Source organism: Notothenia rossii (assembly GCF_949606895.1).
Source record: "Notothenia rossii genome assembly, chromosome: 10".
Taxonomy (NCBI): domain Eukaryota; kingdom Metazoa; phylum Chordata; class Actinopteri; order Perciformes; family Nototheniidae; genus Notothenia; species Notothenia rossii.
The window spans coordinates 7,373,480-7,445,568 of NC_136908.1; the positions used below are offsets into that span (position 1 = coordinate 7,373,480).

General features: G+C 40.3%; 4 protein-coding genes across 5 annotated transcripts; 1 reads left to right on the forward strand and 3 right to left on the reverse strand.

Moving 5' to 3' along the window:
• The first annotated feature begins 16,873 nt into the window (after nt 1-16,873).
• On the forward strand, nt 16,874-21,060 carry gja4 (gap junction protein alpha 4). The gene is made up of 2 exons (XM_079653735.1): nt 16,874-17,094; nt 18,886-21,060. Exon 2 carries the CDS (start codon nt 18,895-18,897, stop codon nt 20,044-20,046), a length of 1,152 nt encoding a protein of 383 aa, XP_079509861.1. The 5' UTR covers nt 16,874-17,094; nt 18,886-18,894; the 3' UTR covers nt 20,047-21,060.
• A 6,535-nt stretch (nt 21,061-27,595) lies between these two features.
• smim12 (small integral membrane protein 12) lies at nt 27,596-29,700 on the reverse strand. Its single transcript, XM_079655221.1, has 2 exons — nt 29,581-29,700; nt 27,596-28,644 (listed from the first exon to the last, which is right to left on the reverse strand). The coding sequence occupies exon 2, from the start codon at nt 28,614-28,616 to the stop codon at nt 28,344-28,346; it is 273 nt and encodes a 90-aa protein (XP_079511347.1). The 5' UTR covers nt 28,617-28,644; nt 29,581-29,700; the 3' UTR covers nt 27,596-28,343.
• Nucleotides 29,701-33,466: 3,766 nt separating this feature from the next.
• pef1 (penta-EF-hand domain containing 1) lies at nt 33,467-40,225 on the reverse strand. Its single transcript, XM_079653212.1, has 5 exons — nt 40,079-40,225; nt 38,970-39,276; nt 37,578-37,733; nt 36,161-36,304; nt 33,467-34,588 (listed from the first exon to the last, which is right to left on the reverse strand). Exons 1-5 carry the CDS (start codon nt 40,097-40,099, stop codon nt 34,359-34,361), a joined length of 858 nt encoding a protein of 285 aa, XP_079509338.1. The 5' UTR covers nt 40,100-40,225; the 3' UTR covers nt 33,467-34,358.
• Nucleotides 40,226-41,100: 875 nt separating this feature from the next.
• Nucleotides 41,101-47,777, reverse strand: gjb9b (gap junction protein beta 9b). Of its 2 annotated transcripts, none has more exons than XM_079654686.1 (3): nt 47,662-47,777; nt 42,929-43,403; nt 41,101-42,293 (listed from the first exon to the last, which is right to left on the reverse strand). In XM_079654686.1, exons 2-3 carry the CDS (start codon nt 43,316-43,318, stop codon nt 41,865-41,867), a joined length of 819 nt encoding a protein of 272 aa, XP_079510812.1. In that variant the 5' UTR covers nt 43,319-43,403; nt 47,662-47,777; the 3' UTR covers nt 41,101-41,864. The 2 variants fall into 2 exon arrangements, with proteins under 2 accessions (XP_079510812.1, XP_079510811.1); XM_079654685.1 differs by having other exon boundaries at nt 42,929-43,412; nt 47,662-47,768.
• Between the last annotated feature and the right edge of the window lie 24,312 nt (nt 47,778-72,089).

The following is a 72,089-nucleotide window of genomic DNA, read 5'->3' on the forward strand; positions in this document are numbered from 1 at the left end:
ATTTTTATGATATTTTAAAGACATGTTTAACATACTGCTATTCGAATATCACAGCTATTTGCATTTACAGTACTAAGAGTATACACTCGATTATTTTTTCGATTTTTCCTCCATGTACATTGCACATGTTATGTTCATGGAAACAGTGGGTCCAATCAATGCAGTCATGCAGGAAATATTCACAACTAAGAGCTAGCTGCTTATGTTATGTCTCCTGCACAAGATTGTCGTGGGGCACTCAGCTAAATGCGTGTATTCCCCCTGACAACTACTATACAATAAGAATCTGCAATGCAAACACACATCTCCTGGGCAGCAATCAACGCAGTGGGAAACATGTTGGATAGATTGTACACTTTTGTATCTTACTGTAAGTACAAGGACATACACACACACACACACACACACACACACACACACACACACACACACACACACACACACACACACACACACACACACACACACACACACACACACACACAGAAACACACATGAAGTCCTATTTTTATACTATATGTCTTGTGCAACGAATGGCTGACTCATCAATCATGAAACACATAAATTCATCAATCATCAAAGAGGGCAACATTTAAAACCCACCCTTCCACATACAAACACACATTCCTCTATCAATGTATGAATGAACATATGCTAATATGATTCATTTCCACAAGCACTTGAGCCACAGTCCTCAAATCAGCTTCTCTCATACTCTGCTTTTCTCCCAGTCCCTCTGATTTTACCCTGAAATGCTCAGTGATCATTCTGCCGCCGTTTTCAATGCAGCCCATAATCATTGCAGCGCTCGCTCATTTATACTGTCAGTCAGAAAGAAACAGAGAGGGCCAGCTGACACCCAACACCCATCCATCCACCGCTACCCCCACCCCTCAAAAACACACACACCAACAACCACTCAGACAAACACACAGAGCGGGCAAACAGACAACCCCAGAGTTTAAAGACCCCCATGCAGAAAGGCCAACTCGCCTGGCTAGAAATGGGCACGGGCTGTGGCTTGGTAGGGTGGAGAAGGGGAACAATTTCATGCCCAAGTGCGTAAGGGAAGAAGACTACACAGGGAACACAAGCAAACATTTTTCCACCCAGATAGGTTACAGCAATTACCCTCGCCTATTTAACCTTACCGCTCGCCTACAAGCTCTGTTCAGGTCCCATCCACAAGACCATTCAAATACAAGAGATGGTATTAGAGGGTTGGGGGTTGGGTGGGTATGTTTCTCTCCATTACATCATTTTCAGCACAATGAGTCCCCTGCACGAGTATTGTGAGCATGTAGTGTATGGATCGCGGTTATTAGCTTGGCTTGACCCGCAACAATGGCAGCGGGTGAGATGAAATGCTGATCATTCTGGGGGAGAAATGTGTCAAAACAAGGTCCTAACTACCCAGGAAGGGCAGCTCCATTATATCAACAGTGGAGGTGTCTGTATGGATATGAGGGGGAGTGCTAACAATTCAAAGAGAAGTGTAAAGGATATGAAAATGCATCCATGTGTGTGTGTGTGTGTGTGTGTGAGAGGCCCTCACTTCACCTAACGTGGATTAAAAATACAGGCCTTGCTTTTGTATTAGTGTTGGTCATGTCGCCAACACTCTGAGACTGCCAACATGGAGTGAGGAAGAGGAAGCCCTTTTGATTCAGAGAGAAAGATTGGCATTATTATTCCTACAAAGACACTTAGAAAATGTCAGGGTGGTATTAAGCACAATTGGAGCAGCTTTAAAATCTATTTAATGCCTAAGGGAATATTATATTGACCCTACTGACATTCATTATTTTGCTCAATTACTGTGCATGTGGATTGCATTCCTGCAAAAGTCCATTATACTGTTAATAAGAATAGTTCATATCAGTCTAACAGAGTACTTGAGATAGAACAAATTATAATAAAACCAAAGAAAAACCATTTTACTACAAGTAACTTCCAGTGAAATCATGTGTTGCACACACTGCACACAACACATTTGTTTGTGGGAGGATAATCCGAAAATGCTCATTAAAGCAACCGTTTAGCAAAAAATAATTTGGATTTCCATGAGGCGGCAAAAGACAATTGGATATTGCTACAGGGGAATTTTCAGATATTTCATCCTAACACACATCCTCTAGTTTTTAAACGAGGATTTATAAATGTTAGCCAATGCCAAGATCCTCACTGCTACTCTCAGATTTTGGAAAGCTCCCTCCAGAGCCAGAGGCCATTACACAAGTGTTTTAACAGGCAGTTAGTACTACTCTTAATGAGTTTCCTGTGTAACATTGGTGTCTCTTTAACTTTTCCAACACTGTGCATACTGCATCGAATTCTTTAAAAATGTCTTAGTATTTTTCTTGTCTCTTCAAATCCATGGAATTATCCGAAATGACTCATTCCACTTAATTGTAATTGGATATAAGTAACGCACCTGCTGCAGTTTGTGAATGCATTGTGTTCATGACTAATGCTGTCGACAACAAGCTTTGAGGATAGCTGATTCGTCATCTACTTCGACATTTAGCCAATGCATCATCCACATCCATGTACCTGCACTTCAAGCTTTAAATAACATCTGCAGAATGTAATCATCCCATTACAGCATTTTTATAATGTCAGTAATCTCTTTCTGTTTGGCTCTGTGAGGAAGAAGTGGATAGGACATTAAATGACTAATGCTACATCCCCTGATTAACTCAAAGAAAAATGTTATACCGTTAATTACGACAGGGATGTTAGCGAGCGAGCCAGATTAAACCATGATTCAGTCATGGTGGCCCCCTTCAGACCCTGAGCTGATTATTGCAAAAGAAAAGAAAACTGCTTCCTGATTATTCAGAAAGAAAACCACGCTCATGCCTCTGCACATCTGATCATCAGAGCTGAGTTGGCCTCACATCTGTCATTGTAATTGTACTTTGATTTGTTTTAACTCCCGTTGCCATGAGAGGTTTAATGATATGGCTGCCAAAAAAACTGCTTCCATATTCATAAAAGTTGACTGGTTGATGTCTTGATCATCAAACAACAACTTAAAACCTTACCTCCATAAAGCACATGACTGACAGAATATTGCGGGCATATATTGTGCATGAAGGCCCAGCAATCTGCTGCTTGTGTCTGTGAGAGGCCAATAAAACCTGCATTGCTGGAGTTGAATGCTCTTTATTGATATGCAATATGCAAAATGGCCTCTTTATGGCTAAACACTCAGCATGGTTTATAAGAGTCAGAGCTAAGGGGGGGAGAGAAATGAGCAGACAACATAAAAAGAAAATGAAGCAGGGAGGGAATATGTGCACAGCCATCTTTCTTTTTATCCTAAATTGTTCTTATGGGCAGCACTCGAGATATTAAACGGATACACGAAATCAACAAGCAGAGGTTTTCTTTAAAATAGCACCATCTCCTCGGCCTTGCCTTTTTATGCCGAAGTGTTCGTCTTTAGAGGCAACTGTAATAATGTGAAAACCCTCAAAGCCTTTCACCTTGTCATCCAGACCATCGCTTGCTCAATACTGCAGGAATTTAGCACGGAGCTTTGATATGCTGGGGAGATGATAACAAGGAGCGTTGTTGCAAAGGGATACTCTATCAGTGCCAGATTGTATTGGAAGAATAAAGTCATGGTGATTCTGAGAGCAGCTATTAACGACAGGGAGATCTGATAACATTGTTTTCCGAAAAAGGTCCACACACCATTACGTTTCTCAATGATGCTCAGTGAATTACATTAAGCAAACTATGTTTCTGGTGCAAATTAAGTTTCCTTATAGTATCAACTTGATAATCAAACTTTGGCACTCATTTTTGGCATCTTTTGGGTGGTCAAACTGAGCTTGTGGTTTCTATTTAACTACACCATGGCTCAAGGGATGACAGTGTCAGTCTGTCGGTCACTTTGGTCAGAAACTGTTTGGTGAATTGCCATGAACATTAGTACAGACATCCACGGCCCCCAGAGGATGAGTCTTACTGACTTTGGTGATCCACCTGACTATTCATCATTTCCCACAGGCAAAATACATTTTCTGGCTTTTACAGAATATCTTAACATCTGCTTGATGGATTGAAATAAAGTCGGTATCATTATTTCTAGTGGGTGAATCAAACTAGGTTTTTCTTCGAGTTTGTCATTTGTCGTTTCAATGAAATGTCTCGACAACTGTCGAATAGTTAGCCATGACATTTTCTACTCTCATTGCATCCACCCTTAGAAAAATTGTAATGATTTTTGTAGATCAGAAATCCTTGGTTTTTCATCTATCATGCCCACTAGGTCAACATGTATCAAATTATTTGCATAATACATGTACAACTAAATGCTTTCCAATCAGCCTCTGCCGCACTTAGTGTAAAGTGCTAGTAAGCAAATTAGTTGGGTTGCTAACATGTTAAACTATAGCGAACAGGGTTTCAACATTTTAGCAGCTTACCATTAGCCTGTTAGCATCATCACAGTGAGCATGTTAGCATATTTGTTCAAGCATTCAGCTAAAATGCACAGTGCCGCTATAGACTTTTTAATCTTGTGAGTCTGTACATTTAATGATTTAATCAATGCTGAGGACAATTAATGAGTGTACTAATGCCTTTAGTATTGACAAAATCATATAAGCTGTCATATATTGGACATTATACCACTTTGGCAAGACATTGTTTGTTTCTGAAGTAAATATGCAGGATAATGAAGTTCAAACATCTCAATATCTGTTATATTCTAAGTGCTATCATAAGGTGTCTCTTGCCACATTCCCTGCATCTATTTTCCTCCCCGAGAACGGCGTGTGCAGAAAAGGTTAAACAGACGCGAACATGCCATTTAATCTTCACGCACCTATCAAGATGAGGCTTCATTAACGAGCCTCTTAGGAGATGGTGAAAATAAATAGTGGGATTTTATGCAATGCGATGCAATACATTTCCAACTTATTGCCTTTTCTTCTTTTCTTGGTTCAAGAAAATCAATTTTAAGGATGAATGAGACTTGAGTCACAGTGAACCTGCATTTTGATTGCATCTTGCTTTGTTAATGTTCTGCATTTCCTAGTGAATATAAAAGAGACGGTTTGATTGGACAGAGGAGGATTAGGATTATTCCAAAAATGTGCTTTGAAGAAATGCAGAGGTTTCATTCCCTGTTGTGGGATTTGATTGAAGATGTACAAATATAAAAGTGATATGGTAACTGTAATATCTGTATATGTATATTGTGATGTTTATACGTTATCAAGTGGAAAAACACTTTATTTTCTCTGTATGAACAATCTTTTTGTGTTTTGGTCCTGTCCTTTCAAACGGACTCTTCTTTCCCATTTGATGGACAAAATGAGCAGTGTCTCCATCTTTATAACAAAACCTCCCTTTTCATTTTGCAGACCGAAAAAAGTTAAATTGCCCAAACTGCAGGGCAAGCATAACGGACTCAAGATGAAACCAAGAGATGCAGAAAAGACTAAATCGGATACAGCATTCACCCACCATTTTAGAACATTACAGTTTCATGATTTTAGGGGGAAGATGGGACTGAGTATTCATCGCCAATGTGTACTTAAGGAGCTGAGGAGTTGATGCACTGTTGTCGCTTTAATAATGAATTACACTGACACTAAAAACCACAGTATAGCTGGTCAGTAAACAACCCACTTTGTTATCCAGTCATATTTGGTTTCATGTTAAGTGGTTTTGGTGGCCCTTGGTGTTGGATGCAAGACAGTATATCACATAGAACATAGGAGCCCCTTTAATGCGTTAACTAAGGTAACACCCAACAGATACACACACACACACACACACACACACACACACACACACACACACACACACACACACACACAAACTACGCACACACTGAGCAATATATATAATTGAATCAGAGGCAATACTCTACTCCCTTTAATTAACTCAAAGTGCGTTACTGAAAGACAACACAAGCTTAAATGCCTAAAGTCCAAGGTTCACCATAGATTTCCCACAATCCTCAATAGAAAGCATTATTAAACCACATCTGCGCAGTGTGGATAAGCCATGTTCTATGGCTGATCCATCTGATATTTCACACATTATTCACATAATCCAACTAATGCTATAACATACAGAAAGGCGGTGCCAAAAGAGCGGCTGTATTGCAGCAGGCATTGAATGTATCAGACAGCAAAAGGTTTATTAACTGAGATCATTCATGTGAGAGCAGAAATGAGAATGCTGAGCCTCCTCCATCCAAAGCAGCGCCAAAACGGGCTTAATAGAGAGGCACGACTGCACTGCCTTTAATCACCCATAACACACAGGTGGAGCAAATAACTGTGCAGCATCCTAAACGCCATCAGAAGCCCCCCTGGAGCATTCCTGGTCCTGAGGAATTATCTCGCCCCCTGTCCCAAACAAGCGCCATGCAGGCTCGTTTTACGCGGCTCTCGCATATGGTTAATTAAGCTGTTGTGCACCTCTGCTTTTACAGTGAGAACGCGATACGTGAATTCCTCTCCGGGACATACAACACACACCACACACACCACACACACCACACACACACACACACCACACACACCACACACACCACACACACCACACACACCACACACACCACACACACACACACACACACACACACACACACACACACACACACACACACACACACACACACACACGCACACACGCGCACACGCGCACACACGCACACACACGCACACACACACACACACACACACACACACACACACACACACAGCAGGAGCGAACAGTTACGCACGAATGCAACTCTGGGTTCACCAACATGTCCGAGCCCTTTCCAAACTGTATGTGTTTTGAAGACCATTTGGAGTGTGTGTGTGTGTGTGTGTGTGTGTGTGTGTGTGTGTGTGTGTGTGTGTGTGTGTGTGTGTGTGTGTGTGTGTGTGTGTGTGTGTGTGTGTGTGTGTGTGTGTGTGTGTGTGTGTGTGTGTGTGTGTGTGTGTGTGTGTGTGTGTGTGTGTGTGTGTGTGTGTGTGTGTGGGGGGGTCGTCCTGCGTTGGCAAATGGCGTAACTTCACATGTTTCTCCTGTCAAGTTGACACAGCTGGGAGCCCCGCTGACAGCACACCGACCTGCGCCTGATGTTCAATGGAAAGCTGCGCCAATGAACATCTAATCGCTGTCTTCTCCACGTACAGTGAAAAGCATGCACTGAAAGGATAGTGAGCGTTGAAACAATGCAAAGGAGCACCTGCCCCCCCTCCCTCCCCCACACAACCGCTTTTTGAGTGTCCTTACCTTAAAGTCGCGGTTTTTTTGGCGATGTTCTCCCTCTACGTTATCTTCGCTGGAGTAACAGAAACAGAATCACACGCCTATTCCGCAGCTCCCCGATCACTGTGTGGAGGAGAACGGAGGCATCAGAGAAACAGCAGTGAGAACCAGCGGTGCCTCATCCCCTATCTCTCTCCCTCCCTTTCTCTCTCCCTCTCCCTCTCTCTGGGCAGGGCTCACCACTGAAATATTACCGGCAACCGATTGGTCCACAGGATCCTCAGCGGCCCCTCTGCGCTGCTCTAGGAGGGGCCAAATAAAACCGCGGGGACCGGGAAGGCCACCACACTGCAAATGAATCAATTTGCAGGCCATTCAGCGATAATGCATGGTGATTTGTTTTATTAAAAAGAGTAATGTATGTTTCTATTCTATAGCAAGACCATCTGGCACGTGTTTCCAATGCATTTCGTTACAGATTGGCTGGAGTGCACTGCAACAAACATGCTCTCAAGCCTTTCTTTATTGGTTGCCAAAAGCACTTTGTTCTTAAAACCATACCGGCCTTTACAAAAGTAATACTTATTACTGACTCATATAGGTTAATTATTGGAGGATCAAGGTCCTCTTTGATTTCCCAAGCTGTATACCTGTTATGCATTACGGTATGATTACAAAATCTGATAAATGTCCACCTAAATATTGACAATAGACACACAGGATCGCGGTCCTCTGAGGAAAACACCTCACCAGTGATGATTTTAGCAACGTAGCCGCCCATTCTGAATATGCAATCACGTCAGGCACTTAACTTAGACAGAGCTATTGTAAATGGGTCAGAGCAGAGAGAGTGTGTGTGTGTGTGTGTGTGTGTGTGTGTGTGTGTGTGTGTGTGTGTGTGTGTGTGTGTGTGTGTGTGTGTGTGTGTGTGTGTGTGTGAGAGAGAGAGAGAGAGAGAGAGAGAGAGTAAAAAGTCGTTTTCAATAAGCCTTAGGGCCATTTCATGATTGCAAGCCGGGCCGGACTGACAATAAGTCAGGCCGGGAATTATACACCCATGTGCCATTTTCCTGGATTTATTTGTGAATATGTACAGCGTTGCTGCCCATAGTGATAGCCCTATAGTTTAAATATACTACCCAATAATAAACATATGGATAGGGATTACTATTTAAAAAAAAAAAAAAATGCAAATCTATTTGGGAACCTATCCATATGAACATATTTTAAGTGGGGGTGGACCTCAAATCCTCTAGGGGGGTCCGGGGCAATTCATTTTTGGAATAAATGCATAAATCTGGTGCACTTTGAGGGGGAAATAAAGAGACTAGATCTATGGAAATACCCATATGAAATAGAACTGTATACATTTAAATAATCATAAAATCATAAGAACATGGCCATAACCAATAACATACCATATCCAATATTATTATGTTCTGGTTCATTTATAGTTGTGAGTGTCTGTGCTCCTGAATCAGCCTCTCTTGTCTCCCTCCTCTCCCCCCTGCACCTCTTTGAGGCAGCAGCAAAGACTAGTTTTAGCTCTCAACAACTTTTAAAAGTTTATCCTACATTTGTTCACCTATTTAAAATGTTTTTCTTTTTATTCATGCATATTTTACTAATCACTCCTCCCTCAAATGGAAATATGTGTTTACATAAATGGTGACCAAACCGTTTGAGACCCACTGAGATAACTTAGACTAAGTTAACTATCTAAACACTCAGAGAGTCCTTAACCTCACCAGAGCTATAGTTATCTCTCTCAGTCTGACAGCAGAGGACTCTCCCTCCACCTTATTGTTGAAACAGCTCCTTATATCTGTTAGAGCAGCTAGCTAACCAGATGCTAACAACAAAAATACAAGTAGGCCTAACCGGTGCACGCTCTCTCTCTCTGTCGCTCGCTCATGCCACACATACACACACCCTCCCGAGCTTGAATGACACACAGAGACCAATCGAGGGCTTTGATTTATGATCTGTATGACAGTGGCCATGTCGGCAGGCCACGTCATGTAGACAGACAGTCACGATGTCTGAGGCAGATCCACCTTTGCGCGGCGTTGCGTTCACAATACATACAAAAAACAAGTAGTATTAATAAATCAAATATTCCTGATCTTTTAAGCTTAATGTTAAACATGTGTTAATTTTTCAAGCAGGTGTCTCATTACAATGTGTGAGGTAAAGAGAATGCAGACAGTGACAGACTGAACAGGTTTGCATACGTTTGTGTGCAACCTGTTTTTTTTCAGTTCCTAAAGGGGAACGCCACCTTCACAGGCGCTGTGCACTGCGTTAATTTCTCTTCATGCTGCATAAATACATTCATCGCTGCTGCTATCACAGGGACAGAAACAGAGGCTCCTCGGAAGTCAGTGCAGAAGGACCTACACCCACGAACCTTTTAGGTTAAAGGACCCTTTAAACTGTGGCCATCATGTTGAGATAAGAACCTACACCAAACTAACATACTGTATTGTCCCTCTCTGATCAGCTGTTACGTGCTCCCCTCCTTGTTGTATTTTCTGTCTCCTTCCTGTACATCAAAATAAATGATCGCTATCAAGTACTGGTTTTTGGTGTGTTTTCTTTTATGTTGCGGGTTTCCCCACGAGCCACTACCACAGAGTAGGGGGCGGGTCGTAACAATACTGGCCAATGAGGCAACACATAGTTTACCCTCTTTGAGGTTTGATCAAGATTAATGGTAAACCAAAGCACTTTCAAAATGAACATGAGGTCTAGTAAAAAATGACATTATTCGATGGCCAACTGGCAACCGTTTCTCCTGCACTTTAATTTACAGCTGCAGCCCTTTAAGAAACAAAAGCCCTGTTTACTAATGAACAGTGGTAACAGATGTGGAACAGCTTGGTTGCATTGCCAGCATTTGGTTTCAGCACCATGGTCAGTGACACTGAGGGTGTTACTAACTTTTAACACCAGAATGCTGATACTAAAAATAAATTATTTGACTTTCAGCATGAATGTGTCAATTCAACCATTTCAACATCAATTCAGAGTGGTGACTGAGACTGAGAAATTGATATAAAGGCCATTAAATGCCAGCTTAGTTTTAGGCTTAGTTTATTTGGAGAGAAATGTATTTTTCTCCTGGATGACATTTGTTTTTGACCTACATAACGTTTCCAGTCATAGTACACCAAAGTTTTGTTTATGGTGGATGGATGGGTCAAAAAAGATGCTGGACTTTGACTCAGTAGGCAGGTGTTTGTTTTCTGAATAAACTAAAAAGTCCAGGTTGACTATTTGAATTGACAGCCGTAACTTAAACAACATAATTAATGACGAAACTATGAACTATAAAACCCAACCAAGTGTTGTTAAACATGCACTTTTCTTTTGTTTAGACAATTTACAATGTGTTAAAAACTGCAACCACCTGGATGAAATATGTTTCCCTTAAAAGTCATTGAGAATGAAGTGTAGTAGGTCTAGTTGTCACAGCGATTGCAGAAGGAGAGGGTTACAGTAATTGTATTAAACATGCCCACCTCCCACACTGCCATTTAGCACATCATTCAACCCTGGGGCCTAAGTTTTGCTTTAGGCAAGTGTTTTTTAATCACGCTTTAGAATATTAAGCTCATTGTCTTTGTGGTATCTCCGTCAATTACACTCCAGCCCTGCCATGGCACTCTATTTTCCACTGAGATGTAACTCTACTCTCTCCCTCTCCCTCTCCCTCTCTCCCTCTCTCCCTCTCTCCCTCTCTCCCTCCCTCTCTCTCTCTCTCTCTCTCTCTCTCTCTCTCTCTCTCTCTCTCTCTCTCTCTCTCTCTCTCTCTCTCTCTCTCTCTCTCTCTCTCTCTCTCGATGAAAGCCAATCTAATGAATATTTATCGGTTCACTGGGTCAAGGTGTAATATCCACATTTTCAACACGACACAACACACATCTAACCCCTCATGTATGTGGCAAGACATTCATCACTGGGCTCAAATCGTTTATAGCTCGGCCTTGCGCCACCTGCTTCGACGCCTGCCAGCAGATCGGTTTGTATCTTCATTATCACTCATCCCAACGACACTAAAGCCATATGTCAGGAAGCCCTGACCCCCAGCTCACAGTGGACAAAGTCAACCCGCTAGTTGCTATTTGCACACCTGACCTGACTTTCCTGCAGGTCCAGAATTGCCATGGTCACATTTAAAGTGGAAATGCTATTTCCTGCTCCAGGATATATCCCATAAGAATCAATCTTTAGAAAACAAATGAAAGTCAAAGGTCAAAAACAAATAATAATCTTTCTCTCTCACCTGCTGCCTGGGAAATGCAAAGTGTTAAATAAATACTTTGCGCTGCCTTTTCCCCACATCCCATCAGCACATACAAATACACATCATAGCAAATATTTGCAGTCCTCCACTATTTTACATCACTGTAGAATTCAAGAGGTGATTGGTGACAGAAATGAAAGTGTGTAAGTAGGTATTTGCAATGTATAGAGATATACACAAAGCATTAATTACATTTGAATCCAGTTACTTATCACATTAGTACCCATTGGAGGATTTTCCTTCTTCGCAGGCTCATGTTCACTCATGGCTGCAGTGCATTATCAATGCCAATTGATCACCGAGAAAAAGGAAGACAGCGCCTCAATTGATCCTCAAAGAAATGCGATGAGCTCTATTCATGGCTAATCCCCTTTGGGCCTTTATATGTGGGGAAACTTGCTGATCTGTCGTGTCCTCCTTTTCTAATAAAGCTGTCATCAGCTGCCAATGTGCACTTTCATGGCGTCGCTCCAAGCTGACTGAGATCAATAGTGCTTGTCAGGGAGGGGGTCCCTAGGCGTAAAAGGGCTCGGAGACACTTGGTAAGTAGACCAGAGAGGGCATCTAGGCAATGCTCCTATTGGATATGGACAGTTCAACAGTGAGACATGAGACTGTGTTTACCCCTGGGATGTATTGGTCATGCATAGATATAGTATAAGCTAATGGGAATTCTACCATTGGAGCCAGTGCCACTGAATTGTCCAATAAAAAATGTCTGAGATGCAGGATGCAGCTGTATTGAGTTGTTAGTGTAGTGTGGTATCACCCTTCTCCCATCGGCCTACCATATATACTGTATTTGTATATATATACTGTATAGACTGTATATATACTTCAAAAGATATACAGCTCTGACATTGTCATGCATATTTGATCAAACAACATGCAAGGCTGTGGAACCCATAGCTCATGTAGCTTTGACATCTTTACTAACCAGGCCGCGCTGATAGACACACACCGCTTTCTCTGCTGGAAATGTACTGTTAATGTGACAGACTGAACGATTCGTTTGCTGTCCCTTTCAACATCCAACCACACAGCCACACAATACAGACACACAGCATTATCCCTCATTATGTAACCCCAGAAGAAGAAGAAGTTATGTTTTTACTTAGTCTTGCAGATTACAATATAAAACATGTCACATGACCATACCTTTTCCTCAGAGGTTGCTGTGTTTACACTATCAGCCAAATCTATTTTTCATTTTAAGACATTCCTTTCATATGAGAACATACATTATTTCAAAGGCAGTGCTCCTGTGTATTGAGCCTAAGAGGACTATTCCTCATGGATAACACAAAGGCATCCTATCATCAAGGGAACCAGATAGCTGAGCCAACAGTATGATAAACTAATTAGAAACTAAGAGTCAACACCCATGTTAGCAGCTCTGTAACGCTATACTTAGCCACAGTGGCTCATTGAGCTAACATCAGCATGCTTACACTGACAATGCTAACGTGATGATGTTTAGCAAGTGAAATTATCACAATGTCAGGGACTTTAATATCCATTCAAGTTAATGCACTATAATTAGCATTTAACCTAGATTATCAATTAATATGTAACCCACATAATCGTACCAGGACTGAGGACATATACCGTATGTATAGGGAGGAAGTAGTGACGGATGGATAGAACTGAAATATGCAGGTCTTTAACCCAGGACACCATTCACTTTCATACTTTAGTAACACCACCCTCGCAGTCATTTGAACCAAAACAGAATCTTTCCCCAAACCTTTCTAAGTGGTTTTGTGCCACGACAGATTCTGAAATGCAGGGGTTTGCACATAATGACAGAAAGTGCACGAAAAATAATGATAACCTAATTATGGCACAAAAAGAAAGGATTAACAAATTCATCCTGAGCAGATCATGAATCCGCTCAGGTGTATCTCAGTGTCCAACACCTTGACAGATTGTTGAGACATTTCGCTCACACAAGATCAACAATATGCCAATCCATCAAGTAGCTACTAGGATATTTCTTTAAGTAGGGCCTTGCTGGAAGCTGTCACGTCTGTTCCTGGATCTCTGCGTCACCGACCAATTTGATATTCGTGTGACAAAAAAACTATTCAAAAATAAAAAAACGTTATTTTCTAGCCGCGGTCGAAAAATCAAGAAGCAACTTTACTGCCTTATAATCGATAATTGAGTTGCGAGCTACCGATTGACGTGTTAGAGACCCCTGCACTAGGATACATCAGGAGATCAACAATGCCATCAGGGTTGAAACCATGAATCTCATGGAAGCCAAGTTCGCCAATACTTTGTTTACAGAAAAACACAAATGTCGACCTCATTATGGCATTAAGAAGGACCCCAGGAAGTACATCAATCACTACAATCAGTGGAATTCATCTTCTGGGGGACCATGAATATCTGTACAAAATGTTATGGCAATTCCTATACATGTTATTTCAATCTGCACCAAAGGTCTGGGCAATTGCTATCCCTAAACCTTTCTTCTGATATGAACACACATCATGGGGTTTGACATCTACAGAACACTTGTATGTCAGTAAATAAAGACGGATTGGGTAGAAGATATTCTAGCCTCTTTATCCTACAAGGTTGGTTGCAGTTAATCATTTAGCAAAGCAATGTATGGTTGAATTACGATTCCGCCATTTTTTTATTCATATAAAAAGAAAGGGACCTCAGCTGTCGATTAGATGGATCTGGTTGTTTTGTTGTTTTGGCCTTGGTTTAATTTCAGCCCATGATGATGCACACCTGTTTTATAGGTTTTAACACATGACAGAAAAAGTTCTGAAGGATTTTTCACCCTCAAACTTATTATTTGTTAACCTCAATCTGAATTAATGTCCCAATCCCACATTCATATCCGCTTCATTGAGTTCACTGATGTATGCTCAGGACTGAATCAATCATAAAGTACAACATTGCATGTTAAAATGTGTCCAGCGGTGAGGAATTGATTGAAGATGAAGTTGGCAATTAGTTTCATTGATAACTGTTCCGGTGGGAAGGAACACAGCGAACACAGGAAGGCATAACACATCTCCTGAATGGAAACAGTCCCATTACTCTCTGTCGGCTGTCCTCACTTCCCTTCTTGCTATTCATCTACGGATGTAATGACCAAAGAAAGAGCAAGAAACTGATCTGTCAGAATGATTCACTGTCAATTTGCCGGACTTTTTATAAAGCTTCGCTCTGTCGGAGACGGACCCAGCTCTTATCTCTTCCTATAATCTACATATTGACACATATGATAGTGCACTACTGATTGGGAGGAGAATTCTTCTCTGCAAATACTTTAATTTGACTGAGTGCTGTGTCACAATGTGATAATTGAAGTGGCCATTAGCTACTTGATTTTATACCAGCGTGATGTGGTGCTGAACAGCATCATGACTAGCGAGGTTTTTAAAGTTGTGTCATCATGCAGGGAAGATATCTGAATAGCATACTTACAATCAATCACTGTTTCAATGTATTATAGACATAAGGAAGCCGGGGGGTCTGATGCTCATAGCAGTGCAGGCTTGAAATTGATTTAAGATAAGAAATGTAGTCTTCCAGCAATCCTTTTTGTTTACAGTTGTTGGCATCTTTCAGGCATGTTTTTTGAAAAGAAGCACATTTGTATTCAGTATACTGCCAAGTTGTGCCTCAAGGTTTTGCATGACTCCATACACACGCTCAATGGGTGCATACAGAGAATCTGAATTGTAGAAACATGTTAGACTTGTTTTGGACAGCCACATGTCCGCAAACAAAACCTGTGTGCAGATTGAGCCTTGAAGAAAGAAAGCAAACAGGCTCATTTGTATATAAGCACAAACATAAGGTTAGATAATGCTGCATAACAGAGCTCAATACCATCATTTATTCTATAATACCACGAAGTAGAGTTTTCTATTATTTACATGGGCAGAGTTTAAACCGTGATATGTCATCAGTGGTCAGTAATTAGATAGATCACATAAATAGCACACAGACTCAGACTAGTGCTTTAACTTACATTGTATTTGTATTCAGTAGATTCATTTTGTGCATACAAATTATTGCATACATTATTAAATTAAAACATTGTAAACCTTATGTTAAACTACTTAGTATTACTAAGCAGCTACCTAACTGTCAAATGTATTCCAGCAGGGGAATAAGTAATCAGATTACTTGCATAATTACATTTAGCTATACCAGACTATGAAAATAAAAACACTCCAGTAAAATTAAAATGTACTCAAATAAAATCATGTACATATTGTCAACAACGTGTACCTTAAGTGTCCATGCTCAATAGACCCTGTCAGTGTTATATTATAAGTGGATATTATTGATGATGAATTCAGAAGTATAGCCCACTTTAATGTTGCAGTTGGCAGGGATGGAGATTATTTGAAAAGCTTTATAGTTGTGTATCGTAGCACCTTTACAATTACCTCGTTTTTTGCAGATGTATTAACTTGTATCCAAATCTTAATCTATAAAGAAACCAGTATGCAGTAAAAGGGAAGTGTATAGAGGCAGACATGTGAATACTCAACAAAGAAAGTACCTTGGGTAAATGGATTTTTTACAACTCATCCTTCATCCTCTTTTTAATATTGATTGGAAAAGAAAATAACTTGACCTAAAAACACAATTTCCCCGTGTGGTCACAGTTTGAAGTATGTGAGCTTGATGTAAGACAGTGGCATTACCTATGATACTGATGAGCAAAAAACCTCGAGTTTTACCGGATAATGTAGCTGATGTACAGTTACGAGCTCGAGAAATCGACTCAAATAATTAAGATCACATCCAGACATGTATGCGTCACTTGTTTTTCGGAAATATGGTGAATGGCGCCATTGTGTGGCGTCATGGAAAATTACACGAGTGTTCACGGATGACAGAAAGTCCCGTTAGTCATCTGATCTTAACTATTCTTATGAAAAATGAAAAATATTATCTGATTGTGGCACTGTAAGAATGCTAAAATGACCAATATTTTAAAATAGAAAAGAAAAGAACTATAAAACCCATTTGATTTACAATGGATTGTAGAAGACAAGTAACAAAGTATTTTTTTTCTTACCAAGTTACTTAATTTGAATGTATGGAGCTGAATTATAATACTACTATACTGACTGTTTCCTTTTCCCCTTTAAACGCGACCATCTCAATCTTTCCAGTGCCACTTCCTTCCCTGACTTTTAAGCTTCTCCCCCCTCCTCTCACTTTAAAGTAATCCAAGTCAGGCGATGTCCCCCTTGTAATTAATGCAAATTGGTGGTCTTTAAAACAAAGTTAAAACCAAAACGCCCGAGCGCAGTAAAGTAAAGAGCTACTTTAGGTTCATACATCCCATTTCCTGGACCAATTTCCCGAGGGAAGGGCCAAATAAGCAGGCATGGGAAAGTTCTCCGCACTTTTTCCGATTACATCGATTCTTTTTAAAGAAGGCATAACACAAACCGACTGCTTATTGCCACCGTAGGCAGCGGAGGGAGACATTAAAGTACACTGAGTGCTGAGACCAGTACGCCAATAAGGAGACAAACCACGCTTCACGAGAGAGAAAGGTAAGAACGTTTCCCAATTAGGAACAAAACACAGATTAGCATTGTTTGTGTCGAACAAAAAAACACTTTCATTGTGTACAAAGGACATAATATGTCCTTGCAGCTTTAATTTGTTGTCAAAGAGTGAATGATTATGTTGTTTTAAATCCCCTTAAAGAACAAATATTGTATTTATTATAAGTGACTTTTAGTGCCTAGAATACTTTATATTGACTATTGGAAGTGAATTTTGCTTTTATGTCATTATTTTATGACTTTGTGTATTCCGATCTAATGGATTTCAGGATGAACTTCTGAATGTGAATTTCAGTGAATCTTGAGTTTTTTTAAACTATTATTTATTTATCCTGCTTAGTTAAAGAGATATTTTTAAATGTGTACTGGTAACACAAAAAGAACCAAATAATCTAATAATAGGAATAGAAAAAAAGAAGACTTATTAATAGTCCAGTGAAAAGCGTGTGTGGCATTTATGATAGTGTTTTACGGTATTTATGTATTATGGACTTATGAATTGTCTTATTTCATCTTGTGGTTCTCTCTGATGGTTCTCTTATACTATGTTGGTATTCTGTAGCATATTTATTACACGGTACCACTTTGGCCAATACTCTCAGTGGTGGATCACTTTTGAACTTTTTTTAAATGTAATTATGAGTAGAGATGGATAGGAGAAAGAGGGTTATAAAATGCAACAAGAGAATCAAACCTTTGCTTATCTGTGGCACGAAGTTCTCGGCTACCAAAGCACTCCCCAGATATCGTGTTTTTGCCAGAATCCCTGACACGCCATTGTCTTGTCTCATCCTGTCAGAAGGGTTTGTGTTTTCACTATTAGTCCTAAGTTTTCTTTTCTCAGAGGGGAAGAAATAACAAAAAAACATAAAAAGGTCTAAGCAAATAGACAAGTGTCACAGCAGTGCCTCAACTCTCCCACACAGGATGTTTATTCTGCGTGCGTGTGTGTGTGTGTGTGTGTGTGTGTGTGTGTGTGTGTGTGTGTGTGTGTGTGTGTGTGTGTGTGTGTGTGTGTGTGTGTGTGTGTGTGTGTGTGTGTGTGCGTTGAGCTTCCCGACAATAACTGACTGTGTCACTTATCGTTAACAATTTCTATTAATCTCCCCTCAATACTTTTTATCAGCCAATTTGTGATTTGTCGCAGCGTTCATTGATTTATAAATTCAATTAGAACTCTGAATGTAACAACAAAGAGGTACAACGTTAAAGTTTGAGGGGCTTCACTTCACTCCAGTTTAAAGAGTGAACGTGTACACTAGTTCTTTTCATATTTGATGTCAACTTACCATGTGTTTTTGTTTTACTGCCTTTTAGTGTATGGAGGCTTTGTTTTTCACCCTAAAAACGGTGTGAGCTCATGGAATAACGAATAAGGGGGGCTGCAGTCAGATACACATTTTCCACCATAAAAAATACACAATTATACTGTAAAGGTTCGAGAAATGCAGCTCATTGGTTGCTTATAGAAATCATCAAACACTTATGCATAAGCTGCGTGTTAATGAAAAGCACTTGAGGATTTTATAGTGGAAATAAAATGTAGCAATTAGGTGTTAATTGGCACATTCAAGCCAATCTGTTCAGCTATGGAGCAGTAAATGAGTATGTGGAGAAACTATATGGCCTGCATAACAAATGCAACACAAGCAGAAAGGTATAACGGGATCCAGGCTCTAGACGTTCCCATTGCAGTGAATACATGCGTAAACTCTGAAGTTTCTCAAACATTCTCTCATCTTTCCCTATCTTTTATCTACAAACTGTCCCTCTTAGGAGCAGAGGATGTCCAGAGCTGACTGGTCCTTCCTGGAGCACCTACTGGAGGAGGGTCAGGAGTATTCAACAGGCGTTGGCCGAGTCTGGCTTACTGTCCTCTTCCTGTTTCGCATGCTGGTGCTGGGAGCCGCTGCAGAGTCTGCTTGGGACGACGAGCAAGCCGACTTTGTCTGCAACACGAAACAACCCGGCTGCCCTGCCGTGTGCTACGACAAAGCCTTCCCCATCTCCCACTTTCGCTACTTTGTCCTCCAAGTCATCTTCGTGTCCACGCCGACCATCTTCTACTTTGGATATGTGGCTATAAGGGCTGGGAATGCCAAGAGAAAAGAGGAGGATGCAAAGGAGGCAGAAGAAGCTAGTGGAGGACGCAAGAAAGGAAAAATAGAAGTCCAATGGGGCAATACAAGTGCGACTAAAGACAATGCGGAAGAGAAGGAGAAACAAGAGGGCGGTGGGAAACGTGGAAGAGCGGAAAAAGCTCCACCTGAGGCTCCTAAACTGAAAGGCAGGTTGCTGTGTGCATACGCGTTCAGCATCCTGTTAAAAGTCCTCTTAGAAGTTGGCTTCATCCTCGGGCTGTGGTTTCTTTACGATGGTTTCATCATTGCAGCGAAGTTCCAGTGCACGGCGTCCCCCTGTCCTCACACGGTGGACTGCTTCGTTTCTCGACCCACGGAGAAGACCATCTTCACCATCTACACTCAGGTGATCGCTGGCATCTCTTTGCTACTCAACATCATAGAGCTCCTCCACCTCATTCAGCTTGCCATCTCCCATCGGCTGGAGAAAAGCTACCATACCGAGCAACAAGACTGCCTACCTCGGGCAGAGCAGGTACCGGCCCAGCAGGAGGCTCCAGAACTCCCAACGGAGCCATCAGAGCCGTACAATGCAGGGGGTCATGTCAACTCACCCGTCCAGGGAGAAGCCGCATGCTACCAAAACCCCTGTGAAAGCTACGGGGATCTGGCTATAGAGGTGAACTGGGGATCTAGGGAGAATATGAATGACCTTCTTCCCAGTTACGTGAACTGCATGGGGGCTATGAGGACATCCCATAACCCCAGAGTCCATTATAAAAAGCATGCACATCATAATGGGAAAAACAGTAAGCCTGCCCATAAAGCACACTCAAAGCAAAAGCATTATGTGTGAGGCAGTCAGACGTGGTAATGTATTGTTTATCACCATGAAAGCTTTGTTTAGTCTTCCAGTTGTTTTTTTTTGGATAAATGTAATCCTGCACATGACACTTGACTGTCAGGAGTACAAAGTGAGAGCTTAAATGAAGGAGAGACGAAGAACAGCTACTGCACTGTGATCCTGATGCCTCGGAGGCAGGCAAGCAAACAGCGATTTACCAGATAAATGGAACTATTAAAAACACAAGATGAGAACACTCCCCAAGGCAAACAAAGTGACACTACACTATGAGAGAAGACTGCAGTCATAAGATGCCATCATGTCTCATTTGAGGGCTTTTAAGGCTGAACGCTACAGTGGAAAAAAACTGTGCAATGGGGGGTCTGCCGATGGGCTGGGGATATTCCATGATCGTGTTTGAGGGAGTATTAAAATGAAGCGTATTCCTCTGAGATTTGCACTGCAACCCCTAGAGTACTTTAAGACCCCCTCCTCCTATGTCTCCCATGGTTCTGTCCCCACTATGGAATGTATGCTCTCTGGATCACGCTCTACTCCCAGGAGGATAATGGCTATGTGGATGCAGGCATGCATGCATGCACACACACAATGCACTTTTCCCCTTTCACCCAGTGAGTGTCTGACCCTCAAGTTGGGGATATGAACTGGGGAAGTTGTTGGTAAAGCGAATGAAACCAAAGGAATTCTGGGATTGTTAATGACTTATAACCGAAGTATTTTAGCTATAAAGAAAGAGGCACAGAGAGGACCACTGCATTGTAGTTTATGGGAGCTGAATAATGGAGGAAAGACAAGCCACAAGTCGGATAATCCAAACTTTTTCCAGAGTTTGAGAGAGTTAAGATGCATTCTCGATTGCACACGGAACGGACCGAAAGCGGTACACAAATGGACAGATCTTTAATTATGTGCAAACTGTATTAAATGTTTTACGTCTAAAGAATGATGAAGAAATACCAGTGTTGATATTTATTATTTTGTTTAAAATAAAGTACTTTAAATGAATGATGACATTGTCAATTGTTGTTCTAGTTTTCATATCGATACAACACAAACACTACCGCACTATTCCTGTTCAAAAATCAAGTCCCAAGTCTTAAACCTTGAAGTGTAAATCAAGTTATTATGCTCCCTTTACCAAATGTAATAACAATTTGCAATTTCCTTTTCTGCTACCCACCTCATAGTTTTTGTATGCAAACAAAATTGTCTTTTGGTTTCTTCATGGTTTGCTTCAGCAAATTGTGTGGATCCTGTTGGATTAGATCAAACTCAGTGGATCTGGGGAGTGAATTGTACATTTTCTGAGAATGAATGGGGGTAGATTGGTGGATTCAGTGTATGAAAGGAAATTAATACATTTTTGGAACATTCATTTAATCTTTCGGGTTATAGTTACCATTTTCAAGTAAAAATGCAAAGTCCAAGGGAAGTCACAAGTCATCTTTGTTAAAGTCCATGTCATTGAATGCGTGAAACCTTTCCGAAACATATAATATGGATTTTATACAGAGACTGCGTTCCATACATGATGGTTGTATTACCTTTTCCCCTCTGAAGGGATGAGATGTCTGTGGAGGGAGAATGTCTCTATAGTGTGTATTGCTTCTGTGTCCGACTGCTATCCAAATACTGCCACAATAGGGAGGCTCTGAATCACTCAAGATAAAGCTTTTTGAGAAGAATAGATGGAAGGAGGTGTGTAGAAGTGGAAGAGTCCTACAGGCTATCGTGAGCAATACCTTCTCAGGGGGGAAAATGGAGGGAATTAACTCTGATTTATTGGCTGTTTTCAAATCCGTAGCTCTGGCTGCACGGGGGGAGAAAGGCATCAATTATATGCCAGTAAAAGTTCATACAAGGTGGAACAGCTCTTTATACAGGCTCTATTTAATACCCCCTGTGGAGTCCTGACTGTTAAAAGCTGTTTTTTTTATGAAAGCATTTGATAAAATCCAGCACCTTCAACAAAGGTGCTCGCCCAGGCTCTGAATGAATGCAGCCACATGTCTTTTCAGAATTGCAGCCGAAGCACTCTGGAATACGGTGCTCATTTCCAGTAATTCATCGGACGTTCTCCATGACGATTAGCTGTATCTATAGCAGGAAAGAGGGTCTATGGGAAATTCAAGTGAGACAGTTTCTCATAAAACAAACCCCTTCAACTGTGTGAGGCCAAATGAGAGCGGTAACACAGCAGCTGAAAACAAAAATTAAAAACACTTTCCTTTCCTTTCATTGCTTCAGTTTTATCAAAATGTTTTACGATCTAATAATAATAATAATCTGTCCTCAGAGTGGAATGTGTTTTTATTGTGGGCAGCCTCTCCCTGCTGAGGATAAATTGGCAGATACTTTTGAGAGAACAATCCAAACAGAGCCTGCTAAAGCTGCCCAGTTCAATGCATGTTCACAAAAAGTTGGCTGGCATATCCTCACACTCTTGTTATCTCAGTGTGTGTGTGCGCACTTGTGCATGCGTCCACGCGATTGTTCATGTGTGTGTTTTCACAAAAAGCCAGAGGGTCACGGAACAGATTGCACAGGGCGACCCATATCGGCCGTCTGCTGCCAACCAAAGCTGTCAGCGGAACAGCGTTCTCTGTTACATTCATCTTCCTTATAGCCGATCAAACTGAAGAAACCCAACGCCCTGTGATATTCTTTCACAGCAACATTCCAGTTTGTTCCTCTACAGTTAATATCTACCCAACTGAGAAACTGCAGCCTTACAATCAAGCAGTTGTCATTGGTTGGTTACTTGATTCTCACATCTAGACTTTTCCCAAAACAATCAAATCAGACACACACTACTTTCTAAGGATATTCCCACAAAAACTTGACAATGCATATAATTGTTTGTGTAAAGCTGTACACATGAAAGTAGGAGTTATTAGCTGGGAAGACCCCAATCTGTGGGACAGGTCATCCTTAACGGCTGGACATGTAACCTCTGGGATCAGCTGCTATTCTCACTGCGTTTCCTGACATTGTTGGAGTCACTGCTGATGTATTTCCTCACGCTGGTCACACATTTAAAGAAAGGCAACATCTCATGGTGAGTGTTCACACATGCACAAATACACTACAGTGCACAACTTTTTAGACTGTAAAGAAGTTCAAAGTGCCGGTGAGTAGACTTCGGGCTCCAGCAGGTCTTAAAAAAGGCCAACAGTCATGGCAACTCTACTTAAGGATATCCTTACAGCAGTTCCTCAAATGACCACCCGAGGCTACTTTCAAAAGCAAATCAATCCCCAAGGCCCAATTTAACAGTAGAACTAAACAGGTTTAATGCCTGATACTAAAAAAAACTGTTTAGTTTATATATGCAAATACTCAAACACCCCCCTTTTTATTATATTGTGGAATACAATGATGCATTATTAATAGGGTGGTGAGCTGCTTTGAGTTACGGGTGGGTGCTGCCCCAGGTCGCTAGCTGCTAGCTGTCGCTAACCAGACCCACATCCGCCTGACGGCCCACCTCTTTGCGAATTCTGGATTAGCCTAAAATTAGGCACACTCAGCCCTGCTGGTTTTTACAGTATGTGCCAGGCCTGTTGAAAATGAGTTGCTCTGTTATCATACTTTCTGCCCACTGCACTGCCAAAAGACTTGAATATGAGCTTGCCAGAGATACTCAGTGCTTAAAGGCACTGAAAAACAGAAGCAATAGTTAGACCAAGGGGGAATAAAGGCTGTCAAAGTTATGCAAGATCTATTTATTCGAATTATTTATTGGAAATAATGAACCTTGCAAAGCAAAGACCACTTTTCAGGGAATTTTGTACGTGTGTATTTGTGAAAGACAATGCGTTGTGTGCCAACTCTCTTTGTTTCACCAATACAAAGGATACCGTCACACAGCATTCTCTGTATCCATAACAATATTCTGTTCAAGCAAGACAGTCCTTAATTTGGGCATTTGTGCTGCTCAACAAAACAAGAGAAAATGCTTCGAGCCGTTACTAAATTTAACTTTTGGATAGGAAGTGGGTCTCTATCAGTTTCCTGTTCATGTATTGTTTGTATGCAGGGTCGGTCGCTTGGGATTGTTCACCCTGACAATTGGGCTGCAGTGGGCATTGTTGCATTGTTTTGTCCCAGTTCCCCGATGCTATGTTGACCCAAAGTCGAGGCCGCTCCATCAAAGGCTAGTGAAGGATGAGGGAAATGGGCAGAGTGCCCGCTGTGAGCCTGGAGTCAATTAGAAAGGGCTGGTACCACTTATAGCTCTCAGAAAGTGTGTGTGTATGAGTTGGGGTGGGGCATGCAGAAGGCTTGCTTGTATATGTTTATTTGGTGGTCTCTCTTGAGCTATTTGATGTCAAGCTCAACTACAGGTAGACGTTAGGACTGATGGCACCTATAGACTGTATGAGAAGTGGACATAGTCACGAGTAGTGTGCAAAGTTCAACTGAATGCTGAAAAAGTTTTTTTTGCAGAACCAAAATGTTACAATTACCTGTTGTCAACCGAAAAACAAATTGTGGAAGGGGTAAACCTTATCCCACCTTATAACCTAAATGTTAAGATGAAAACGCTGATGACCCAAATACGGCATAACATTGCAGCCACAATCGCAAAGTAGCCACCCCTTTATCGTCAACTTTACTCTAAATCGGAATGTCATTTACAAAATGTAACATACAGCTGTATTGAGGCAGACTTAAAACTAGTAATTCAGACTAAATGATTCGCAAAGAACACCTAAAAAACACATATGTATACCACATGGATCAGACTTAGTAAAGTGGTATTTTCTTTGGATAATCCTAAACTTCAATTGAATTTTTGGAAAGAGTTATACAAAATGGAAAACATTTCTGATCAGGATCTTATTGGAGATTTAAAAAATCTAAACCAAAAAGTATGTTTGTATTAGATTATCGAGACGCACTGGGTCTCAGTCTGTTTAGTCACTCCAACTACAGTATATTACTGCATCCTGGCTGTCAGAGAGTTTAGAGCACATTTTTCATTCTTAAAATCTCAATGTGGAAATGTACATCCATGTGTGTTATCCTCGACTTCCCCTACAAGTGTGAGCCTCTTCAAATGTTTACGTTTCCGCTTCTTGTCTGTGTTTGAGTTTGATATACAGCACTACCTGTATTCCTGGATGCTGTGTGCGTGTGCGTGTGTGTGTGTGTGGTTGTTTAATAGGGGATGTGGGGCCCTTCCAGCATGCAGACAGCATCTATTGTTCCTGCAGCAAAGGGAACTTCGTCTCCGGCCTGTCCACTCAGGATGTTGGATTGGACCTCCTTAAAAAACAAAAAAAAAAGGTACAGCCAGCATCACCCGCACCCATTATCCCCATCACCCGGCAAGAACAATGGAGCACCTCCAACATCCCCCTCCTCCTTTCCCAGGAGCCTCGATGCTCCGTTCCCACAGTACTGTCCAGTTCTGGGCCATTGTTAGACAGGCGACATGTCCTCGGATTTTTCCCAGGAGTACACACACGCCTTGTCAACTCTCTTGACATCATGTAGCTGCCCCTCCGCCTCCTCATCCTAACTCTCATGTGGAAACTTCCAACAGCTTGAAGTAATTGCCTTTCTGAGCATGCACAAGCAGGGTCACAGGATTGGAGCGGGTCATTCGTCTGATAGTAAACTTAAGAGGGGAGAACAAGCTGATGACTGCGGATAGCAAAGCTTTCTCCACTCGGGTGCCAATGTAAATCTGAACCTCATGGTCTTTTCTCTTTCACTAGCTGGCCGGCTAACACGGCAGAAGTTATCCTGGCACAATGAAAAGCTTATCATCCATTAAGAGAGCTCCTTGGGCTCGGGAAAGATGGACCTCTCGGTTTCATTATTTAACGCAGGAAAGGCCGCGGGACTGGAGTAGAAGCAACAACAAAATAATTGTTAGACATCTCTCTAAGTGCTTGCGAGTTACTATGTGTCGGATTTTAAAAGCTTTATAAACTTCTCTTTCTGTTTTACCACACCAGTTACTTCACCATCTTCAATCAATGGAGGATTCTTATTAAACGCTTTGTTCCCGACCACATCACTACTGGTGTTTTCATAATAGTGAGAATAAAGATCTCTTGATTCAATCTGTGGAAACTTTTCCCTCCTACTGCCGACACAGGGAGATCAAAGGTCATGTCGGGTACATGACACTGAAGTGCTGAAGTTGACAACAAAATATTCTTTGAGCTCTATAACATTTCAAAAAAAGCATACCATCATCAGGTTTCGTCGAAGATGAATCACAGTTTTTGTCAATGTATTATATAAATTTGTGACATTGGACTAATTGTGAGATAAAGAAAGCTGCCCTTATAAGGACTAAGTGAATGTTAGCCTTGTTCTGTAGGGAGGAATGTTTTCCCTCATAACTTATGTTATTGTACATCTGGCACTTTAGTGATAAGATGTTTATCAAATGCACCAATATGGGCTATACATAAACTGTGACAGTCACTGCATCGATGCTCACTCTTATAGTTGTCCCACTAAAGATGAATCAAAGTAGATCGCACAAGTAGATTCACCTTTAGTCCCTGTTTTTTTAAACGTGGCTTTAATGAACTAAATCTGTTATGATCCTGTTAATTATCAGCAAGCATACCGGGCTGTAAATAAAAGGATGAATTGGTGATCTTCTCATGAAACAGCGTGCCTTATTTTGAAATAAAGTCAACATGAGTACAGAGTTGGAAACATTCACTAACATGAGGCTAACTTGCGGAAGACCAAAAATGTCCCCATTGGCAACACAATAATGATCCCATGGCTATTATAGCAGACAATGATGCATTTTATTATACAAGGGTTGAATAAAGTTGTGTTTGTAGTTGACCCATTTTTCATGTTTGCCTTATGGGGCAAATAAATGCTATTTTCTACTATGTTGTTGCTAACCACATCTCAGACTGGAATCATGAATGTTGTGCCTTTGTGTTATAAAAGAGGCATTAGGTAAACAAGCTTAAAGTTTTTGAATTCTAAAAATGTCCAATTTTATAATGATCTGGAGTTGGTTAAAAGATTTGACTGTGAAAGTTTTTTTTTTTTAAGCAGAAATGTTTGTCTCCTGGAATAATTGTCTGTGAATAAACCCGCACTTTGGGGTTTTGGGCTTAACTCAGGACTTGTTGGAGTCCAGACTTTGGGAATGGGTTGGTCTTTTCTTTTATAATTTCTAATCATACTAGAGGAACCAGAATTGTCCAAAGGTCAAATTCCAAAAGGTGAATGAGTTAGCCATTTCCCTATTCAGCATTGCTTTGTCTACCGTGTTACCACTCAAATAATTTCCTCCTTGTAGCTAAATAAGCAAAGTCATTACTTCCTTCCTTTGACTTTGATGTCACGTTATCTCCTTGGCAGAGGTATTGTTTCGCAATAAAGCGGGACCAGATATTTGTCCGGACCTGAAGGGGAAACAATGCTGCTGAAACACAAGTGACATTAACCAAAACTTCTATTATGTAACTTTATCGGAAGACATCATTAGCTGGAACTGGTGACTACTAAGAAGATTCTTGAGAGAACATTTACTGAAACGTGAGTATACAGTAGCAAGCGTACAAGCCCATTTCCTTTATTGATCATCATTTGTTCAAGTAACACCAGAGCATCCAGACTTTTTAGGATGAAAGTATTGTGTCGATTTTCCAAAGAACAGGAGTAAGCAGCTTAAACTTCCTGAGAGACCCCCCACACTGCTGGCTTATTGTGTCGCATACCATTGAAACGTTACATGAGAAAAACATGAACTAAGAGCTGTCTCTCTTCGCTTACTCCGCTTTTATGTTCACAATAAGTCCTTTCTACACATACAGAAAGTATTAAAAGGGATAAACACTGACAGGCTTAAAACATTAAAGATATTCCATCTTTGTCAACTCTTGTATCATGTATTTCATTTAACAGCAGGGACCCATTTACATTCGTGTCATAGGACCACAACTAAATATAAATAAAACAGAATACTGGGATACCAAGAAGGTTCATACGTAAAGTATATGAATTATAGTGTCTCAGTTGAGTTAATGCTCAAAGCACGATCAGGCATGCGCGACATCATGAAGACGGTGACTGGATCACATACAGAACATAAAAGCTATATTTGACTTGATTAAAAAACAAATATATATGTTTTTCAGTTACCCTCTAGCTCCATCAATAGAAATGTACACATCAAGCTGTTATAGGAGAGCATGTGTATGGCTGAGGTAAATGAGAAGTATGGGCCCTCTGGTTCCCCCTCCAATCTTCCTTCTTGGAAAGGGTAAACACAAGTCTCTCACAAACACGGGTTAGCTCTCTTGAGGACGGTTCCTGTTCAGAGCAGCTCTAGGTGTGAACTCTAGTTTCTCTTTCAGGCTAACCACCTGAGTGCTGTCCAAACCCTCTTGTTCCTGCAGCTTCCTCTCCTCCCTCTGCTCCAGGATGCTCTTTCGCTCCAGAGGTATAGGGGTCCCCCTGATAAACCACTCCAGGTGGTAGCCCACTGCTCCCACTACGAAAGCCACGGGGAAGGTGATATAAGGGGCATAGGTCCTTGCCGCCGCCCAGTATAGAGGCCACATGACTGCACTCCGTGATGGCTCCCGAGTGCTCCAAAGAGAGAAGAAATAATTGAGTTGTAAGTGTGTTTTAACATTAACGGTGGATTACAGTAGGAGGTGAAATCTATTTGAACATTCAACAGCATTTATGTAATGCAAACTTGTGACTGAATTCAATAAAAGACTGTTAAACACATGAAAGTAGGTAGATTTTATGTTCCATCAGGTTTCAAACCATACGGGAGAGAAACTTCTGTGAAATTGTTTTTGTTCACATTTTAAAGGATGTGTTTATATACATGTGTAGTTATGCCACATTCAGGACTTCAGGCAGACACCAGACCATCTGTCCTTGTGCCTTTTCTTAGCTCCAACAAACAACTTACAAAATTGGTGGAATCAATGAGAAGGCACAGCGAAAAATAAAATTTATCTCCGAAAAGGGTTACGACATTTTTGAAGGAGGGTAATGTATAGGTACACATTTAAAAAGGTAAACATGATATGATAGTTGCATGTGTTACCATGTTCTTTCTTGCCGAAATGAAAAGCATTTATTTTCGATTCAGAAAATGGGTGTCGTTACGTCGGACGGCGTATGGTTTATTTTATAAATAAGAAACAACATTAAATTGGTGACATTTAATATGGAGTTTGGCATTCCGTCGCTGAACCAAGCCAAAGAACGGCAAGGAAAAGTGCTCGAATGAACTTAAAACAGCATGTGCAAATATGAAATACTTATTTCGTCAGGACTTTTGATAAATTAATAATGAATTTTGCAACCAAAGTTTACGTTATGGCGTAAGAGTCATAACACAGTACAGACCGGCTACCCTGAATTAACAGTAAGGTTTCAATACGAGCAGTGACACTGTTATGATGAACGTGCAGCCCCAAGGTTTATGAGAAACAAGTCACTGTGGTGTGTGTCTCAGTAATATTTCGATGATAACATTTTTTTCTTTCATAAGTCTTCACTCACCTCTAACGTTGGCACGTTGGTGCTGCAGTGGAAATACGTCACGTCCGTCCGTGTTTTGCTTCCTGGTTCATCTGGATTGGCTGGTCGCTTTGAACCATTGACTGTAAGAAGGCTTTGTGTTTTAGCACCATCCAGTGGTACATTTAGTACATTACTTTAAGATAAAAGGCCAAAATATGCATTTATTTCAGGATACACAAAACAAACCAACAATGTCTAAAACGACTCATGCTGCTGGTTGGTACCAATCCATTGCAACAATAAATATAGAACAGTATTCAAGATCCTTATCATGTGGATCCGCTGAAGCAGAAAATGAAACCAGATATCAGACTTCATTCGATCGGGTCCCATTTATAGAATTTCTAAAGTGATTCCCAATAAGTCAATTGAATATATCTTGTGTTTATATGCATGCTGGGAAAAGGTGCACATTCCCATTGCTCATCTGTTCGACATTTGTATGAGGCTCAACTTGACTTTCATTTCCTGTCCTGTCTGATCCGTTAAGAAGCGGGGGACTGCACTCCCCCTCTATCATATTTGTGTAGGTAATTTGCAATGCATTGGAATGTGACTCAGGTCCAAACAAGGGAGTGTTCACGATCATTAACTTCACTAACAATATGTATGTTTTTATTATGCCACTTGAGGGGATACATACTGTACGTTTTGTTTTGTTTGTCAAGGTACAATTGAGAGAGCTACCATTTAGCTCCTGATTAAAGAAGATTAATGCCACCTGGGTTAAATTGGCACTAATTTCAGCAATACTCCCTGATTGGTCACAGACAGCAGGTGACAGCGTATTAAATGTTTTGGAGGACAGCAAACTGGTTTGTCTGTGTTGTTCACGCACTGGGAAAATGGAGGGTGCACACCAGAGTTCCCGTTAGAATATTTTTTCGCCGGTCAACATGTCCGTTAAAGTTTAAATCTTCCGGACTAAATAAGAAAAGTGCCGGTCAAAGGTCTTCTTTGTTATTTATTGTGCTTTAAAACAAATGGATATGATTCGATATTAAACAAACTAATTATAGTAGATGAACTACATTATTCAAAAGTGAACAGTAATTTACAATAACACGGGAATAATAAACGGAGCGCTCTCTCCCTCTCCTGACAGCCCGTCAGTATCAGCTCGCGGATCAGTAATGAGTGACCCGACAGTAAAACTAAACATATCTATAACTAGTTACGGTAGTTTGAGAGGTAATTAAAATAGCTACGTGTGATATTCTAACCTGAAGTGTGTGTTTTGTTCCGCTCACCGCTGCATGTGATCATGCAGAGCTGCGTCGTGTCGACTCGTCAGCAGCAGCTGATCTCTCTCTCCCGTCAGATTAGACTTCACTCGTGTTTATGTCCATATCGATCAGATCTAGTTCTAGCTAATGATAGGACTACCTGCTTATTAAAATAAACCTAAACAATAAGCGTCGCTATGCAACCGAGTGAGGCCGCAAAGTATAGCGCAGCATTATGCATTTGTTTACATGCCCACCGGAACCCTGAGGCATTACCAACAGATCAACGCACAATCAACCCATACAGTACATCTCTTTCTCCACATTAAGTGTTAGACATTAGAATTGACTATTCTTGTCTGTCACATACTCTTTTGTCTGTCACAGTGGCGCAAGTTGCGCAACTGATGTGGTATTGCGCTAAACGGAAATTATTTTGAACGGACACTTTGACCGGAGAGATTTAGATTTGCCGGTCTTCAGCATATTTTACCGGTCGTAGTCCGTTAATTACCGGCTAACGGGAACTCTGGTGCACACGTGTTTTGTTAACTGCAGAGGAACCTGAGAGATATACCTTTTGAAATGGTTCCCCATTCTTGAGGCTTTTCGAAATATGTTTTAATCTTAAAATCGACGCCTTCATGCTTCCCACTCATACTACCAACCACCCCATCACTACCATCATATCTTTGCCTTACAATCAAACAACCTCAGAAGCATGTGCTTTGTGACTTTACCTTTCAAGGAGAGCTGTGCACCAACATTAAATACACACGTTTGTCTTTTCCTAGAAGACAAACAAATACCATCTCATTCTGTTTTCAAACCAAACATCAATGGCAGTCCTCCTCAAGGAATACTCATGAAAGGCTGATACATGTCATCAGTGTAGTGTGACACGGTGACAAGGCATGAACTGCCCCACGACAAACCTTAAGATAGCAAAGATAGTTTCCTTGAAAAGTGCAGTTTGGTAAAGGCAGAGTCACTTTCAGAGGCTTATGTCATAGTTATGGAAGTTTTGCTTTTTGTTTACTTTAACTGCTTATGAGGGATGCAGAGAAATTGAGTACATTTCAACCACCCAGCGGGAAACCATAAATTGCAGCATTGACTATCGAAAGAAGAAAATATGCTACTGTGGTTTCTGGGAAGTGAATCGGTAAGTGTTCTTTGCAAGGCTCTGTATGATTGATGACACTGATATTTCAGCTCCGGGGCCCAAAAGTTTTTCACAAAACTATACCATGCAGGGCTGATCTATAGCGATTTCAATGCAGTCCGTCGTGGAGCAATGGCCAGTTCTGACTCATTGGTCATTTGTGCAGAGGCAGATAGTTAAAAAGAAATTGAGCTAAATCCAAATGTTTGAGTCACCTGAGGTTGAGTTCAAATGACTTGTGAAATTATTGTGATTAACTGCATTCTGTGTGGGTGATTATTCTTCATGCTTCAAAATGATTATTTTAAGCAGTTCCTTCCTCTATGCTGTCCATCTTGTAGTTGCCAGGACTGGCATGAGATCATTCCTGTCAGATAAAGGGAAATGTGCTCACCCCCTGCGGGAAAACAACCCTACTAGTGCCAGTTCTGCTTCACCAACAACCTTAGCACTGCCAGGATTATTTCATCAGCTCCTGCTTATTAGTAAATGAGATTTAGAGCTGCACCAGCCAAGAGTTTAATAACAAATACAACTATCTAATTAATCCCAATCACAATGTGGGGCTACAGAGTCTAGCGTAGCATCCTCACTAACTGAAGCCACACAGACATGCTCTATCTGCCCAAGTTAATCACAGTTGTCAGGCATGGTCAGTGGTGGGAAATGTCCTCATTACACAGGAAATGACAAAATGGTTAAATCACATGAACCAAAGAGAAAAGGCTGCTGCTCCACTCTCCATGGGCTAAAAAAGACTTCATGATTTAAAAAGGGTTCAGACCGTTGACCACATCCTTGTTTATGGAATGTGTTGGATTGCAGGGACAATATGCCACAACAAGTGTTTAAGGACTTGGCACGACTAAGTTTAGCCTCAGCTTAAGATGGAGGGCGAGGGGTAAAGAGGAGAGGGAAGTGAGATATGGCCAAAAAAGATGCGCAAGAGAATCTGATGGATCGTCTCTGGATTTGGAAAGAGACGAGGGGAAGCAGGTGGGGCTCTTGACACAGACTGTGATCAAGCAGAGTAACAGATGGTGAGGGAAAGAAGGCCAGATGTGGAAGAGGAACACATACAGTCCTTTGCCTTGCCAAACTGTCCAACAAGGGAGACATTAGTAACTAATTTGGGAGATTTCAGGTCAAAGGTCACGAGTAAGGATTGGATTTCTGCTAGCCATGAAGGCTTTTAGAGAAAATACAGTCCACTTCATTAAAAACTGCACGTTTGCTGAGATAAAATATGAATTCTTACGTGATATCCCTCAATTCGAGGACTCACAGTTACCGTTCATCCATTTTGGATCAGAAAAATACATCTTTTGCCAAGCTCATAAAAATGTGCTGAATTTGTCTTGGTGACAGTCTAAAGTGGGATTGGTATTACTGCTGCATTTACACGAAACTTACCCGTACAGTTAAAACACTACATACATGAATGGTTATCAAGCAAGAATACCAACACTCAAAATGTGATATCAAATCATTTATTTGTTTTTGGCATTAAGAACCATTTTGGCATGACTGATTTCAGAAAACAAACCTCAGTGGATTGCATTATGTTCTAAGAACTGGCCCCGTAAACACAGAAGATCCCATTTCATTGAGGCGAAATTGGCAAACTTAATAGGAAACGCTTTTGTCAGGTCACTTATCTCTAGACATTTTGTTAATCAATGGTCAAAACTGGCTTGCTTGAGGGGAATGTAGCAAAAGTAATAGTACATAATTATTTGTATTAAACACGTAGTTATAGAGCTTTGACACTCAACTTAAAGTGAGAGTGGAATAATACTGACATAATAAAGATCGGCCTTATTTGCTTAATTACATGCATAACAATAAAAAGCAATGCTCAGTGAAATGAGCCAACCATTGCATGGGAATACCCTGCTGAATATTGCTGATGTACATATATTTAAAAAGGCTATTGTTTAAATAGAACAGGAACATATTAATTTGCGAGGGAATACATTTGCAACTCAGCGTAATTATTGTTAGCAGTTGATTGTAGGCACTCTACTGTAGGAGCAGAGAAATTATATGAGTTTTCACTTAATATCTACCTTCTCTATTCAAGTTTTTAGAATGAAACATGTGTAAACAGGTTCTCTCTTGAATGTCAGTTTAACTATTCAATCAAAAAAGAAACCTATACGTACAAAGTAAAAGCATCCAGTAAGGGCACCTTAATAAATGCGAGGTTTCAAGGCTTTTTTATACATACAGCCACAAGCCATGGAAGAATGCATTCTACCTGATGTACTGTGTATTAAACAGCAGGTGTTGGCACTTATGGTAGAGCATTACAAACTGAGAAAATAGGACCTGAACATGGACTGATGCAATGAATCCACAGTGCATCACATGAGCCTGGTGATGGCCCCAGAGATGAAGTCCTCGTAGTTAAGGCGGATGTGGCCGGTCATGCCCGTGTCCTTCTCCCTGAAGGCCTGCGTCATGCTCTGCAGCTGGGTGCACACCTGGATGAAGCGGTCCAGCTGGATGCCGGGTCTTCCACCTTGCACGGTGAAGCGCCGCACCAACGTCTCAGAGAACTGGGGGCTGAGGTTGTAGCCCATCTGAGCGAGTGCTGGGGGCGGGAGAGGGACAGAGGAGAGAGGACAATTATTTCAACATTGATGGAATAATTGTAGAAGACAGCTGTCCCCAATAGAGTGGTGCAGGAACGAGTCCTAAAAGCCGGAGTCCACTTCCGGTTCCCTCGTCTCAGAGTTAATGGGTTTTTTGAACATGTTTTTGGAAAATAGCTGTAAATAAGGTCTGTGGTTGGGACACATTTAAGAGACGGCTCACGTTTTGTTCTACGACATTAAATACATCAGCACTGACCCCACTGGTGATTTTTGAAGAGTTTACGTGTCTGAAAAACGATGGTTGTTAAAAAGTGGCTGAATAGGACTACAGAAGTTGTCGAGGACGTTGTACGTCATTACGCCGAACACTCACTCTCAGTTTGTTTGCCCCTGTTCTGCTTGAAACCAAGTACCTGCTTCCTGCAAACTGTTAAAACAAAACATTTTGAAGCTGTATTTTTGAATATGAATCTTAAGTTGGCGTGACGTTGAAGCAGCGACCCTGCTGTAGTTCGTTTGTGTCCTTGGGCAAGACACTTCACCTGAACTTGCTCCTGTGGGTATTGTCCACAGTAGATGACCATTACATGTATGTATGATCTGTATATGTAATGTGTATTTGTAAAGCGCTTTGAGTCATTGATAAAGCGCTATACTAAATATAAGGATTATTATTATTCTTATTGTTTATAGCATAACATTAGCATTTTGCTTCTGGCGAAATTATAAAAGTAGGGTAGACTGGGGAACAGCTTCCTCCACCAGGCGGTCAGGATGCTGAACTCTCTCCCCTCCCTACCTCCCTCTCTCCCCCCCTCTGACGTCTCTCTCCTGCCCCAAATGGTCCTGGACTCTAACCCCCCCTCTCCACACACACACACACACACACACACACACACACACACACACACACACACACACACACACACACACACACACACACACACACACACACACACACACACACACACACACACACACACACACACACACACACACACACACACACACACACACACACACACACACACACACACACACACACACACACACACACACACACACACACACACACACATACACCCTCCCTCATCCAGCACCAGTCACTTTTCTGCCATCTTTGCTGAACACTTTAATATATTATTAACATTTTAAACTGTATACCCCGGTTATCTAGGCCCTTTTAGTTTTTTGTTGTTGTTGTTTGATGTATATATGTCACACTGTAGGACCTCGAGAAACAATATTTCGATATTTCTGGAAGTACAACATGTAGAATTCTTGACAATAAAGCTGACTTTGACTTTTGACTTTGACAGGACACGTGGAGATTATCCGGCGGAACAAAACGTGCATTTATCAAACAGGTTCGTATTCCACAGATCTTATTTTTTACAATATTCCAAAATCATATGGAGAAATCCTGTTGTTTTTTTGTCGAGGGAACCCATGTGCAGTTTACTTCCGGGTCGGCCTACAAAAATACGTCATCACTGCCCCACTCTATTATGGTCATTTATACCATATCCAACTTAATTGTAGCATCTTTAACACACAAACGAGGGTACCTTGGTGTAGCTCCGTGCCACTGATAAAGCCTGAGCGGTCTCTGTCAAATTGTTGAAAGAGCCCCCTCCACCGCTGCATGAATTCCCACAGTGCAGAGAAGCCAAAAATGTCCATTCGGCCCGTCCTCGTCTTGTCAAACATGTCTGAAAGGAAACGCAAAGCACAGCACGTCGTTATAGCTTACCCTGTTCTTTCAAGGGGAAATGCATTTCCAGAATGTTTCCAGGAAGTCTTCCATCATGGAACTTCTTTTTGAATTTCTTGAAAGTAGCACACAGGAGTCACACATTTCTCGTTAAAGGTAATAGGGAACATTAGTCACTGGCAAACACAATTGGAATGTCGGGATACCTTCGCAGCTACAAACAACAAGACAACATGACTCAGTTGTTATTTAAGCTGGCTACTGTCTACCGGAATTTCTAGTTTATATAATGTAGAAGTAAACTTTACTGTATGTTACCATCAGTTCATATAGGATAGCCTGTAATATGATATGTGAGTTTATGGGCTATCAGTGGGTTTTCTTCTGAGGGTTGCTCCAGTATATCATATTGGACTAGGTTAAAGATCACTTACATGAGGATTACATTACATTACATGTCACTTGTTAGACGCTTTTATCCAAAGCAACTTCAGTGTTTCCCATACATTAATTTATTTGTGGCGGGCCGCCACAATTAAATATCGTCCGCCACAAATGGATCTCATAAAAAAAAAAAATATTATTATTCTTTTTTTTTTTTTGGTGGTCTAATGGATAGTGAGGTGGGCTGATGATCGGAAGGTTGCGAGTTCAAATCCTGCCTGGAACACCACTACTAGTGTGCCCTTGAGCAAGGCACTTAGCCCTCGGTTACTCCAGGGAGAATGTCCCTGTAATTGGTCATTGTAAGTCGCTTTGGAATAAGGCGTCTGCTAAATGCCTGAATTGTAAATTATATTTTTGGGAGAATAAACCCCACAGATCCTCAACTCCGGTGTGTTTCACTCATTAACAACGAAACACAGAGCAACAAGAACGTTGGGGGGGGGGGGGGGGTGCGGTGCTCCCACAGATAGAATCAGATTCTGTGGGAAACACTGAACTTACATACTCAATACTGTGGGCAATCCCCACAGGAGCAATTTGGGGTGAAGTGTCCATGGGACACAACGACATGCTGACTGCAGTGGGGTTTGAACCTGTGCCCCCCCTGATCCGAACACCAATGCACAACCCACTGCGCCACACGCCTCCCAGGATGACATGTAATCAACAAAGGTTAGCTCTCTTAAAGTATTTCACATAGTTGAACATTGTGTACCTTTGCCTCAAGGAACACTATTGAAGAATTTAACAACAATCAAACAACACAAAGCTACTTCACATTCACACCGTAGGGCATGTTATTTGGCCGTGACTGCGTGACTTACTGATCATCATGAGGCAGGTCTCGTCGTTGAAAGCAGACCAGTTGGAATTGACGAGGGCCTGCTTCAGCTCCTTCAGATTGATGTAGCCGCTGCGGTCCGTGTCCACAGTGTGGAACCACTGGAACGCCTCTTGGCCAACACCGGGAGGGATGTTACCTAGAAGGGGAACAACCAGAGTAGTTATTGGATGGTGGCTCAGACGAACTGAAGATGCCCATCACAAAAAGATTGTTTTCTTAGCATACCACTCACTGTTTTCCAACAAGTGGACTAGCTTTATTTATTCTCTTTATTACTTCCTGTCATTCTATTTCTTAGAAGTCAATATTTCACTGAAACTCTCAGGCTTCTTAGAAATAAAGCGGCTGCCTCATTCAGATGCAAAACAATTATTTATTTATTGAGAGATGAAGAAACACTCTGCCGGAGAGTCGAAGCTGCGGGCACTCTCTCAAGCAGGAAATTCATCACAAAAAATAATACATCTCCGCTTGACTCAATCTTTAGCACTGATTTAAAAAACAGTATCTCTAAACGTAAAAATAAAATGCCAAATGTAATTATACAGCTTAGTACAGTATACAATTAATTGATACAGTGTTGGGTTGTTGTAGGAATGTGTGGATAACAGAAAAAAAATGTTACAATTGTGTGAGATCAAGGTTGAATTAATGCTTTGCGACAACTATAGAATGTAAAAACAATATTCCTGTATCTTATTCATTTAACTAAAATAATGTATAATCTTCCAGTAAATGGAAAAAAACAGCAAAACATGGCATAAGGCATCTCAAAAGTTGTGAAACCAGTTTGGATTCTCTTAAAGAGTACTTCCCCAACCTTAGTTAAACAGTCTCAGTGTTTCATAAGGCGCAGGTTGTGAAGCAAAGGTAGGTGCAGGGTCAAGGGTTGAGAGAAAGGGGTGTTAGAAATAATGGTGTAGGATAAGGGTAGGAGTGGGGGAGGGCTGACTGTCAGAAAAATGAATGGGTAGAGAGGGACAGGTGACAATTTAGGCCAGAAAGAACCTGATGGGATCTGTCCCTGTGGGGAGTGATCACGACATTGGCTTTCAGGCTTAGCTGCTACGGGAAACCGTGTACTCACACACACAACACAATCTTTACCCTATCTGTCTCTTACTCTGCTTAGCCTTCACTCAGTATTACCAGAGTCATCACTCCAGCCCTGTAATCCTGCTGAGGGGCACAAACTGAACCCTGTCTCTACATGACGGTCTGGGAACGCAAGTCATTTTCTATCCATCATCCCAGCAGAGAGGGAGGGAAAATGAGAGAGAAGTGATGAAGAAGAGGAAAGAGAGAAGCCACCTCATGTTCAGAATATACCTCCCACAGGCAGAAGCCACCTACAGTATCAGCTAAGAGTCACCTGCAGGAGCATGCTGTCCATAATGTCCTCCTTGCGGTTGTCCACCATAACCCCCATAATGCCCGGCGGGGGCACCCCCTTGTCCCTGTCCATACTGCGCTCCTTGAGCTGGGGCACCATAGCCACCATAAGGAGCTGTTGGTTGACGTGGGACCCCTCCATGTTGGGACCCTCCATGTGGGGATCCTCCATGTGGGGATCCTCCATGTGGGGACCCTCCATATGGGGCTGAGGGGTGTCCCCCGTAGGGACCGCTGCCCCCCCCGTATGGGGCACTGGGTGGTGGGTGGCTTCCTCCTGGATAGCCCTGCAGGGACAGACAACACAAGTCCACTAAGAGTATGTACAAGAAACAAACTGGCCATTATACTTTTGAGATAAAAAAAAAAGCAAGACAATAAACTTGTGTACCACACGTTTTTATATATCTACAACACATTGCTTGCATGCATTGTAAGATACCTTTTATTATCACCAAAGGCACCACCAAATAGGATGAATATAAATTGAATTGTTATTTGTATGAATTCATATTATAATATTATTAATAGTGTTATATATGAAGCCCACTGTTGCTCACAGGCTTTAAGAAGGCTTAATATTAGACCCTGGAAAAGGGGATTCCCAGCACTTTTACTTTTTAAATTCAACATTTTTTCTATTATACTTCTTTACTTTTGCGTGCAGGAGTAATCGTTTAGTGAGGCACTTTTACTTCTGCTTGGAAATATATTTTCCATAAGTCAAAACACATGCAAATATCGATAATTTGCTTAGAAAGACAACAATACAAATTACAACACAGAGATAACCAAGTCTCAGATAAAACGGGAGCACTATAATAGCTAAAACGTATTGTTTAACGCCAACTACAACTCCAGCAATGTTAAATATAAAACACACAGCTAGCAAAAACTACTAAATGTTATTAACAAGTAGCAACAGTTTACATCGTTTACTCCTATCCATACAGTAGCAAACCAATGAATGGCTAACGTTGCGTTAGTTAGTATTAGTTACGTTACATTAAGGGAATACAACAGATAATACAGTTATTCCACAATATTAACATGTTTGTATAATTAACATTGAGTAAAGTATTTAGATACCTGGCCGTAGTGAAAACTCATGTTTGACAGACTTTACTTCCTTCAACACGGTTAGCAAAGAAGGCGGATGCAGAACTGTCCGGCTAAGGGCGTGGACGTAAAAAATACTCAGGCTCACTATTGGTCAATTTGCAAGTCCGTCACAAAACAGCCCGCGTCACCGGCTCCTGATTGGATAATAGAGTGGAAAAGGGATGACGACAGGACAAATAAGTAGCCTCTGAATCACTGTTCCCAGAGCCATCGGCAAAGTTATTCTGTCTTTGCTCAAATGAACACTGCCCAATACTTAGTGAGTTCGTCACTCACACTCAGTGTCATGATATAACAGATACTGGGTTTACTGAGTCTACTTGAGTTTGTAACAGTATTTTCGGAATTTATTTCAATCAATGTCTTACTACTCCTATAATTAATCATATAATCATCATAATTAAGTTTTATGGCACAATTTGTAATACTTATCGTTCATATTATTTAAATGTTTTCTATTTATAAAATATAAAAGTAGGCTATTTAGCTTTACATCCAATCAGAATATACATTTTGATTCCTAGGGTTGCTACAGTAACTAGTATCATTGAGTTTTGACATACCAATAATCAATATCAAATACTCTAACACTTTTACTCAAGTAACTAAACTAATAAGTGACTTAAACCTCTGTCAAATATCTTTACTTTTACACAAATGTCTCTCTGAGGTACTTCATGATGCACTTCTATCTTGTGTTTTTCCCATACAGTATATTTACAGTCAGATATACATTTAAAGCTAGACATCTGAATCAGCTTCATTAGCATATGTTACACACACAAACACACACACACACACACACACACACACACACACACACACACACACACACACACACACACACACACACACACACACACACACACACACACACACACACACACACACACACTGAATTTCACTCCAGTTTTAAGATGCCCTCACACACAGTTACAGGAAATGGATTATAATTGTAAAATGAGTTTCAAAAAGAACAAAGGACACTGTTAAGAGTGGTAGCTTTATAGTTTCACAACAACAAAGACAATATATCAGGCTTTCTGTGTTGTTCAATGTTCGTTTCCATTTTCTTAAGTATAATTACTTAGTGGAATGAATGTGTTCATACATGTATCACACCTTCATTAAGCAATTCTGAATTAAACACAACATGTCCACATGATTTAAACCGACTCTCGACAAAATAAAAAACAATTTCTTCATATTGTATTTCTGAAATAAAAAAAAAGTGACTTGTGCCGATTACTGTTCCACCCCTGAAGTAAGTGCTTTGGTGCTTTATCTTGTTTTATGCAATAGGGGGCAGTGTGGTTTTTTTTCAGGAAAATGTATTGCTCTTGATATAGTGTGAACAAAACTTGGGGCTCAATAACATATATCATATACAAAGAGCTCTAATATAATAGCATACACATACTGTACTTCTAGCGGACACTACATACAGTACACAAAAAACACAGATCAAATATCCACACACTCATACACACATAAACCAAATCCAAAGCATATTCTTTACCCTTTATCTTCCTCTGTATCCAGCTTTTTTAGGGGTTTATTTGCATGCATTATATGTGCTTTGCTGCAGGCATGATAATATTTACAAAGAGTTGCTTCAGAAATCCATGAATCGATGGATATATTTTTGGTGTAGAGCAGCTGTTCTCCATGGAGTGTGATGAATGCATTTGCTTCCAGCATCCCATTCAGTACATTGCACATTTTTTCAACAAGGCCTTTCCCATAAAGCACATTACATTTTCTTAGACGTCTCTTCTTCAGACTTCATGTTACTGATGTTTTGGACGGAGGCTGTAGGATCCACTCTGATTGAACTCTTGGACCTAAACTCTGACCTGGGCTTTGCCAGTGGCGTCAATTCGTGATTCTCTACGAACATCCTCTTGTCTGCCTCGTGTTTTTTCATAATGAGTTTTTGGACGCGTTTGCAGATGAGGTAAACCATCTCACACATGCACATCAGGATGCACAAAGCAGAGGAGACAACCATGAAGATTGTGAAAATCTTCTTCTCAGTCGGACGGGATATGTAGCAGTCCACCGTGTTGGGGCACGGCTCCAGGGAGCACTTGACCAGGCGGGGCATGTCGTAGCCTTCGTAGACGTAGTACAGGATGCAAAGGAAGCCAGTGTCAAAGCCTGCCTTGAAAATCAGACTGACCTATGATCAAATAAATTAAGGTTAAATTAGTACACAGACATTTAAGTCAAATGAGGCAACAATCTATATTCCTGTCCATCCATCCAATGAGAATATCCAGGGGATGTCTTAGTCACTACTGGTCTACAGATGATTATAACTAGCGAAAAACAATGCATGAACTATATGAAGATGAACATTTACAACTTTTCAGATCAAAACTCTAGCAGTAACGCTATTTTATTTCTATGTCAGAAATATTTTGGACTGTTTATTTCTCTTAATTTCTCTTATGTACATTGCCTTGTTTTTTATGATGCTGCAACGCAAACATTTCCCAAATTGGGATCAATAAAGTACATCTATCTATCTATTTAGTGTGGAAGAATGGGGAAACTTGATTCTGACGTTGGACTGCAGAAGAAGCTGTCAAAACTGTTTTTCTGTTGATCAGGAAAAAAAACAAATGATGTATAATTACACCAATTTCTGGCGTAAATAGAAACTTATCTGTGACGATTATTTCTGACATTTCTAACAACGACTAATTTCAGTTTAGTTAAGGCCTGAATTAATCTGTGGCTGTTGTTTGTTGATGTTTTTGTGGCATGTGACGTCTACAGCAAGGCAAACACATTCATGTCCTCAGGTCTTACCACGTACGTCCACCACAGTCCCCCGCGTTTCTTCCCAGGGTTGGCGTACAGATGGGTGCCTTTGTGCGAGTGGGTGTACAGCGCGTCCTTCTTCTCGCGATACTTGACGTGCCCAACAACCATCAGGGATGGGCATGTGACGAAGATGAGCTGCAGGGCCCACAGGCGGATGTGGGAGATGGGGAAGAAGTGGTCGTAGCACACGTTGGTGCAGCCCGGTTGGGCCGTGTTGCAGACAAAGTCCTTGTTCTCGTCACCCCACACTCGCTGAGCCGCCACCACGTACACCATCACCCTGAAGACAAAGACCACGGAGAGCCAGACACGGCCGAACACGGTGGAGTATTTGTTGACCCCGCTGATGAGGGCCTCCAACGCAGACCAGTTCATGACTGCTGCCTTCGAGGTGGAGCAGGGGATGGAGGAGGCTGAGGGAGATGAAGAAGCTCCTCAGAAGAGCAGGTAGGATGAACTTCTTGATGGTCTAAATAGAAGAAAGTCAAAGTAGATTAAAAAAGGATAATATTTCAAGCACTTGGAGATGAAAACAGAGCCACTATAATTCAACAAGGAAGTTCCTTCTGTTATATTTCCCTGCCTGGAAACGCACCCAGCTTTTAAAGTCCACTCAGTTTCTGTACTAAATATGTAGGTGTTGTCTCCTCCAGAGCAAAGGAGATATCATAAAAGAGATTTTAAAGTGTAATCCTATTGTCTTCGTTTCCCCCCCCCTTACTTTGGTGTTCGCGGTCAAATTTGACAGGTCCTGTTTTAACTGCTATTACATTAACACAGAAACCATTAATCATCGCCAAATCTAATTGAACACCCTTTCAAACTGTACATATTTTATCAGAATACTGGTATCCATGAACAATTGTAATAAATATACAAAGAATAGACACTGAACATGTATTGCGTGTGCCAGGTGTGATCCATGTGGGGGGATGGGCACATAAGAGCGGGAATTGTATCAAATTGTTCTGTGTGTGTGTGTGTGTGTGTGTGTGTGTGTGTGTGTGTGTGTGTGTGTGTGTGTGTGTGTGTGTGTGTGTGTGTGTGTGTGCGTGTGTGTGTGTGTGTGTGTGTGTGTGTGTGTGTGTGTGTGTGTGTGTGTGTGTGTGTGTGTGTGTGTGTGTGTGTGTGTGTGTGTGTGTGTGTGTGTGTGTGTGTGTGTGTGTGTGTGTGTGTGTGATTTATCTAATCCGGATGGTTACTAATTCCTTTTCTTTATGGCGGTCATTTTTGACCGGGAACACCATGGGTGTTTCAAAGTTGACTAAATCATCCAAAATTCAATGAAACTGGTGATCAGCAATTGTATATGTTCAAATGTCTACTGTGAAGGATATCATAAAGCCTTAATGCAATCGAATGTAAAACAAAAAAGTTATGATTGATGAAAGTAGTACATCGGTCAGATTTGACCCGAAGACAACAGGAGGGTTTTAAGTTGTACTGTATATGCATGGGAACTGAACTTGATGTGTAATATTTGTGGAATGCCCATTTAATGATTTGCACATTTTCAGTGGCTTTATTGATAATGTATTTACGCATAAGATTTCCAAAACTAATTGTGGTTGATTTCACATTTGATAAAAAGACACCACTTAATAATTTAGATTTTCTGATCATATTATTCGATACAATTTCCATTTTCAGGTCAATTTAGCTTTATTTTGAATGACCCCGGCCAAGGAAGTCATGATTGAGGTTTGAAATAATTGTCTTTCTGTTTGTCAGCAGGATTACTACTGGAGGCAACAAAACCACCTGCCATGATTTTCACATACATTTCCCAAGTCACAGCAGATCCGTATTTACAAAGAGCAACCGCTTCATTACTGACTCATTATACATCAATGAATGAGTCGGAGCCTCCCTTTCCTGAAAAGTCAAACCAATACTCCCAGCTCCATTAGACAGATATTTGCTCAGTGTGTCTGATCAGAGGGCCGCGGCCATCTCTCTAATCCCAAATTCCTTTTGCAGCCTTGATTCTTCAAAGGCCTGTAAAGGGATAGCATTTCATTTGTGAATGCTTAATCGTACCGCAAGACCCGTGCTCTGAGAAAGAGAGGGACATTTATTCAAGATATCACTATGTGGATTTAATGGTCTGATCGTGTGTAGACTTTAAACATGCCGCTGTTATGGAAACCTGCATAGTTGGGTTTCTGTGTTTCTTTGTGTGTGGGCGTGCTGTCAGAGTAGTTTGACTGCTTGTGTGTTCTCTTCTCGTTTTTCTCTTCCTCTGGGGTTCGGTTTTGTGCAAATGAAGAAGAGTTTGCATGTAGGTGTGTGTATGCATGTGTTTAAAGATATTCGTGTTGAACGAGGGGGGCACACTTCTTTGAAATACATATCTGATTTGGTTGTGTAACTGTAAACACAGGGAGTTTCTGTTCTGTCAGATAAGGACTAAGATTTCTCAAAGATTTATTTTCAGCTACTGAGAAAAAAAAGTGCTTCTCGTATAATCCATCTACATCTCATTCTGATGAATGCTCACAGCGAACAAGTTGGATAACAGTCTCGCTGTCCGCTGTTCCATTTCACTTCTGTCTCATCTAATCCAGAGTATTTGAATTCAGAAACACTTTGCCTCTGCTTTTTCGGCATCACTGTGAAAATATTGAGCTGTCAAATCAGATGCTCTTTTCTCTCTCATTCAGCATTCTTGACTATTAAATTACACAGCAAAAAAACTCAATGAATCACAACATGGGCTAGAGAGCCAGACTAGTTCGATCACTGCTGACTTTACCTGCACTTTACCTCTCCTTCTAAATGAAGAATACAACCGGTGGTACAGTATGAATCATGCATTGCTTTTGCGCGAACATATAGAACATGTGATTTATCAGCTCGATTTATCTTCCAATTTCATACCGAATGCACACATACACAAACTTTGAGGTGACATTCAGTTAGGATAGAAAAAACGACAACTTCAGAGTCAACAGTATATCTTGTCTCAGAGAGATGGCAAAGCTGGACCACAATTTGTTTTCCTATTTGCTCTAGATTGCAATGTTGCCGGCCTCGTCTATCTCTTTGCCGTGTGTTTGTCTTTCTCTTTGTTGTGACAGACGAGACATATCGTTCTTTCTCGGCTGAAAACCTCAGGTTATGTGATGCATTTTATTCCAACATTCCGACTTAGAGTGATGCAAATACAGCACTAGTGTATGGCAAGCCGATTTAGCTTTGATTCATTTCTGGAGGATATCAAAAATGCAATTCTTACTAGCAAGAATGCAAATTCTTAATATCAAAAATTGAATTTTAACTAGTTTAAAATATTGTATTTTTGATATCAGAAATGGGATTTTAACTAGTGAGATTTGCATAGTTTTTCTCATTCATTTCAATGGGAGTTGGAATTTGAACTAGTAATAACAATTGTTATCAGAAATGCAATTTAACTAGTTCAAAATCCTTTTTTCATATCAGGAATTCAATTTGAACTAGTTATAATTCAATTTTTATTTATAACTAGTTACAAATGAATTCCTGAGGTCAAAAAAGGGTTTTGAACAAGTTAAATTGTATTTCTGATATCAACAATTTAATTACTGACATCAGAAATTGGCATTTTAACTAGTTCAAATTCCAACTCCCATTGAAATGAATGAGAAAAATGAGGCAAATCTCACAAGTTAAAATCGCATTTCTGATACCAAGAATACACATTACAACTAGTTACAATTTCATTTCTGATACCAAGAATACACATTACAACTAGTTACAATTTCATTTCTGATATCAAGAATACACATTACAACTAGTTACAATTTCATTTCTGATATCAAGAATACACATTACAACTATTTACAATTTAATTTCTGATATCAAGAATACACATTACAACTATTTACAATTTCATTTCTGATATCAAGAATTTGCCTTCTAACTAGTTACATTTCTATTTTTGATATCAGAAATAAACATTATTACTAGTAATAATTTCATTTTTGATATCAAGAATTCACATTCTTACTAGTCAGAATAGATTTTTTGATATCCTCCAGAAATGAATAAAAGCTAAATCGGCGTTCCATACTAGTGGCTTTATTAAGAATCAGGTGTGAACAGGTGCCATATAATTGGCAGCTACGGTTAGAAATTCCCCTTTTACACTTAATTGTTTAAACTTGATCTTCAGTGCAAATCTCCATTACAGCCTCCTACTCCCTGTGTACACAGCTGATACTTGTTCTACAGGTTGAGCTACTGCAAATACTTTTCCATCCACCAAGTTCCCTCCGTCTGTAGTCAATGCTCCCGGCTAACAAGGCCAGGTTTAAGTTCTCTTGTTAGCCTTTATTTCTGTCTCTTTTTCTTCTATCAAGCAGTGCCTGTCTTTGTCATTCTCACATCGCGCCTTTTTTCCTCCAACCTGATTTTATTCCATTTTCCAAAGTAACACGTATCAGCCCGAGGAGTGAAGCAAAAGCACGTATACTTTTATTCCCAACGCTTCCAAGTTATCTGTCTTTGCAAATATCATTCTTTTGTATGCACCACGACTGAGCTTCTTTTTTCTGACATACAAGGTCTTCCCTTATAATAGAGAATATCCTTGCCCTTTTACTGTCCCCTTTCCTTACATTATCTCTTGTCCTCTTTGTAGTATTAATCTGACATCAAACTGAAATGTATCTACATTACATCTATTCTCTTGACCTAACATGTGTTCCTACTGTAATACAGACAAAGCCCCTTACCTTGGACACGAGGAGAAGGTTAAAAGAGAAATGTCCTTCCTGGGAAGAGTGTGTGTCCCCTCAGGCCCTGTGGCAATGTTACTGACTCTGTAGCACCTGGATGTTTTAAAGGGATTGGCTTTGAGGTGTGGACCTGCTGGAAGAGTCAGGTATGGGAGGCATGGGTGGAGCATCACTAACTGACACATACATAATATACATTATTTTTGGAATGAGTAGAACTGCCCATGGACTTTTTCTAAAGAAAATAGGGAAGTTAAAGAGAAAGGAAAGAGAAACAGTTGACCCAGATAGTCGGTAATAATGCAGATTCAAGTGATTATATCGAACAAACGAGAAGTGAAGATAAAGGCAGATGGCTAATCAGGCACACCTGCTTGACCTGTTTTTTTGTTCAAGTCAAAGTAAGTAAACAGTAAGTAAATGAAGTCCCAAACATTTTGTGTTAATACCCAAAAAAATCAGTGCACCAATTTGGACCCCCACAAACTGCAATTTCCTATTTGTTGACGAAGGCATAGCTTTGCACATTATCTTTTGTGTACCATTTATTTTTACAAGTTCTTCATTGTTCTCTACTGCATTTGGATTGGATGCTGTCAGATTCAAACAAAGTAAATCTGGGGATGTTGACTGGCTGGGAGTAAAGAGCGTTAACGTTGAATCAGGAAGGGAAATCATTCAATTGTATTTGGTGATTACATATAGCATGTGATTTAACACCAACTTTTAAGGGCTCAATCCCAGCCCTGGGGCCTTTAATACATATCATGCTCTCTCTCAACTTCAAATACAATTCAAGGAAACGTTTTTTTGACATTACCATATCAAAAACATGGTGATACAACAGAGAAATATGAATCAATCATGTTAACAATATTATGAAACTGAAAAATCAAGGAAAGAAGCTGAACATAACCGAGGGATATCATCAGCCAAATCACAAATATAATCGTAAAAATAACATTAGTGTAATGTGTATAACAGTATGTGTATGATTTGTGTGTGTCTGGTCACTCAATGCTCCTCAGATTCTGGGTGTTAAAACATATTCTTCTGCTCTCTATGTGCTCTACTAACAGGGTTAACATGTTGTGGATATCTGCTATGTGGCCAAATTAAGGATGTGTGCTTTTACACTTGGGGAAATATTTAATTCAGACTGGCTGGAGGGTTGTGTGCAACTGGTCAGAAAGTCTCTCTCTCTCCAATGTGTTCAGTGTACTCTTAAAAAGCCACAAATGCAACAAAAACAGCATTTTATAATCTTGCTTAATCTTGGGGGGGGGGGTTCAAATATTTTCTATTTAAAAGGCAGAAATCCATGGGAAGTCTTGAGTCTTTGGTGTTAAAGTGCTAGTTGATTAACAAGTCTGTTTGGATTTGGTCTAGTAAAGTAATCAAATATGACTCGAGTCTGAATGAAAGGGTGAGGACACGTGAACACTTTGCTCTTTGTTGGTTTCAGGCTTTTTAACAATAATCTCCCACTAAGTAAAACCTCCGTCCATGTACTTATCTTTCTATTGTGCACTGGGATGAACCTGCATAAAAATAAAAAAATTCCATCTGAGTGCTACTCAAAATGAAACTAGAAGAAAAACGAAACAATGGCATGGAATGAAAAGAGAAAGAAAACACAGGGGGAATTACATGTCTTAGTTTTGTTTTAATGCAGACTTGCAATGGGCCAACTGATAACAAATATCAAACAAAACCACACCCAAAAAACCACCATGAGATCATATTCAAATTCCAGTTTTACATACTTCTTCCCCGCCCTTCCACACATGCAGCAAAAGCAAAATGAACACATAATAACAGCTGATCCCTGTAGGAAATATAAATAAAAGATAAGTCTTCATGGGAAAAACAATCCCGTACATTCCACAGGAGGGAGGGGTGTTAGACCTGTTTTCATTACTTGTTTGTTTAAATGTGTTGTCTCTAGTTTCGTAGGAATATGCTGACACACCCACTTGTGGTCCGCCATTATTGCAACAAATACGGGCAGAGCAAACAACCCAGCTCAAACAGTTATGTCTAAAGTATTTTCTTAGGCGAGGACCTTAGGGACCTTAAGAGGACCTTAACTAAGTGCAGTTAAGGTGTGCCAAAGTGATTCCTTCCTTGAAACCTCCCTCTAAAGCAGGTTGTCTCCTTTTGTTACATCACACCTTAGATCATAGCAGCCATTCCTTTAAATATAAGTCAGATGCTTAAAATAGAACAGTCTGCAAAAGGCTGGATTCGGCAATAAATATTCTTCTTGCATCCTGCAGCAGACATGAGGAAGATCAGACAGAGAGAAAGATTAATGTTTCTATGAACAATATGTTATGCTCTTCATCGGCCTCTAGAGAATGCTGATGCTCCATCATTTTAATAAAGTGCTTTTTTCTGGCCGACGGAGGGGGGGGGGGAGAGAGGCGAAGTTAAGCAGACAGAGAAGCAGAGGATCTCATCTCTCCTATTAAAACTAAGCAGCCACATGATCCATGAACAAGAAAGAGGCTGCATCTCTGAAAAATACAGAGTTGGTTGTCAATAGCGATACATCTAAAGACAAGTTATTTATTCATACTAAGCAACAGATGAAATATTGAAAACAGAAGCCTTTTTGTGGGACTGAATAAAAGCTCATGCAGTTCTCTTTAAGTTTATTATGGCTCTTTTATATTAGCCATGCATCTCAGACAGTATAATTAACACATGAACCTCCATGCCTTCACTTGTGTTTCGCAATGTCTGGTGTGTTGTCAAATTCTTAATATCCTAATGCGGGTGGTTAACACTGTTGCCAGGTAACAATGTTGGTGACGCAGGTTGAATGCACTGGCACACACATTTCGACTGAGTAAGCTGCTAAGAAGTTAGAACAGAGCAGATCTCTGAGATCTTTACATTGTGTTTGACTTTAATATCATTCCCTTCCTATACATTTGTCAAGCATTTCATCTTGTCATGAAATTAAACCATCCAGTGATGTTGATTTCACACAATATATGAGTGGCTGGATCCAGGAAGAGGCCACACATTCACAGATATTTTTGTAAACTGTGTTTTAGGTGCAACAAAATTCCAGTTTACCGAAGCTCTGATTAAGACAGAATACTTTGTCCAGAGGGAAAGGCTAAAACCCATGGAGCAAAGCCTGCGAGCTGCTTCAGACAGTCAACTCGAGCACCACTGATACATGTGACATGCCCCTCTAACAACGAACCAAACACATTCTCCTATATCTGGCGCTCTATTTAAGCTGCAAGATTTGCCATCTCTCGCTCTGCCTTGCTAATGATGAGATAAGTTAAGACGTTATTGATCCCAATTTGGGATTTTTTGGCGTTGCAGCAGCAGCATAAAAAGACAAGGCAATATACATAAGAGAAATTAAGACACTAGAAATAAACAATCCCAAATATTTCTGAGATAAAATTGCATTAAAAAGTAAAAAAATAATATACATGTGGAAATACAAATTTGCACAAAATATAAAACAGGATATTATATATAAATTAATTGTGCAACGAATGGATTATTAAATATTAAATTGAATTTACATGTAAAATAATGCTGCTTCTACGCTGTTTTTACACCACTGCACATCCACCTGGCTCCAGGGGATAGTTTCTTAAACATCACTCCTCAATGACCTAATCACACACACACACACACACACACACACACACACACACACACACACACACACACACACACACGAATAATCCATCCCAGAATTGGTAATCGGTATCATTAGACCGTCCATTTTTGTTGTATGCATCTCCACTTAGTCATGCATTCCACATGATGACAACATGAGAGACACAAGAGCATCCTCCCCTTGCTGCTCCCCTTACGTGGGTGAGGCTCAAAGACATCCAGCTGATTCATTATTGACCCAAATTAACTCTAACTAACAGTATCAACTCCTGTAACATAGTGAAGACTTTACATTGATTGAAGAAGGCTATACGCTTTGGTCAGGCAACCTTCCTGGGTTCATTAGTAATTCTCTAATGTACCTGTCTGAACACAGATTTCCAAAGGTCACATTTATCCAAAAAGAGTGATGCATGTTTTGTCCGGAAGAGATATGAGTCAGAGCTCTTTCTAATAGAAGAAATGTGAAAAAAAATACGTAAGTAACTCTCTCAGACTTTGTGACAAACATTTAAGAAAGGCTTCCTTGGAAATCTGGGTTCACAAGTGTTCTTACTGCCTGAGGAATGAAAAGCAAATCCCATTGAGGGGTAGAGGAATATATCAACGGGTGTTTTTCTTTCGATAGCGGATAATATTTTAGGCGAGTGTGGCCAAAAAGTGAACATTTTCCAACCCCTCCTTAAGCTTCCGACATAGAAACAAGAAAACTGAATCTAATGAGCAAATCACTGGATCAACACTTCTTTCCCCACACTGCCTGTATAAAGCACTGTGTATCCTAAAATAGTGGATTAAGCCCCTGCACCCCGGATAGTCCTAAATGCATAGAGGAGTCTTGTTGCCTCTGTCTTTTTATAGGGCAGAACCCCAAAAGACTGATTGGATGAGCATGCACATGGATATTCTTGTAATGCTAAAGCTCCTAAATGAGTCCCATTAGAAATGTGTGAACTAAAACTGGGGGGAGTTTATTATCTGCATGGTAAATTGAAGAAAATCATGGTTTTAACTGAAGCATACTGATGTTTAATTCCAAAGCAATTGGGAGACATGTAAAACCATGCACACGAATACTCTCTGTCCCAACAAACTACAAAGATGGAGAAGGCACAGTTCAAATGAGTTCATGGTATTAGTTGAGGTTCAGTGAAAATAACCAGACATTCTTTTGACATGGGTCTGTTTGTTTTTACAAAACTATCACTATTCATTTGACAACAATACACTGATGTTTAAAAAAAAATGCAACAGAGTGCATTTCACTTGTCAGGTCTGAACTGTTTTACTTCAAACATCCAAACATTGCTGAATCCATCGATGCTGACACAGTCATCCTGTCTACTCCACTGCCTTGTCTCTCTGATCATCCTCAATAAACACCCCCCCCACCACCACCACCACCTCGCACAACTCAACCCCTCCACCTCCTCTTGTTTCTAAACCCTCCACCACCACTCATCCCTTTCCCCAGAGACCTGTCCCATTACTGTCACAGTCATTGCTCCAGCTTGGGTCATCCTCCGGTGTGTCAGAGCTGGTGACATGGAGCCCCCCCCCCGCACTGTGTGTTGTGACAGTGCCGTGTCTCCACCGCCACTGTGGATGATGTCAGCATGCCCCCTCGAGGAGGTCACCATCTTCTTGCTCTGCTGTCCGGTTTCTCTCTGTCCGTTAAACTGACTACGCAGGATGCCGGTTTGTGGAAAATAAAGCCTTTTCTCACAAGAGATTGACTTGAAGAAAAATACACAAAGCTGATTTATGCTGAGAGCGCTGATTGCAGCCACTCAAACAGTCGTTAATTATCTTGAGTGTTCTACAAAATCGGTCAAAGTTGTTTAAAAAGATGTGTAATTTTGGTTGCCTGTGCATAGACTTTGCTTACCACTTTGAAAACAATTGATTATACTTTTCACAAAGTTGACCATGGCATTTGCTGAACTACAGGAATCCACTTTAGCAGTGTACACACTACACAAGAATAAAGCTGATTTTGGCTCAATTCCTCTCTTTCAAACAATGGTCTTGAAAGCACTGATTTTATAATGTTTCTGAAGATTAAAGTTGTCAAAATGTTCCTGTTGTGTGAGATATTCAAACATTTTTACACCATCAATCTGCTCGGAAGTCTATCTTTTTAAATATTAAAATTCGACATGTACATTTTTCTACTTTCTTGTTTATTTCTAGTCTTCTTAATTTTTATTTTACAATGCCATATCTTTTATGCTGCTGCAACACAAACATTTCCCAAATTGGGATAAATAAAGTACTATCTTATCTTATTTTATTAGACGTTACATTTTTTAATTTTTTAACCTCTTTAGTATTTCCATGGCTCGTAGCAAGGAATACACTATAATTCATTGTATTACTGGGGCTAAATTAAGCTCTGCCCTTCATCTGGAGGAGATTCCGACTTGTAACCCTGGGACATATAGCTTTACACATGTAGCTCGAGTGTGAATATGTATGACCCATTTAAAGTTCAAACTACTCCAATGGAATCATTTCAAAGAAATATGAATAAAGAGATATCCACCAGCTTACAGTCATAGCAAAAGTGCTATATAGTTAACCGCTTGCTAAGTAAGGCTGATAGATAAGTCTTGTAGATCTGCTAGTAAAAGTAATAATTTGATCCACCAGCTTTTTCAAAATGTACTACAATTTCAAGTTTTTTTTAATTGTAAATGCAGATCTATCTATTGCTATTCAAATATCACCAATTTGCATGTTATGGATTGGGAGAAAAGTTGTGTGGTACTAGGGCATTCATTGTTTTCTTCAGTTAAGTTTGGTAAGCTAGAATGTACTATTCCAAAGGGCAACCCTTCCTTTGTGTGTCTGGGTCTGGCAGGGATCGTGGTGTGTCAGGGAGCTGTGAGCTGGGTTAGGGTTTAGGGTTCCACCAGTAGGCCTATATGGGAAAATATACTGGTGTCTGAGATTTTTGTTATGAAACAGTGAACAGTCTACGATGTCTGCTGTTTTTAAATCACGTTGGACTACTAACTGAAGGCTAATTGTTGACCTTTGGTAATGTAAGTTCTCAAATGTTGTATCTGGAAAACTGAAGTAAATAAGGACAGGGAGGCTGTGGCTTAGTGGGTTAGTGCGCTGATCTTCAAATCAGAGGATAGCAGTCAGCATGTCGTTGTGTCCCTGAGACACTTCACCCCAAATTGCTCCCGTGGGGATTGCCCATAGTGTTGAGTATGTAAGTTGCTTTGGCTAAAAGCGTCTAACAAGTGACATGTAATGTAATGTAATGTGGACAGCCTTTGTTTGAAAACCTATGTAATCTCTCATTTTATAAATAATTCATGAAGTTATTCAGAACGTACCTTTAATCAGCTTGGAGAGTGGTGCCTTAAGCGTGTGACCCTGTTAACAATGCAGCGTAGGATGATGCTCATGCATGCTCAACAGGTGGTATTATGGTGGATCTTTGGGAGATTGGTTGCCATTCCTTTGAGGGTTTACTTTTTTAGTCCGTAAACCACTTCTTAGCATGGAACATATTATTCATAATTGTTTCATAAACATCCACGTATTAATCTCTTCGTGCACTTTGTTCCAAGCCAAATGCTGCTCTTGTGATGTCCAGGGTGCAAGTTAACATGTTTTGTTATTCTTAAGAGAATTAGCACCATATTACAACACTTTATATTTTAGAAGAATGTATCTGACTCTTGCAACAGAAACAGCAAAAAGCTTATTCAGGATACTTTTAATGCCAATTCAAAACCTTCCTTAGATTACGTTTGTTGTTGTCCTTCTGTTACAAAATAGGCCTTAATGTTGAATTAAGCATGCTTTCAGATATAGTAAGGTGAAAGATTTGTGACTTCCTCCACTTTCACAACATATTTTCACGCAAAGCAGATTTTGTAAAGTTATTAAAGTGTTCTTAAAATAGTTTGCTATCTGTACATTTGAGTTTTATTTAGTTTTATGGATGCACCACGACACCAAGTCAAATTCCTTGCTTGTGTCAACCCACCTGGTAATAAACCCATTTCTGATTCAGAATGAAAACGGGAAAACGTTTATCTAAAACACTAATTTCTGTATCAAATTTCATGGCAATACATTCAACAATTGGCATTAGATTTGATCCTGCAGGCATTACTATCTCTGCCAATCTAATAGTTAGTAAAATATATCAGAAAGAAACAAAAGTGTCAAACTTAGTTGCCTTTGGAGAAAAATAATCCCACACCTTCTGGCGCTATTTTAAACAAAAGTCAGTGGAACAAAAGTACTAAAGATGTATCCTTTGTTGAAAAGTTGAGACATTTGCTTTTCCATTGTAAGACCAGCCAGCATTTTACAGAAACCTCCAGGTAAGCCAATTTATTTTCTGAAAGAGACCTCAGGTGAATGATACAATTATTATTAAAATGGTCGATTGTTAACGTCATTGTTAATCACAGTTTTCTCTCAAATTCCATGCAATCAGGGATTTCTACAGAAATGTTTTGGATGTGCTCACTTTCACTCTTTCCTCCAGATAAAAATGTTCAGATGATTTATCTTCACTGTTGGCTTGTGTACAACATGCCTAATTACAGATTCTAATTACAGAAAATGACAGTTTTTCGGCTGGTAAAGAACCAATATCTTTAAACAGGTGCAGTGTGAATTTAACTGAGGCTTTTGTGGGTAATATTATAAATACTCCTTTGTGGCTATAATCTCTAATGAAAGCTATTTTTATAAATGTATTTGTTTGCTTTTTCGGAAATCATTCCAATCAGGCATCGATGCCAATGCCAAGTTTGTACCTCAGTAGACTCCTGTTCAGCGTCTAAAATGTCCCGAGCTTCTTTTTAACAGCCCCACTGTAGCTTTTTGATGTTGCTGATGCTGTGCAGCTCCAACTATCAAAATACCCACTTATTTGTTTCTCAAATGAAATGAGACATCTTTGTATGACATGAGATGTCAGAAGAGTCGGTTTATACATATGGCATGAAAGAGCTTTGGTTCTCTCCCGCTGAAATATGCGGGTCCTGTCAGTCAGAGCCCTATAATTATCATGACATGCTCGATAGAGTTTGGCGATTAATGTCTAGAAATGATTGTACCTCTAATGATGTGGGGGTATTTGAGAGAGTGTGAAGTGACGGATGAAAGTTAAGAGGAGCTCCCAAATTAGTTGAGGTTGAGAACTTGTTCCCACATTTCCTACGCAAACCAGCCTCATATGATAAGTACACACGTGCGATAAAGAAAAAGCTCAGTTTGACTCATTGCAGCCTATACTGAGGCTTAGTAAGCTTGAATCATGACAGTGACCTTTTGTTTCTAAATGAGCCAAAAACCTAAACATCCATAAATCTAGCATGGATTCAAAAAACTAAACTTTGATGCTCATACAGCATGGACGTTAATGTGCTACAGAAGTTGGACAGCAATACATTACTAAATGTTTTGGCTTCAGTGCTCTTATTACAGCAGATGCAAAATGACATGATTTAATTTGCTTTAATTTGAGCGAGTTTTGGTGGAATCAATTAAGCAAGTAAGAAATGTCCCTTCATTTTTGTTTAACAACTTTGCAATGACTTTTACACTTAGCTGGTAATGAGCAGTGCCACTCTCTTCATTAATGTTTTGTCAGCCTCTCTTTTCATTCCCAGACTTGTTTGTAACTTTCTTAGCCCAGCAAGATGGCATTCATGCTAAAAACAAACATGGAGAGGACAAAGCTCGGTAAACAACTAAACAGGGACATCAAACAAGTTTGAAACAAGAACTTTATGATAGACAAGTATTGTGCCACGTATATATTCAAATGAACAACAAATGAACACCTGCCAAAAAAAGGACTCCTGGAATGAGATGTATTTTTCTTTGAGGAAAGTACTTTATTTTACTAAGACATAAAAGGTCTATTTTTTCCCCCACAACAAACCTGTTTTACCATTTTATTTATTAATGCAGTGAAAAAGACGGTGCCTTCAGCGGACCAATCTAACTACAACAAATTGTTCAGGCTCCAGTAAATGGAAAAAATGGCCCCTGATTGCAACCCATCTCAGTCAGCAGTGAGGAAATCTAAGAAATCAGATGCGGAAAGTGCAAAACAAGTGGGGAAGAATTGCTAAAGCTTTCTGACCTTGTTGACGTGAGTGCTTTTTGTCACTTGAGTGCATTCTTAAAGGATTGCCATGCTTCTTCATCACTGTCATGGTTTTGGAATGTTGTTTTCATTTTCCACCTTTTATTTTGAAATGTTTTCCTCCTTGTGTCTTGTCTGGTCCTATTTCCTGTGTTTGCCTTCCTGTCTTTAGTTTCCCTGGTGTGTCTGATTGTCTGATTGTGTCCACCTGTTGCCCTTGTGTTTCTGCCCCCCCTGCCCAGCTGTGTCTTGTCCTGTGATTTCCCTTCTGTGTATTTAGTCTTGTCTTCCCCTGTGCTCCATGTCTGTTAGCCGTCGTTTCATGACCCTGCTGCCTGTTGTCTCTTCGTGTCCGTGTTCCCTGCCTCGCCTATGCTCGCCTATGCTTGTCCATGTCTCCTGCCTGTTCCCATCTGAAAGTTTGTTCCTGTCTGTCGTGCTCTCCGGTTTTGTTTTTGTTAATTTGTTTCTTGTTTTTCATGTCTTCGGCTTTTTTTATAATAAAGTTTGCTTTTTGTTAACAAACCTTTTTGTATTTTTTAACTGCACTCGGGTCCTATTTTCCCCACCCTGACAATCACCGTTCAGGGACGTACTTCACAAGCACCAGGTCACCTTTGTCTAATTCTATAGATTGTGCCATGTATCAACAGTATCGTAAATTAACTTATGATCATGTCCCTGCATTAATTATGTCAGCATGATGAAATATGGCCATGGAGGCAAAGAGAAGAGAACGAGTGAAAAGGGTGTTTCAAATAGAAAATCTTTTTATTTTCCTTCCCTAAGCATGTTTTTGTTGCTGTAGTATCCTACAATATACACTTTCCAATTAGCTCTTAGGCTTTTATTCAACAAAAATAAGATATATATATATATATCTATATCTTTTAATTAAAAAGTTAACAATATTTCGGCATTTCTGTTTCTTTTCTTTAGCAATTTATCACTGAGAACCAGTAGCATACACACAGTATTTTTCTGAAACAATGTGGCTCATGGAACAGTGTTTAGCTAATTTATAGAACATGTGAAAGACTTTGAGCTTTAACCTTTTACTTTAAGTTTCTATGCCATTATGATGATACATTAAACTTGTGTTATGTTTGAATGTCTTTGCCTGCTTTGAAAGGGTTGGGCTTTCAGGTTCTCCATCAGGCATGATGGCTTTCTGAGACGTCTGAGCAATAATTGCTGCTATTTTGTCATCTATGGATGTCACTGAAGTGGCACTCTGCCCCCCTCCTGTGGCACTGACATCGCTATTGTGTTCTGCAATTCAGTTTTTTTTCCCATTCACTTCAAGGTTAATCCATTTTTTCCAACAGTGGAACATTTCTTATTACAGGTGACAAAGCCTCCACAGCGACTGTCTGTCCTGGACACTTTTATTCTGGGACAAGCCACTTATGTGTGCCAGATCATATGGCTTTAGAGGATTATCATTTAGCACTAACTCAAACTCATCGTCAGTGTAGTTTTTCTTTCAAGTCTATCTTGCCGCTCTTGATGATAATGCAGAACTACACTTAGCTTACTAGAGAAATAATATTTTTACCAATATTTTATTATGTGTATAAAACGTTTGAGCGTAATAATGGAAAGGTTTTGGGATTTATATTTACACACGTGTACATTTAGTTGAAAGGGTACTTCAGCCAAAATGTATAACACTTCCACAAAGTTGGGAAGAGAAACACTATATTTAAAATTCTATATCGTCATTTAGGCCCAGTCCCTAACAACTCCCTCGACACTACCCCTCCGTGACGGAGTGAACTCCGTCTCTCCAGTCAGCACCGATGCAGACTCGCTGTTTGAGGGCTTGATAGCCCACTCCCCCTCCACACCGCTCCACACTCTTTGGTTTGGAACAGCACTCAATATGGCGGACCCTCCGCGTGAACGCGCAAACGGAGGGGTAGGGCTTAGGGGTATGGTGTAGGGGGCGGTTTGGGAATGGTCCTTAGTCTCCAGTAGGCCTACTGCACGCTTCATTTCCCATAATGCTTTTCAATAACATATTTGATTAGACCCTCACTGTTCACGTCATTCAATAAACAACCTTGAATCCTCCAAGCCCTTGAGGAGGCGAACCTGATGACACAAACATGAATCATCAGGGTTATTATTTCAAAGCTACCATGTGCAGTATTGAGCCACCTGGCCTAAAGAAATAGCTGGCAGCAAATCACCTTCACTACTGGGTCTGTACAATCAAAAATCTTCAGTTATTAAAAAAGTAATCGTTAACAGGAGGGCAGAAATATCAACCGGAACACTGAAGTGCTGAAAACTCTGAGAGCCAGTTAAAATAATACTGTCTTTTATTTTCATCTGCGGTGCCGGAAAATTGTTTGCTTTTCTCACCGGTGAGTAAATAGCGATGTCACAAACTGTTTTCTTGTTTCTGACACTTTAAAATGAATCCAACCGACTATCTTTTAACAATTCCAAGAACATGACAACAGTTTCGGCTGCTCTTCTTCTTTTTTCTCTGGACAGATGGCAGATAATCTTCTCACTATCGCCTCTAGTGGAACACATGGTATTACAAGGCAGGACGGGCTATAGGGCTAGCCAGTTAGCGTGCTAATTTCAGTAGCTATCTCTGTAACACAATACATCCAGCGAGGTCTATGACTTCAACATCGTCACATCATCACATTCTGGTGATAATGTTAGTTCATTTTAATTCTATTAAATCCGATTTATCTCGTTTTATCACCATTTTAAAGCGCTTTGAAATTAAATGTATTATTATTATTATTATTATAAACTAGAATTATGGCCATATCTTACACAACGAAACTTTGATACAAACTTTCTTTCAACTACAGTCAGTTCTTTAGCACATTTTGGAATTTGGTTGGCATATAATTTGCTAAATGCCTTTAAAAGAGTCCTTATGAATGACAAAGCGCTTTAAAAGCTGGACCAGTGGACCAGAAAATATTAATTCAAGAAAGTAGGCTAAAGTGAGGGTGGCAGTCTTTGAGTGTTTGAAAGCCTTCAAACATGCACTTAATGAATTATCAGTTTGTTTTTATGTGTGCCACCAAACAGTACTCTTTGTTTGTTATGCCATTTTTTCCATTTTATCTGTAATTAAATAGCCTACCTTGTTCTTTATTAGTAATTATACCTGCATGTGCCTTGCAAGTATAAAAGAAAGCTCAGTACCTCCTAATAGGTGCAAACATGCACACATACACACACATCCATCCCAAAAGTGATTACCGAGGGAGGGAGAGGTTGAGAAAAGAAGTGTCTTGTCTCTCTTCCAACTTCTTTCCGGGCAAACAATCAATGATGGCCCAGCAATAATTGAGTTACAATCCTTTAGTGTTTTCCTGCTCTGCCTTGATGCCGTCTACTCCCAGACGGGGCCTGATGGGACAGGGAGGAAAATTGAATTTACTTAAGTCACAAGGGGAGAATGGCACCTAAGAGCTCCGGTTATTCAATCAAACGCCTTTCATTCACTTGCATCCTTGCCTAGCTTTTCCTCTTCGTTTTTGTAAACTCACTTTCACATGTGTGCATTAAATGCCTGGCTTTTTGGAGACAAGGTAGACAATAAAGTCTCTAATCCACAGACCTGGCGTCTTCTCCATCTGCGTGGATATGTTTGCTTTTGTTGACTGTAATGGGTGTTGGAATTAGTGTTTACAAATCTTTAAAGGATTATATGGGTATTTCAGGCAATTTCTTTGACTAAAAACAGCTTTTGCTTGCTTGTTTATTATTGTCGTTGTCAAAGACATACGGTTCAATAAATGAAATTAATTAAGTATACTACTCCCTTCAAACGGACAAAACCTTCAGAAGCCTAATTGAAATTTGGAGTTTGATTATAAACTAACATTTGTTGGCATCCAATTTTGTTGTTATTGTTTTTGAAAATAATAAAGTAGAAATGGTGCCCGCTTGGGATGTACTGTAAATGAATACAGAGTCATAATTTGGCAAAAAGCAATAAAGCTCCATAAACAGAGACCCGCTTCAATTATTTCTTTTATGTTTATCTTTTATTTAATTCCCTTTCGAGATCATGATATGTCTTTTTTTGAGACATCCCAGGATAGAAAATGACATCCACATTCCGGGAGCTGACTAGAGTTTTCCTGTTAATTAAAAGTCATGGTGGCGCTCCAAATAACATAAATACAGAGCTGTGTACAAACACAACATTACCTGATCAACTGTGTCGACAACCATAATCTCTTTTCTGTTCACAATAACAACTAGAAAAATGTGTTGAACGTGGAAGCGTTTAATAGTTTGTGGTTACATTACGGGAAATGCATGAATTATGATTGCTACTCAATCATGTTTCTTGTAAACATAATAGCTTACATTTTTAGTGATTGTCATAGCTTTCCTATGATATTGAAATCTGCAGGTCCAAATACACAATATAATATTTAATCCCCATTCTGCTCTACCGTGCTGTTTGGTCGGGAAACATACGTCAAGGGGAAACCAACCTCCATTAATCCTAAACCTGACTCAGTGTACTTGTTACCAGGAGTCTTACTCAGTCTGTTAAAAATGGCTTCTGGGGCACTATAGGAGCTGCACCTTGACCTACTTTTAGCTCATTCACACCAACGGTGTTTCAGGGCCGGTTCGGAGCTGGAGCTTGAAAAGCACCGGGTTTTCCCGTTCACACCACAGCGGAGCAGACTCTTAGCTCCGGAATCCGGTTCGTTTCAAGCACCAAAAAATTGTCCGGCTAGAGCAAAAGCGTCACGCTTCACGTCGAGGCGGGGGCAGGAGCAGGGGCGGGATCAACTCCTGAACAACAACAAGAAGCCCACGTTTTATCCAGTTTGTACACAACGATGGAGAAACTTAACAAGCAGCAGTGGTCCACTGAAGAGACCAGCTACCTACTGAGAATCTGGTCTTCCGAAGAGGTACAGAGGAAGCTGGAGCACAATCGGCCATTGTTGTTGTTGTCTGTTTGAGCTGTGAGGGGTTTCCTCGCGGTTTGGCTTTATGAAGCAGGCACGCAAACAGTTACATCATGACGCAAACGATGACGCAATGAAGCAGCACCAGTCGGACTCTGGGCGGTGTGAAAAGAGCCGGAGCTAAACCGAAGAACCGGTTCTGAACCTGAAAAGCTCTAGCTCAGAGCTTGAACCGAAGTTGCGTTGGTGTGAATGAGGTATGAGAGACTTAACAGGAATCCAGTAAAACATTTTGGGGTTCTGGGTTTTCATCTGTCGGGCGGTTTTTGAGAATTTGCATTATAGCAAGTAATTTCTTGGATCCAGAGATAAGTTTGCTCCGTCTTCAAGGAACTGTAGATGTTTAAACGTTCCATGATTCTCCAGACCAGTGCACAATCACATACAAGTTTAGCATGGCACTTAGTCAGAAATGAAACCAAAAGATAATGTATTGCATCGTATTGCATCATCATCTGTATAAGCTCTTACTTCAGAATGCAGACAATGGAAATACAAGTATGTCACGCATTTACTGTAAGAGCTGTTTTCGTCGGCAATTATGAGAGAATAGATCCTGCGATAATAGCAGTACATTTTTAATGGCTGTTATATTACTTTAGAGATCAGAGGTGCCTGAAGCATTATATTGTGTAGAATGCAAAAAGTCGCACAAACACTTTTACACTGATATGTATGTACAGACAAAAGGCAGTTTGTGCAAAGCAACATAACGTCTTTTATATTTAAAAAGTATTTATAGGGAAACATTTGCAATAATAGAGCTTTGTGGAGGGGAAACCAACCTCCATTAATCCTAAACCTGAGCTCAGTGTACTTAGTCTTACTCAGTCTGTTAAAAATGGCTTCTGGGGCACTGTAGGAGCTGCACTTGGACCTACTTTGAGACTTAACAGGAATCCAGTAAAACATTTTGGGGTTCTGGATTTTCATCTGTCGGGCGGTTTTTGAGAAGTTGCATCATAGGAAGTAATTTATTGGATCCAGTGTTAAGGGGCTTAATTATTAAAAAGGACTAAAAGTACTGCTTAGATTCTGATTGCTAGTTCCTCACTCGACTGAGAAGCAAGACGAAAACACTGAAGTAGCCCTTTAAAGCAGATCTACAGTAGCCATGAATAAACTGTCATTCAAATCGAGCCAGTCTGTTCATTCTTGACCTTTCAACATCAGTCGATGAAACAAACTGAACTCAAGCTCACCACTTGTTAGTTTTTGACCTTTTGACTGTGTCACGTCTTTAAGAAGAGCTTGAGTTTGCTCCGTCTTCAAGGAACTGTAGATCTTTAAACTTTCCATGATTGTCCAGACCAGTGCACAATCACATAAAAGTTTAGCATGGGACTCATTCAGAAATTAAACCACAAGGTAACCAAGGCGTGTGACGCAGTGGGTTAGTGCGTTGGTGATCGGATCAGGGGTACAGGTTCAAACCCCACTGCAGTCAGCAAGTTGCTTTGGATAAAAGTGTCTAACAAGTAATGTATTACATGAGTTTGAGGTCAATTGGTTTCTTTGTTGATTGTTCGTCCAAAGGAATACACGAAAAACTACCTGCCAGATTTAAATGAAACTTGGGGGAAATATGTATCATTGGCTAAGGTAGAACCCATTACATTTCGGAACTGACCTGAATCACCCGGCGAATACAAATTCTTTTTTTCCTTGGCGGAGGGCTGCGGTCTTTTTGTGCCCTTCTAGTTATAAAACCTATATATTTACTCCTCTCCTTTCATTGAAATTTAATTTCTCTGATATTGCTTGAATTTTTGCTGGATTTGAAAATGAGAATAAGTCCTCCCATTTATGTCTGATATTTCCTGAGATATGTTGATGCAAAGCTTAATTTTTATTTTTGGATGTAGAGATGAATGGTCAAGTCTTGGCTCAGTTCACCTAAGGTCCCCTCCAAAGTCAGAGAGATTACTGAGGCTGGTTGTGGGAGTGTGTACAGTATGTGTTTCAGTGTGTGGGCCACTGCGTCCAGCTCCTTCTTGCTCGAGCTCCAGTCTGTGGAGGTAATGAAGATCAATGAGAGGAATGGTGGAGGCCGGCTGAGATCCAGGTACTGTCTCCCTGTTTCAGGCCAAAGCTCTATCGATCCCCCTGTGCTCCACTCTGCCAGCATCTGATAAAGGGCCTCTGTACACACACAAATACACACACACATATACACTTCTCACACAAACTCACTCATGTGCACTACCAAAGAAACACACTAAGTAAATAGGCTTAGTCCCTAATGCTGGGGAAAGAGTTAAGCCCCCATCACCCCTTTACAGTTTTCTCAAACACCTAAAGGAAAATGTAGAGCTCACATTTCATCATTGTCAAATAATGGTAGCTGAGTATTGCTATTTTTCACACTGCAGATTGCCTTGTGGTCTTGCTGCTTCAAATACACTTTGTAAGCTCTTACTTCAGAATGCAGACAATGGAAATACAAGTGTGTCATGCATTCAAGAGCTGTTTTCGTCGGCAATTATGAGGGAATAGATCCTGCGATAATAGCAGTACATTTTTAAATGGTTGTTATATTACTTTAGAGATCAGAGGTGCCTGAAGCATTATATCGTGTAGAATGCAAAAAGGCGCACAAACACTTTTACACTGATATGTGTGTACAGACAAAAGGCAGTTTGTGCAAAGCAACCTAATACATTTCTGCGCTTTCAGCCTTTTATATTTAAAAAGTATTTATAGGGAAACATTTGCAATAATAGAGCTTTGTGGATCAGGTAGCTTTTCTGACTTATATTGGAAATGGAGTATATTTGTCATGAACTGTTTGCAAGAAAAGGAACAATCTATCATCCTTTAGTTTGTGCACAGTCTTATATTTCGATGGATACATTTATATAAATTAGTTTATTGGATTAAACGACTTTGGGTTTGGTTCTCTGATTTTTTTATTTCTATTTTTTTATGTAAAAACTACAATGACAGACATTCGAAGCTCCATTTAAAACCTCTATAGTAGCTTCAAATATAAAAAATAAAGAAGGTATATCCAGTATTTCTTCTTTTGGAGTGAGTTGTGGGAGCTTTTAGTCGGTGATCCATTCCGCTCACATGCACTAATGTGAGTCAGATTTGTTAAGGTCAAAGCTATAAAATATTAAGTCCTCCATCTTTGCTCACAACATGTTAGCCTTTCTTATCCTCAGATATGCAGAAACCATAGATCATGAACTATTTTATTGCTATCGGCTGGTATTGGCCGAACAATAATCCATATCCTGCGTCCATCCTTTAACTGATTTAGTTTGAATAACTACTCCATGGCCTTTACACTGGCTACATAATGATATTCAGATTGGTACAAATTGTGTAGTCCCTGAATGAAAGGACACTCCCATTGAAATCCCAGTCTTCAGATGTTGGAGGAGAACCTCAATATCTTTTACAGAAGTGCCAAGTTCAAACTCGAAATCCTCAAATGATCACACTATCCCCAATCGCCTTTAGAGATTTGCCCAAGATCTATCTCAATATGTTCTAAAAGGTGCTAATTGCCTTGGCTTTCCCAGAGCTGTATTTCCAAGCGAAAAAGTTCAGAAGAGATTAGATAAGTATATTTTCCGGACAAGTAGCTCCTTTTCCTGCTTTATAGTGTTTCAGGCAATTACAAAGACTCTGTGAGTGCCAGAGCCTGGCTCGGCACCACTATTTCATTTGAATGAACAAGCCAGAACAGCCTCTTCCTCAATGTGTGGTGGCTGGTCCTGGGCCAGTTTCGCATGTCTCCCTCTGATGAGAAAGTTACGGCCATGCAGGAGACTAAGCTGCTCCCGTATCTGAGCCAAATGATAGTGTCTGAGCAGAAATTGCCATGGACTCACAATTAGCATGAGAGCGCCATTAATGTTCTCTGAACTGTAAAAACCACTCCATGACGCCAAACATGCATTGAATTAATTGACCTAATTTGCATAGCTTTGAGAAAACAGAGCAGGCTACACGGTGGCCCGCTACTTCTTATTTCCATCTCTTTTGGTCTGTTTTCATTTGTATGTGTGCAAGACGGACAGAGAGAAAGAGAGATGTCCAAAAAGTTCAAGCAGGCGTTAGCTGTGGGCCAGTGTTAGCCTCAGCCACCCTCTGGTTGCATCTCTCTCTGCCAAAGTGTATTTCTCCGTCACAACAGACATTTCCATTTTCTGTCTCGTCTTTGTGAGCGAAAGAGACAAAAGCTTGAATACTCCTGGCGTTCTCTAAGCAATGCACGGAGGCATCTGGTCTTTTTTCCCCCTCCCATACCCTCCCTTTTTTCTTGCTCTCTCCTGTCGATCTCTCCATCTTATCATCTCTGCCTTTGCGTCTCCTCGGGCGAAGCTTAGGGAGGCAGTGCTCTCGGATGGATGGATGAGGGGATGGTGGGTGGACAGACAGGAAACACTTGTCACCCATTACGACAGGCGAGAAACACATTATATGATTCGCGTGGCATTTTTTCCTCAGGGTGCCTGATATGCCCATCGCACAGCTCAATCCACTTAGGGATGATGATGGGCCACTCGTCACATTCACGTCAATGTACGGGAGGCAAATCCGGGAGGAAACAAACATGCAAGCTTTGACGGTGTGTAAGCAAATTCTATTGTTTAGATGCATGCATGCACACACTCGCATGAAGACTCGTTAAGGTTATGAGCAATGCAATTAAATTAACCTTTGGTATAATTGAAAGCATGAAGCGCTGGACTGTAGGCCCTTTACGTGCTCCAATAGACTTTATCTGCTCAAATACACATTGCAATGTAACACTCTTCTGTTGCATTATCATAAAGCACACATAAACACACATACATGGCGAGCTCGGCCCTGGTGTCGTACACCGCCCCTCAGATCGGTGATGGTGTTATGCATTTTTATGTTGGGCCGAGGCCTCTCTCTGAATAGGGGTGTCACGGATGCGAGGTTTGGTAACCTTGTGCTTTATTGTCTCAGGGTTGGAAAATGGGTTTTATTCCAAGGGTGAAGATGAGATAAGGCTCTGTCAGGAATACAGGCCTCTCTGCCTCTTACCCTCACTGCTGGAGGCTTATTGCAGCACAGAGAACTAGCTTTCCATCTCTCCCTCGCTCTGTCTTGTATAGATTTTCCCCTCTGCCACCTTCATTACATTTGGCGCTTTCTTTTCTGCTTTGACTTTCATGTTCTCTAACTCTTCCCGCGCACCCTCAATTTCACCCGTCTTCATTATGCCGTCATTAAACCAGTTCTGATTTCATTGCGATCATTTATCATTCCACGCCATGGATTCATTATCGGAATCTTTTATTGCTTTTTCTTTTTCCCACTCAGCTTCTGTCTTTTCTCAGCCTGACCCCGCAGTGAGATGGCCCCAGAGTATAGAGATTTGACTCTGCTTTGAGTTCTTGCGTGTGTCTGATTGGATGGGGGAGACAAAGACAAAAAGATACAGATAGAAAGCTAGACTGTGCATATTTCTCACATTCGAGACATTTGTCCTTTAGCCTTTGTCTCTTTGAATACATTGGTACTCCGACCACTACTTTCCATCCTACGCCCTATTCTCCCCATGCTGTCTTCCCCAGCTGAGGCTAGGGAAAGTGAAAGGCCTCCGTTCCCCATAAATTGCTACTGCTGGATAAATATGTGTGCAGCTGTGCTGACACTTTACCTCTAAGTGCCCCCTGTTGCCTGGGGTTGTCTGGCTATAAATTGTCCCAGGCTGAGAGGCAGGAGGCTGAACTCACTGCGTGATGCTTCTCGATTATAACAGATCCTCTTCTCTTAAACTCCGTAGGGAGAAACGTTTTAAGATTATTTACATATAGCAAAACACATGTTAGGAAAAAGATGATTTACAAATAACTAATACCTGTTTTGAAAAGTTTACTTATGGCGCATTTCCACTGCAGGGCCTCGCATGGCTTAGTACGGTATAGTTAGGCCTTGGTAGGCCAGGCTCACATTATGCTTCCCATTACAGTTTAGTAACTGGGGCAGTAACTATAGTAACGCAGTGTAGGCGGAGCTGTGTCGTCATCTTCAATGCGAAACACAAAACCAACATCAGCCGTTAGCCGTTAGCCCTCAGAGCTCGAAGCTCCTCATATCTGTTCAGAAACTAGACAAAAGTTAAACAAGTACAAACCACAGAGTGTCTGTGTTATGGCGAATACAGTCACTGGTTTATTTATGTCTGTAGGCCGTTGTTGTGAGTGTGGACGGCCGGAGCATATACAACGTTAGCTTAGCCGATCTCCATTCAGAACATTTTTTAAAAAGGTTTTTCGCCTGCCATCTGTCTGAAGACTTGTCAAAGCATTAATTCATGGTTTTACTAACCGGTATCAGTATGTTGTTACTTCGGCATCATTTTGAAACGTGTATTACAATTAAATCACGGTCAAATATTTTCATCTTATTGTATAGTTGCCAGCGATTCTCTCACTAGTTTAGCATATTCAGCCCGGTTGTTGGCCCGGAAAGAACCTGGATTTTGGAGAGCCAGAAAAACTGTGAAACAGTAACCAGCTGGAACTACCCTTAGTGGAAACGCAACAAAAAACAGTCCGGGTTTGGCACGACATGCTTAAACCGCGCTGCGCGCTGCAGTGGAAGTCATTTAAGATGACGTCACGGCTCCGCCTACACTGCGTTACTATAGTTACTACCCCAGTTCCTAAACTGTAATGGAAAGTGAGCCTGGCCCACCAAGGCCTAACTATACCATACTAAGCCATGCGAGGCCCTGCAGTGGAAATGCGCCATTAGTGGACCAATGTGTTAGAGCTGGCCACAAGCTCAGAAGAAATAGAGTGTATAGTTAATTTATTTTGTTGGTCTACTAAAACTATTGAAACATTCTTTGCATTGAGTATGAAGTTCTAAAGAAGGCTGAAAGGCTTTTAAAGTGGTATTTTAATATTATATGTAATGTTGTCTTTTGAATCAAAGATATAAAATGAATACTGAATGAAAACAGTGATTTAAAAGTAAGAAGTGGGAAAAACTCAAACAAAAACTTTAATTTTAAACATTAGTATTGGCCCAGAATATCAAAAGGTATCTTAGGTATCTTAGGTACCCCTGCAACAAATCATGCACCTTTTCCCAATAAAGGTTTAAAAGCTCCGCCCCCTCTCCTTTCCTCAGCACCTGCTGCGCTTCTGCTAATTAGCTAACTTTTCTTATACCTGCTGCCACCTCCATTTTGTTGGTTCACATATGGCATCTGAAAAACAAGTTAGCCTGCTTAAAGTCAAATTAAGTTGCCGCTAAATAACTTTGTGGAGAGACCAATCTGTTTAAACCTAAAGCTGGAATTATAGTTTTCCTGTACTGCTGAGCTTTTTTACCTTGGTACATCATTGGCTCTTTTTAAATGGATTATATCTTGCTGCGGTCTGGCTGGGGAACACAGCTTCACTTCACCAAGGTAAGTGTTTGCTGTTGTTTTTCTCATTGTATTTGCTCTGTTCTGTTGGTTTTTGTTGTAATAGCTACAAGGTTGCTGAGACGCTGGTTGTTTGTTTCCCCCTCCCCAGGTCTCTTCCTGGGCCATATCGTGTCTGCTAGCTGCTAACTTTTGCTGTCAGGTTGCTGCTTGCTATCTGCTTGTGTTAATTCATACCGTGGCTTAGATAATTGTTGTTTGACACATGCTTTGTGGTTACATGTCTTAAATATATGTAGAAGTGCATTTTTAATATTCATTGAGTTTTAATGAGAACATGTTGATGTTTTAACAGATTAGCTTCATGCAAACTGTTTTATCTTGTGCACATCTCATTAACATATGCTTCACAAGAAACTAAGCATGTTCATTTTGTTGATATAGCACAACTGGCCTACTTTATATTAAGGTAAATTTACATATGAGAGACACATTTTAACCCAAATAAATAGGCTTTCCAATTGTCTGGATACGTATTTTCATATCATAATTTCATCTAAACTGCTGAGTTTCTAACTGCTGCACTCATTGCCAATCGTAATCTTATATCTGTGGATACTGATGTTTATCAATGCAGCAAAATGTTTCATAAAGGGAAACCGTCTGCTGCTCCAAGCTTTGCAATGTTTTTGAACGCTTAAGTTAATTATTGAGTGCTGCTGAACTGATGTTGAACTGATTTGTTCTGGATTTATTCATCCTAATTTACTAGATGGCATATTCCTCACAATAGTTGAGGGCTTTGTTGTTGACTTGTCACATGATCTCTGATGCATGTGCATACATAGCAGATTACAATCAATAGATGGTTTTTTTCTATCAAAGGTGTTCATTTCTAAGAAAGTTTATTTTAGTCACTGCCTGCTCTGTGCTTGTGGGGAATGATGAGGCCATGACTTGAAGATCAGATACAACATATCAACTCTGTATTGACATCACTACTTTTCCATTTAATTTGGTTGACTGAATTCATTTCTAGTGGTAATGGTTTTCAATGATTCACTGAAAGACATACAAATTGTGTCCATTTTTGGAAATCTCACTCTCAAGAGGAATCGTATTTACCAACATTTTAAGCTATTTCTTTATCACCATCTTACCAGAAAATAAAGCATTGTGTCTCTTAGATCGCCTTTTTATGTGTGCACTACGCAATATCCCTTAATAAAGCAATGTCTGTTTTCTTGAACAAAATAATGGTCTTCTGGCAAACGCATGTCAAAATGAATCAAGTAATTCATATCATAATATTATTGAGGGTAGGGCTGTGCAATTAACCTCGATTACGATTTTGGCTTGCAAGGATTACGAAAACAACGTAATCGAAATAAAACGATTATCATTTTTATTAAAAAAAAAAAAATTAATTTTTTGGTTATTTTTTTTTTTTTTTTCAGTTGAATTATACTTAAAGTTCAGGGTAATCAAGTGTTAAAAACATACTGTTCCTTTTTTTTCTTCAATAAATGGATGTTTTCAAAGTAAATGGATAATCGTTTTTAATCGTGATATCAATTCTTGACCAAAATAATTGTGATTATGATTTTTGCCATAATCGCACAGCCCTAATTGAGGGTATTAATGTCATATGCCTGATTCCGACATACTGACCCGAACACATTCTCCTGCCGTTTTAAATTGCTACAAAAACAAAACTAGTTTTTAGGACCTCACTAAAAGGTTTTCTGTTGTAGCAGCTTAATGGAACAAAACATTAAAAGAAGGTCCCTGGATTTAATTAGTGTCACCACCTCCCGCTATGCACCAGTATTTTTTAAAGAGCCAACTCTATTGAATGTTTCTTTGGAAGCTGGACAAGTCAAGGCTCCCACTAAAAGCAATGCAGCACAGCACGCTAACATCTTTGTTTGTTTGTGTGATTGTGAGTTGTTTGCTTTGAGACATATCAAAGGCTATCATTTCTTAGTTTTGTGTGTTCTGTAAGGGTTTATCTCAGGGCCTGCGGTCATAACTTGTGGCTTGGTTAAAGGGTGCATGAATTAATAGGGCTGTTTAATAAATACACCCACTTGCCAAAAACCAAATATAACCAGAACGCCAACTGTCAACCCTCAGATGTGGATAGAGAGGATGTTAATTGGTTGGACAGAGGAGCATTTTATCCCGACTGTTTGATCTCAGAAGAACACAAGTCTTATAAATTCCCCTAGGGAGCCAAATAGTTCAAGCTTAATATCTGGCATTGGCTGGAAGAATATATATATAT

Excerpts from the sequence above, each read along its gene's own strand:
- smim12 (XM_079655221.1), bottom strand. The coding sequence starts at position 28,616 with ATGTGGCCTCTATACTGGGCGGCGGCAAGGACCTATGCCCCTTATATC.
- gja4 (XM_079653735.1), top strand. The coding sequence starts at position 18,895 with ATGTCCAGAGCTGACTGGTCCTTCCTGGAGCACCTACTGGAGGAGGGT.
- gjb9b (XM_079654686.1), bottom strand. The coding sequence starts at position 43,318 with ATGAACTGGTCTGCGTTGGAGGCCCTCATCAGCGGGGTCAACAAATAC. Across the intron at positions 42,294-42,928 it reads GACTGTGGTGGACGTACGTG|GTCAGTCTGATTTTCAAGGC; the intron begins GTAAGACCTGAG and ends ATTTGATCATAG.
- pef1 (XM_079653212.1), bottom strand. The coding sequence starts at position 40,099 with ATGAGTTTTCACTACGGCCAG. Across the intron at positions 39,277-40,078 it reads TGAGTTTTCACTACGGCCAG|GGCTATCCAGGAGGAAGCCA; the intron begins GTATCTAAATAC and ends CTGTCCCTGCAG. Across the intron at positions 34,589-36,160 it reads TGGCACGGAGCTACACCAAG|CACTCGCTCAGATGGGCTAC; the intron begins GTACCCTCGTTT and ends TCCCGCCCCCAG.